The sequence below is a fragment of the Lucilia cuprina genome, chromosome 6 (genome assembly GCF_022045245.1).
Source record: "Lucilia cuprina isolate Lc7/37 chromosome 6, ASM2204524v1, whole genome shotgun sequence".
Taxonomy (NCBI): domain Eukaryota; kingdom Metazoa; phylum Arthropoda; class Insecta; order Diptera; family Calliphoridae; genus Lucilia; species Lucilia cuprina.
Genome location: NC_060954.1, coordinates 16,439,070 through 16,511,158, shown reverse-complemented (window position 1 = coordinate 16,511,158; position 72,089 = coordinate 16,439,070). Strand labels below are relative to the sequence as shown.

The 72,089-nt window shown below is 30.8% G+C and overlaps 5 protein-coding genes across 6 annotated transcripts; all 5 read left to right on the top strand.

Moving 5' to 3' along the window:
- Positions 1 to 17,597: 17,597 nt before the first annotated feature.
- LOC111677569 (sex determination protein fruitless) lies at positions 17,598 to 20,568 on the top strand. 2 transcript variants are annotated; one of them, XR_006941465.1, is made up of 4 exons: positions 17,598 to 17,654; positions 17,722 to 18,964; positions 19,067 to 20,266; positions 20,482 to 20,568. XR_006941465.1 is itself a non-coding variant. In XM_046955554.1 (3 exons), exons 2-3 carry the CDS (start codon positions 17,873 to 17,875, stop codon positions 20,111 to 20,113), a joined length of 2,139 nt encoding a protein of 712 aa, XP_046811510.1. In that variant the 5' UTR covers positions 17,598 to 17,654; positions 17,722 to 17,872; the 3' UTR covers positions 20,114 to 20,568. The 2 variants fall into 2 exon arrangements, 1 of the variants encoding a protein (XP_046811510.1); XM_046955554.1 differs by having other exon boundaries at positions 19,067 to 20,568.
- Positions 20,569 to 29,194: 8,626 nt separating this feature from the next.
- LOC111677573 lies at positions 29,195 to 36,578 on the top strand. Its single transcript, XM_023438724.2, has 4 exons — positions 29,195 to 29,882; positions 30,664 to 32,086; positions 32,158 to 32,335; positions 32,402 to 36,578. Exons 1-4 carry the CDS (start codon positions 29,496 to 29,498, stop codon positions 32,889 to 32,891), a joined length of 2,478 nt encoding a protein of 825 aa, XP_023294492.2. The 5' UTR covers positions 29,195 to 29,495; the 3' UTR covers positions 32,892 to 36,578.
- Positions 36,579 to 42,387: 5,809 nt separating this feature from the next.
- Positions 42,388 to 43,112, top strand: LOC111677571 (peptidyl-prolyl cis-trans isomerase Fkbp12). Its single transcript, XM_023438722.2, has 2 exons — positions 42,388 to 42,546; positions 42,754 to 43,112. The coding sequence occupies exons 1-2, from the start codon at positions 42,510 to 42,512 to the stop codon at positions 43,041 to 43,043; spliced, it is 327 nt and encodes a 108-aa protein (XP_023294490.1). The 5' UTR covers positions 42,388 to 42,509; the 3' UTR covers positions 43,044 to 43,112.
- A 1,956-nt stretch (positions 43,113 to 45,068) lies between these two features.
- Positions 45,069 to 49,715, top strand: LOC111677572. The gene is made up of 2 exons (XM_023438723.2): positions 45,069 to 45,869; positions 47,303 to 49,715. The coding sequence occupies exons 1-2, from the start codon at positions 45,503 to 45,505 to the stop codon at positions 49,210 to 49,212; spliced, it is 2,277 nt and encodes a 758-aa protein (XP_023294491.2). The 5' UTR covers positions 45,069 to 45,502; the 3' UTR covers positions 49,213 to 49,715.
- A 5,614-nt stretch (positions 49,716 to 55,329) lies between these two features.
- On the top strand, positions 55,330 to 56,875 carry LOC111677577 (protein lin-37 homolog). Its single transcript, XM_023438727.2, has one exon. The coding sequence runs from the start codon at positions 55,492 to 55,494 to the stop codon at positions 56,269 to 56,271; it is 780 nt and encodes a 259-aa protein (XP_023294495.1). The 5' UTR covers positions 55,330 to 55,491; the 3' UTR covers positions 56,272 to 56,875.
- The last annotated feature ends 15,214 nt before the right edge of the window (positions 56,876 to 72,089 follow it).

The following is a 72,089-nucleotide window of genomic DNA, read 5'->3' as shown; positions in this document are numbered from 1 at the left end:
GTTCTTTAATACAGCATTTATCTTCTTATCTGGCCACCTTAAAATTCCCTTTCTTATCATATTTTTACAAAAATTCTTGCCACTTTTTTCCATAGAACTATTTCCACACACATTTCACAGTGATAAGAAGCTTCAAAAAATATTTACTTTAGACTTTTTTTCTCCAAAAATATAAAAACGCAATTTTTTCGGGAAAAAATAAAATTGATTGTATTTCAGATACGACAACAATGTTTTTTTCTAATAAAGAAATTTGTTTTATTTAGGTTTGCATTTTAGTGGAGGTTAATGAACTGCGTTACAATTACACAATAATTTGGACTACGTGCCGTTGCAAGGCGCAGATTTATGTGGGGGAAAAAGTACTATTACTCTATTACAGTGCGAACCACAATGTGTATTTTTGTTATATTGAATTTTTTGTTTATGTAGAAAATATTTTCAGTTGGAAAAAAACTATTGATGGATGTTTGACTTTTTACAAGAAAGATGAAAATTTCTAGTGTTGGCACTTATAGAAACTCATAGATTCGACCCCAAGGTCCAATCTTAAAACAGTCGCTTAATAAAAACATAATTAAACCAAATTTAACTTACCAGATCTAAAGCAGAACTAGAACTGAACTGAACTGAACAGAACAGAACTGAACAGAACAGAACTAGAACACAACTAGAACACAACTAGAACACAACTAGAACACAACTAGAACAGAACTAGAACAGAACTAGCACAGGACTAGAACAGAACTAGAACAGAACTAGAACAGAACTAGAACAGAACTAGAACAGAACTAGAACAGAACTAGAACAGAACTAGAACAGAACTAGAACAGAACTAGAACAGAACTAGAACAGAACTAGAACAGAACTAGAACAGAACTAGAACAGAACTAGAACAGAACTAGAACAGAACTAGAACAGAACTAGAACAGAACTAGAACAGAACTAGAACAGAACTAGAACAGAACTAGAACAGAACTAGAACAGAACTAGAACAGAACTAGGACAGAACTAGAACAGAACTAGAACAGAACTAGAACAGAACTAGAACAGAACTAGAACAGAACTAGAACAGAACTAGAACAGAACTAGAACAGAACTAGAACAGAACTAGAACAGAACTAGAACAGAACTAGAACAGAACTAGAACAGAACTAGAACAGAACTAGAACAGAACTAGAACAGAACTAGAACAGAACTAGAACAGAACTAGAACAGAACTAGAACAGAACTAGAACAGAACTAGAACAGAACTAGAACAGAACTAGAACAGAACTAGAACAGAACTAGAACAGAACTAGAACAGAACTAGAACAGAACTAGAACAGAACTAGAACAGAACTAGAACAGAACTAGAACAGAACTAGAACAGAACTAGAACAGAACTAGAACTAGAACAGAACTAGAACAGAACTAGAACAGAACTGAACAGAACTAGAACAGAACTAGAACAAAACTAGAACAGAACTAGAACAGAACTAGAACAGAACTAGAACAGAACTAGAACAGAACTAGAACAGAACTAGAACAGAACTAGAACATAACTAGAACAGAACTAGAACAGAACTAGAACAGAACTAGAACAGAACTAGAACAGAACTAGAACAGAACTAGAACAGAACTAGAACAGAACTAGAACAGAACTAGAACAGAACTAGAACAGAACTAGAACAGAACTAGAACTGAACTAGAACAGAACTAGAACTGAAATAGAACTGAACTAGAACTGAACTAGAACTGAACTTGAACTGAACTAGAACTGAACTAGAACTGAACTAGAACTGAACTAGAACTGAACTAGAACTGAACTAGAACTGAACTAGAACTGAACTAGAACTGAATTAGAACTGAACTAGAACTGAACTAGAACTGAACTAGAACTGAACTAGAACTGAACTAGAACTGAACTAAAACTGAACTAGAACTGAACTAGAACTGAACTAGAACTGAACTAGAACTGAACTGGAACTGAACTAGAACTGAACTAGAACTGAACTAGAACTGAACTAGAACTGAACTAGAACTGAACTAGAACTGAACTAGAACTGAACTAGAACTGAACTAGAACTGAACTAGAACTGAACTAGAACTGAACTAGAACTGAACTAGAACTGAACTAGAACTGAACTAGAACTGAACTAGAACTGAACTAGAACTGAACTAGAACTGAACTAGAAACTGAACTAGAACTGAACTAGAACTGAACTAGAACTGAACTAGAACTGAACTAGAACTGAACTAGAACTGAACTAGAACTGAACTAGAACTGAACTAGAACTGAACTAGAACTGAACTAGAACTGAACTAGAACTGAACTAGAACTGAACTAGAACTGAACTAGAACTGAACTAGAACTGAACTAGAACTGAACTAGAACTGAACTAGAACTGAACTAGAACTGAACTAGAACTGAACTAGAACTGAACTAGAACTGAACTAGAACTGAACTAGAACTGAACTAGAACTGAACTAGAACTGAACTAGAACTGAACAAGAACTGGACTAAAACTGAACTAGAACTGAACTAGAACTGAACTAGAACTGAACTAGAACTGAACTAGAACTGAACTAGAACTGAACTAGAACTGAACTAGAACAGAACTGGAACAGAACTAGAACAGAACTTGAACTAGAACTGAACTAGAACTGAAGTAGAACTTAACTAGAACTGAACTAGAACTGAACTAGAACTGAACTAGAACTGAACTAGAACTGAACTAGAACTGAACTAGAACTGAACTAGAACTGAACTAGAACTGAACTAGAACTGAACTAGAACTGAACTAGAACTGAACTAGAACTGAACTAGAACTGAACTAGAACTAAACTAGAACTGAACTAGAACTGAACAAGAACTGGACTAAAACTGAACTAGAACTGAACTAGAACTGAACTAGAACTGAACTAGAACTGAACTAGAACTGAACTAGAACTGAACTAGAACTGAACTAGAACTGAACTAGAACTGAACTAGAACAGAACTGGAACAGAACTAGAACAGAACTTGAACTAGAACTGAACTAGAACTGAAGTAGAACTTAACTAGAACTGAACTAGTACTGAACTAGTACTGAACTGGAACTAGAACTAAACATGAACTATAGGATTTGGACTATATATTCTCGTTAGAATGTTAGGAAAGACATGACTTTGTCAGTTGGATGACGTGAATTTCCCCGTGAATTTCAATCTCAAGACACTCTTAAAGAGCTGAATACTACTCTTTAAGAGTGTCTTGAGATTGAACAAATATCATATTATTTCACCCTTCGCTCCATTTATCACTGGTGACATTACATATTATTATAATCTGATTATTAAATCTAAATAAGATTAGCCAGTCTTTTTTAATAAAATGGATCTACATGTAAATTTTTGATGATTATTGTGGGATGAATAAATATATTTTAATTTTAAAATATTTAAAAATATTAAAATATTTATTTCACCTTAAAATTCTTAATAAAATTTCCAAATTAACTCACATTTACATTTATAACCCAAAAAATATATACATACATATTTAGTTTTTAGTCTTACTTGCCAAGCAGGTATAAAAACTCATTAATAACTTTCTTAAGAAAATATTTTTAAATTTATGAATAACACATGTTAAACAGGTACACAGGGCAAAAGAAAAGGGTTAAAAGAATGCAATTTTTTGCATTTAAGTGCGAAAATATGCAAAAAAATACGAAATATAAAAACGCGAAAGGGTTTAAGAAGTTTACAACCCATAATTTAGCAAAATAATATAAAACATATTCATTCTTTGTTAACTAATTACTGAAAATAAACTACAAGGTCAGGGAAAGGAAAATTTAAAATAGAAAATTTATCTAGGTAAATAGTTGTTAGAATAGAACATAATTTTTAAAACTGATAAGGAAATTTTATTTTTATTTAGAATTCTCTGTAAACCCTCATAATTTCCATTTTCCTAAATATCGCCAATTTATTCACAACCTTTGCAAAAAAACGTACTTTTCCACACTTTTAGATTTCATTGTTGTTCACATTGACCCCGCAGTTTATAAATATTGTTTCTTAATTGTAAATACTTTTAATAAATATACATTTAATATATGTTTTTTTTGTTTCTTTTCTTTTTTTTTGCTTAATAAGTCAGTCCCCTGACCCTCATATAGTTGTCATTAGTTTTTCTTTTTAATCTTTTGTCTTGTCACTTTGACAACATAATGCAAAATGCATGTCAAATTTATTTGTAATCGCTGCAATAAGACTCTTGTTTTTTTCGAGATTTTATTTAAAATTTGTTTGGTAAATATTTTTGTAAATAAATTGCAATTTAGTTTTTAGACTAAAATTAATGGGTCATTCAACTTTTTTGTGTGACAAATAAATAAAAATAAAATTATAGTGGACACGTGTCAGAAGTGTTACTTTTACGAAATATATTACTCGGTTTTTTGAAAATTATTAAGAAAATGTTTTTAAGCTGATGAAGCTATGGATTGAGTCAAGGCTCTTTCATTGAGGAGTATGTACTATGTATTACTCAAACTACATTATTTCTCCTAAAGAATTATCTGCTGCCCAGCAAAAAGAAAAGAACTTCTAAAAGAATAACATTTATCACTAGTTCAAAAGTAGCAACTAGTGTAACCACTTCTGTGGAAGTAGTTTTTAATGACTTCCACAAAAGCAAAGAAGTAAATAAAGCTATAATCTTGATTATACGACAGTCTATCATCTTGAATATAGATCTATAGTCTTGACTATAGAGCAGTCTATAGTCTTGACTATAGAGCAGTCTATAGTCTTAACTATAGAGCAGTCTATAGTCTTGACTATAGAGCAGTCTATAGTCTTGACTATAGAGCAGTCTATAGTCTTGACTATAGAGCAGTCTTTAGTCCTGACTATAGAGCAGTCTATAGTCTTGACTATAGAGTAGTCTATAGTCTTAAATATAGAGCAGTCTATAGTCTTGACTATAGAGCAGTCTATAGTCTTGACTATAGAGCAGTCTATTGTCTTGACTATAGAGCAGTCTATAGTCTTGACTATAGAGCAGTCTATAGTCTTGACTGTAGAGCAGTCTATAGTCTTGGCTATAGAGCAGTCTATAGTATTGACTAAAGAGCAGTCTATAGTCTTGACTATAGAGCAGTCTATAGTCTTGACTATAGAGCAGTCTATAGTCTTGACTATAGAGCAGTCTATAGTCTTGACTATAGAGCAGTCTATAGTCTTGACTATAGAGCAGTCTATAGTCTTGACTATAGAGCAGTCTATAGTCTTGACTATAGAGCAGTCTATAGTCTTGACTATAGAGCAGTCTATAGTCTTGACTATAGAGCAGTCTATAGTCTTGACTATAGAGCAGTCTATAGTCTTGACTATAGAGCAGTCTATAGTCTTGACTATAGAGCAGTCTATAGTCTTGACTATAGAGCAGTCTATAGTCTTGACTATAGAGCAGTCTATAGTCTTGACTATATATCTGTCTATACTCTTGACTATAGAGCAGTCTTTACTCTTGACTATAGAGCAGTCTATACTCTTGACTATAGTGCAGTCTTTAGTTTTGACTTAGAGCAGTCTATACTCTTGACTATAGAGCAGTCTATAGTTTTGACTTAGAGCAGTCTATAGTCTTGACTATAGAGCAGTCTATAGTCTTGACTATAGAGCAGTCTATAGTCTTGACTATAGAGCAGTCTATAGTCTTGACTATAGAGCCGTCCGTAGTCTTAACTATAGATCAGTCTATAGTCTTAACTATAGATCAGTCTATAGACTTAAATAAAGATAAGTCTATAGTCTTGAATATAGATCAGTCTATAGTCTTGACAATAGTCAGTTTATAGTCTTGACTATAGAGCAGTCTTGACTATAGAGAAGTCTATAGTCTTGACTATAGAGCAGTCTATAGTCTTGACTATAGAGCAGTCTATAGTCTTGACTATAGAGCAGTCTATAGTTTTGACTATTGATCAGTTTATAGTCTTGACTATATAGATTATATAGATCAGTCTATAGTCATGACTATAGAGCAGTCTATAGTCTTGACTATAGAGCAGTCTATAGTCTTGACTATAGATCAGTCTTTAGTCTTGACTATTGATCAGTCTATAGTCTTGACTATTGATCAGTCTATAGTCTTGACTATAGAGCATTCTATAGTCTTGACTACAGAGCATTCTATAGTCTACACTATAGAGCATTCTATAGTCTTGACTATAGAGTAGTCCATAGTTCTAGGCATTAATTGGAGTTAATATTTAACACTTGTTTTAATTAAAATATTATTTTAAAAAATAAAACAACAAATAGCTGTTATAATAACACGAGAGTAAAAGAGAGAAGGAGAAAGCTAAAACACTATTGCTAACACACTCTACATCTAGCATGTATGCACTCAATCGGTATTAGCAAAAAAAGGTAAAACGAATATAAAATGCGTATGTTCGTTTATTTGAAAGAAACAACAACAAAAGCAATATAATGCAATACAAAGAAGAGTGAAAAAAACGTGTATGTTGGTAAATGTGCGTGTGTGCGTAAAAGTGCGTGTGCAAGGATTTTCAATATTTAGCTATAAAAATAAGGAGAAAAGATATTATAGAATAAGGATACGCTAAATAAAATCTGCAAAAAAGGGAAAATCTGTTATAAAAGAGAAAAATCAATAGAAATCAATTTTTGATTGGATAAAAATAAAACTCTATGGATATTGATTGAGTTTCATATAATTAAAAGAATAGAAAGAGAAAGAAATATGTTTTTTTATATAAAATTTAATATATTTATAAAGAAATTGTATTAAAAATAATTCTTAAACTGACCTTTAATTATAAAAAAATGCAAAATTTTCTTTTGTCAATTAAAAAAATAAAAAAATACGTTACAAAATTGTCTTCTAAAGTAATTTGCATAATTTATAATTTATTTTTTAGCATCAAGGTCATATAGTTGGCATATTTTTTTTTTTTTTTGATTTTGTTTCTTATATGCTTAATCCTTTAGCTAAATTATGCAAATTAGTTTAACCGTTTTTTTAAAACCCTTTAAACCATCAGCTGCTTGCTTCTGCTGCTGCTGCTGTCTCGTCTTGTTGTTGTGTGTAATTTTTATGCAAATTTTTTCGATTATTTATTGATTTTTTTTCTTTCTTAAGATTTCTTTTAAATAAATTTGCATAATAATGCCAAATTCTTGACATTTTTTCTTCTTTCTTATGTTTTACCTTTTTCGAAGATTTTGCATAAATTATCGATTTTGTGGGCATTGAAAATTGCATTAACCCCTTTTTTCCGTTTTTCAGCAGTGGGTTAGGTAGAGTGCATTTTAGCAGCTAGCCAAAGGGTCAGTTATACTCTGTGTTTGGGGAGGGTTAAGGAAAAAAGATAATTTGCATAAATTGTCAGTTATTTTTTTGATTTTCAATTAATTTTCTTTAAGCAGGTAAGTTAAAAAGAAGATGAATAAATTAAAAATATTTCCTTAAGCGGTTTAAGATTTGTGTTTTGTTTTTGTACTGGATCTTTGTTATTATAATTTTTGCAATATTCGCTCTTTAGCCGTTAAATGCAAAATCTAACATTTAAAGAGTATTTAGTTAGGACTCTTTTACAGTCCAATAAATTCTTAGATTTATCACCTGATAATGATCTAAATGCCTTCAGGTTGTTTATGTTGCTGACGTAATCAATTCACATTCTATGATATCACGCACTATAAGCTGGTTCCTTAATCAAGTTTTTCCCCAGTTTAGAGACATCTCTGTAACAATAAGTTCACGCGGAAAATTGCTCTTATATTCCGCTTTAACACGATATTCTCTCTGAGACTAATGTCTGACAGCTTTCCACGATTTCGATGTTCTTATTGAGGCCCCAACATACATAAGTATCTTTAACAAATAAACGAACATAGTAAGAATTTTATGACTCCTTTTCCAGTCCAATAAGTTCTTAGATTTATCACATCATAAAGACCTTTTGGATGTTCAAAAATATGTCGACCAATGTTGCCGACATAATCAATTCAATCCATTTTATACATTCCAGAGATCAGTTTTCCTCCAGTTTAGAGACATATATGTAAGAATAAATAACCGCAAGAATTTGTTCTAATATTCCGTCTTAGCACCATGATATCGGGGACTAAGTCTTACAGTTTCCATAGAATTTGATGTTCTCGTTAAGACCCCTACAAAAGTGAAGATAGACAGACATCCAAAATTGTAAGTTAGCATAGATATATTCTCTGGGACTAATGTCTCCAGTTTCCCATGAATTCTTTAACAGATAGACAGACATACAAAATTGTAAGTTGGCGGCAAAAATTTTCCGATGTGTTATTATTTCAGATATTATACATCCTTTAGGAACACTGAGAGGAAAAATTTTTAAGGACTTACTTTAAGAAAACTAAAATATCTAAACTTTGAACGTTAATAGTCTTCATAGATCGCTATAAAAGGGTTAAAGTTATTCACAATAAAGTGTAAACATTAAAATTCCTTAAAAAAAAACAAAAAATTGAAAAATGTTGAAATTTTAAAAAATTATAGAAAATCAAAACAAAACGATAATTATAAGTTTGTTACATCATCAGAAAGCTAAATATATTAGTATTCAAATAACATATATTGCATTAAAAACAGTTGATAATTAACAATTTTATACACTATTCTTTAATTAAACCAAATTCATAAAAAAACAAAATTAAAAATTTTTATGATTTTTACAAATATTCTAAAAAAATTGAAAAGAAAATGACAACTCTAAACCAAATGAAAGGTTTTATAGCTTTGTATATGATAAATGATATATTTGCTTAAAATCTTAAAATAAATTATTGATTTCATACCTGAATAAGTGTCAATATCACATAAGGTGGGAAATAAAAAATTTTAAAAATTTAAATTTTTTAAAAATTTCTAAAAAATCCATGGTATTGAAAAATGTTTTAATTTTCTTAGAATCGTAAAGCTAATAGCTTTAGAAATGAAATGAACTATATTTTATTTAAATCTTTGGATAATTAAGGATTTTATTAACATTTAAGTGAGACAAGCCATCGGTTTTGATTAAAGGAAAAATTGAAACATTTATAATTTTTAAAAATTCATTAAAAATCGTTGAGAATGATAATTTTGACTTTTGTTATTTGATATGAAAGCTAAATATGTAGTAATTAAATCAAGATATATTTTATCAAAATCGTCGCATAATTGATGATTTTATTAAGAATTAAGTAAGTGCTTTACATTAAATAACTTACAAAACCTCAATTTGAAATGTTTTCGAAGATATATACCTATATAGCTTATTTACTACTAGTTAGTGGTTCTTATTATAATTAGACTGCTAATAGTTAAAAGAAATCGAAGTTTAAACTACAGGCTTCCTGATTCCAAAAGAAAAAAATCAATCCTTTTCCGTTGTAAAAAACCCTAAAATAATTCAAAATCATTATTACAACCAATTCGAACAAATGGTTTTATAAGGGTGTCTTTCTATAATTATTTTTGGTAAAATATAAGTACATTTGTAAGTACTATTTGCTCAATATACTCTAATTATTTTTATATCAAAAACAAAAAGAGTTTGTTTCGTTATTTTTATTTTCAGTTATAATGTGGTTTTTAATTATATGTGTGAAATATCAGCTAACGCCTACTTTTTTCCAACAAAAACATCAAGACAAGTTTGTAAATTTGAACCTTTTTTTATGCCAACAATCCATAGTACTTCACCAGTACTCATAACATTAACAATGACTGACCAATTTCCTTTATTTCTCTACATTTTAAACAAAAAAAATAAACATATTTTCAATTGCATTTTTATTGTATTTTGGAAAACAAAAAAATAATGGACAACATGCAGTGTCTGGAACGTCATCATCATCATCCAACCAGCAGCAAACTCGTAAGTTGTGGCTGTGGCATAAAACAACAATTAATCATGCGTACAAATTAAGGTCAAAAAAAAAGAAGAAAAAAACTCGATCTAGCATAGAAATATGGTAGTTACATATAACAGATTTCCAAAAAATAAAGTTAGAAAGAAAAAAAGTAAAAGAGTTTGGCAAGCATATGTTGGGAATTAATAATATCAATCAACCTATACAATATTATGGTCAACATATGATCATATACCATAGTAGATGCACAACGAAGTTTTATATTACTCACTAATAAGGATATCAAATGAAGACATTTAAAAGGCAGGTTTTGGAAGATTGTAAATTAATTTCATATTAAAGTATCGATCTTAACCAATTGTATCTTTTATAGTTTGGAATATATTTTTTCTATAGATTAGTCTAAAAATGGACTTTAAGACTAGTATATAGTCTTAATGATAGATCATATTATGGACTAGTCAATAGTATTGACTAGACTACAGCCCTAAATATACTATAAAAGAGTCTATAATCATGACAATTGAAAAGTCTATACTTTGGACTATAGAACAGTGTCTCGAATATATAACAGTCTATAGTCTGTACTAGAGTACTCCATTTAGGACTATAGAACAGTCTACAGTCTGTACTAGAGTACTCTAGTCTGGACTATAGAACAGTCTATAGTCTGGACTATAGAACAGTCTATAGTCTGGACTATAGAACAGTCTATAGTCTGGACTATAGAACAGTCTATAGTCTGTGCTATAGAACAGTCTGTAGTTTGGACTATAGAACAGTCTATAGTCTGGACTTTAAAACAGTCTATTGTGTGGACTACAGACAGTTCTATAGTCTGGACTATAGAACTGTCTATAGTCTGTACTATAGTACTCTATAACTATAGAACAGTCTGAACTATAGAACAGTCTGTTGTCTAGAAAATAGTCTGAATTATTGAACAGCCTACATTCTGGACTATAGAATAGTCTATAATCTGGACTATTAAACAGTTTATAGGCTGGACTACAGATCAGTTTATAGTCTGGACTATAGATCAGTCTATAGTCTGGACTATAGAACAGTCTATAGTCTGGACTATAGAATAGTCTATATTATGGACTATAGAACAGTCTATAGTTTGGACTATAGAATAGTCTATAGTCTGCACTATAGAACTGTCTATAGTCTGGACTATAGAACAATCTTTTGTGTGGACTATAAAATAGTCTATAATCCGGTCTATTGAACAGTCTATAGGCTGTACTATAGCAGACTGTAGAACAGTCTACAGTCTGGACTATAAAACAGTCTATAGTCTGGACTTTAAAACAGTCTATAGTATGGACTACAGAACAGTCTATAGTCGGAACTATAGTACTCTATAAAACTCTAGTCTGTAGTACTCTATAAAACAGTCTGTAGTTTGGACAATAGAAAAGTCTATATCCTGCACCATAGAACAGTCTATAATCTGTACTATAGTACTCTGGACTATAGAACAGTCTATAGTCTGTACTATAGAACAAGCTATAGTCCGGACTATTGAACAATCTATAGGCTGCACTATAGAAGAGTCTATAGTCTGGACTGCAGAATAGTCTGCAGACGGGACTATATAATAGTCTATAGTCTGGACTATAGAACAGTCTACTGTATGGACTACAGAACAGTCTATAGTCTATACTATAGAACTGTCTGTAGAGTACTATATAATACTACAGTCTGGACTATAGAACAGTCTATAGTCTGGACTATAGAACAGTCTATAGTCTGGACTATAGAACAGTATATAGTCTGGACTATAGAACAGTCTATAGTCTGGACTATAGAACAGTCTATAGTCTGGACTATAGAACTGTCTATAGTCTGGACTATAGAACTGTCTATAGTCTGGACTATAGAACTGTCTATAGTCTGGACTATAGAACTGTCTATAGTCTGGACTATAGAACTGTCTATAGTCTGAACTATAGAACTGTCTATAGTCTGGACTATAGAACTGTCTATAGTCTGGACTATAGAACTGTCTATAGTCTGGACTATAGAACTGTCTATAGTCTGGACTATAGAACAGTTATAGTCTGGACTATAGAACAGTCTATAGTCTGGACTATAGAACAGTCTATAGTCTGGACTATAGAACAGTCTATAGTCTGGACTGTAGAACAGTCTATAGTCTGGACTATAGAACAGTCTATAGTCTGTACTATAGAACAGTCTATAGTCTGGACTATAGAACAGTCTATAGTCTGGAGTATAGAACAGTTTATAGTCTGTAGTATAGAACATCTATAGACAGTTTTATAGGATTATAAAACAGTCTATAGTCTGGATTATAAAACAGTTCTGACTATAGATCAGTCTATAGTATTGACCATAGATCAATCTATAATCATGTCTATAAACCAGACTTTACTATAGACCATTGTTAGCAATGTATTTCCCAGGAACACTGAATTTTGTAAGGAATTATATGAGAAGGAGTTTTTGTTTTCCCACCAATATTTTGAGAGCACAGAAGGACCGATATTTGTTGTGTTGCCAATTTTGCAGCCCTTCTAAAACTAGTTAATTTAAAACAATTTAAATTTAGAATTGTTTTTGTTTTAGAAATTCATTGAAACAATTTATTTAGCTTTAAACTTTTTCTTTTTCAAAATTTTTCGATAACATGGAATAAATTATAATTTTTGCTTAATGAATTAACAATAACAAACAATTGCTGTATGTCTTTAATGATGATAATAATGTGTAATAAAATGCAATTGTTGTAATAAAAATAACAACAACAACTACAAAATCATAAGACCCTTTTAAAAAGTTGTTGTTGTTGTAAGAAATGTTGAAAAAATACCAGTTTTTTTGGAAACAAAAATCACATTTAGAAAGAAACCCTTTTTGAATATATTTTTTTATTATTTGTTTTAATAAAATAACCTGCATAAAAGGTTTCTAATGGAAAAGAGAGAGAGAGGGAGAGGGAGAATATTAGAAAAAAAACTGACTGTACAATAAAAAATTTATTAAAAAAAAACGCTAACAATATAAAAAATATTTCAGAGTTACTAATACAAATGCATTAGAAATGTTATAACTTACTCTTACATAAATGTGGGTGACCCCCTTAGACGCAAAATTTTACAAAAACAAATAAAAAAGAAGAGTTTTAGAAAAAATGCACAATTTCTAAAGTTTTTTGTCTCTTTTGCTCATTTGCTTGGGGTTTAACAGAGAAAAGCAATAAAAAACTGCAGTTATTGACATTAAAACTAAAGCTGTTAGTGATAATAGCAAAGATCACTGCTGGCCCTTAAAGATGAGAGTGAAAAAGAGAGAGCAAGTGGAAAATAGAAACTCTCTCTCTCTCTATTACTCTGGCTATTGAGTTTAACTATTCCTTTTGCAAGACCTTGCTAGAGTGTATGTGTGTGTGTGTGTTTGTGCTGCAGTTTTATAACAGTTTATAACAGTTTAAACACACACATAGTTTTTGGGTGATATATTGTTTGTAAAACAGTGAGTATTATAGAGTGTAAGTATGAGCATGCCTAGTGTGTAAAACTTCCCCTAATTTCTGTAAAGATGTAAGAGAGTTCTTGTTGTTGTTGTTGCAGTGACTCTATGTGTGTGTATGTGTTTGTGTGTTGTTATAGGGGAAATTGTATGTTTTCCTATATGAAAAACAATATTAGATTTTATTTTTGCTGCGTTTTATTACTATTATTATTGTTGTAAGAAGTTTGTGATAGAGCTGCGTAGACGAATGACTTTATGCATGCATTGGCAGTTGGCATTTATTCAACTTCGAGCTCTCGAATCTGCAACATCAAATGTGTCGCAGTTTTTTCACACACAAAAAAAAATAAAACATTTAACAGAAAAACAAAATATTATTACAAATATACAAATAATAAGCAAGAAAAATATCTAACAAGCTAACTACACTTAAAGAAATTTTTCTTATAAAATTACAAAAATTAAAAAAAAAACAAGTGGAAATTATTATTAAAACTCTGGCAAAAAAAAGAAACAATTTGGATTACTTTCTTTTTTTTTGGGGATTATTACAACAAAAAATCTACTACAACAAACAAGTGTTTTTTTGAAAAAAGTGCAATATTTTTAAAAATAAAAAAATTATAAAAAAATACAATTTAAGTGTTTATAAAACATTCCACACTCAGCTATTTATAAAAAATAAAATTTAAGAAAAAAACAAACATTTTTGGAATATTTTTTGGAACAAATATTTGGCCTTCAACTAAAGCTGTAGTAGTGTGTACTAAATTTTTAATAAAAACAAACAAATTTAAACAAATTTAAACAAAATTATTAAAATTTTCAAAATATAAACAAAACTGCGCCAAATTAGCAGTTAAAAAATTACAAAAAAAATTTTCAAGGTAAGTTTTAAAACAAATATTATAAAAATTTCAAAAAAACTTCAAAATTTTTTTTAAAATTTTTTCAAAATTTTTAAGAAAATCAAAATTTTTTCCAAAATTTTTAAAAAATTATTATTTAATTGTTTAAATCAAATCTATTATTTTTTTATTGTTTATTACTTTTTACCTTAATTTTTTTTTTTGATAGTATAACCTTCATTTTGTTGTTTGCCGTCCCTTAAAAAACCTTGAAAATTGTTTTGGTATTTTTTCAATTTACATTGAAAAACTTTAAATATTATTTTTACAATTTCGCCATCATATACAGACAAGCCTTAACCGGTTTTTACTTTAAAATTTGACACGTATTTTAGAAAAAAAAATTGTGTTTAAAACAAACGCCCTTTAGCATAAATCTAATGAACAAAAAAAATTATCAAGTTTTGCACTCAATCTAAAGCTTTAGTGATAAACTGCACATTAAATAAAGCTTTTGCTCTCAACACACAAAAAGCATAAAAGCTCTTTCTCACACAAACACTCTACTTTTCTCTTAAGTACTTTTTAAAGCATAAAAACAACATAAAAGCTTTAATTTAAAAGTTCATTCTCTTCTACTAGCGCTCTCTCTTAATCTCTCTCAATCACACTCTTTCTTTTAAAAAAGCTTTAAAACTGCTTAAATGAAAAATTTGTTTTACAGAAAAAACAAAAAAACTTAAAAATTATAAATTTTCTTTAATTCTTAATTTTTTTAATTAATCTCTCTTTGTAACACTTTAATCTTTTGATTCTTCTCTTCTTCTTCTACAAAGGTGTTAACATTTGACTTTTTTATATACAAAATCCCAAGATTGGCTACCTTTTAATCCCTTATAAGCCAATTGTCCTTAAAAAACATTGACTTTTTCCTCAATTTGACATTTTTTCCAAATATAACATTTTCTCACATGTTTAACAATATTAATGCAACAATTGCTTACACACACACCCAAGCACATGATCATGATCACTTTTCTACCTGCTGATCTTCCAATTGTACAACCTGTCTAGATCTCTTCACTACACAGGCGGTCTATTGTTAGTGGCGTCATATAGTATATTTTCCAACAATTGTTTTCTAAAATTGCACAATTGTTTTTCCTTTTCTTTATTACATTCCTTTTTTGCTGTCTTTACAAAAGATCTTTTATCTCTTCCTTTTTTGGGTTATCTTTAAAGTGCCATTAATATGCTTGTCAAAAATTTTGTGAACAAAAAAAGGAAAACGAAATTTATTATATTGCAAAAAGAATCCATTCATCATGGTTATACACCCTCTAAAATCTTTTCTCTTTTCTTTTCAAAATACTGATCGTTTTTCCTGTTCATTTGTATTTTTTTTTTTTTTTCATTTTCTACTCAATATCAATTTCTTTTTGCTTAAAAAAACCTCAAAGTTTTCTAAATATTTGCTAAAGGTAATATGATATTTTGCAAAAGAAATTTTAATAAAATTATAAATAACTAAAAGATCATTTAGAAATAAACCAGAATTTTGCCAAGATCACTTAAAAGAAAACCACTATTCATTCTCTCTTTATTCAATTTATCAATTCTTTCTTTATAGTTTTCCTGAAGATGTTTTTAATAAAAAATCACACAAATTTTAGCAAGATCACTTTATTTACTCTAACAAAAAACAAGATCACTTAAATATATCAAAAAACTTAGCTCTCTTTTTAAAAAATATCAACAAACGTTTGTTTTTCTGTTGTTTTACAATAGATATTTTGGTAAAAAAATTTAAAAATTTTACCAAGATCACTTAGGTAAAACTACTACAAACAAGATCACTAACAAAATTATGAAAATTTTTCTTTAATTTTGTTTCTCTAATAGTTTTTTCGAAATCGGCAAGTTCACTTTAGTAAAACAAGTTGACTTTAGTAAAATAAGATTACTTAATTAATTAATTTTTAATTAAATTTTCTCTTTTTTTAGGAAAAATTTCAAATTTACTTCGTTTTTTAACATTTTACCAAAGATTTTAATAAAAATATAAAATTTAGCAAGATCAGCAATAGTAAAACTAATATAAACAATATCACTTATTCCATCACTAACAAAATTATGAAGTTTTTCTCTCTATTTGAAAAAAACTAACATATTTTGCTTCTCTAAAAGTTTGCTAAAGTTCAGATCAAGATCATTGTAGTAAAATAAGCAAGATCACTTAAGTAAAACAAGATCATTAAGTTTACTTTAATAAAAAAAAGATCACTCAAAGAAAATTAGTTAAATTTTCTCTTTTTTGGAAAAATCTCTCAAAATCTCACCTTTTTTAACATTTTACCAAAGTTTTAAATAAAAATATAAAACTTAGCAAGATCAGCTGCAGTAAAACTAATATAAACAAGATCACTTATAGCATCTGTAAAACCTTTTTTCTTTCTTTTAAAATTCTTCAGAAAACAGCAAATTTTAGTGATCTTTATAATAGTATCTAATACGTAAAGATCACTCTCTTAAACGATCTCTTTTAAAGGTTTCTATTACAAACAAAAATTAGCAAATTTTTAAGCTAAATTTAAGAAACCATGTGTTTAAACTCTTAGTTAAGGTTCTGAGAATAATAAATTTATCATAAAGAGGATCATTTGAAGTGATCGTTTTAAAATTGTTAAGGTTTTTCTTCATTTGGCTACCCTTTTCAAACGCCCCTGATGTTTTACACATGTTATTTGTTAATTTATGTTTGCACATATCTTCTGCTACAAATTAACATATGGCAACAATATGAAAACACTTAATAGAACAAAAACAACAACAACAAATACACAAACTTTCTCTATCTTTCTCTTTCCCTTAAGATACTCAAAAAAAACTGCAACTTATGAACAGTCAAATATTATAAATGACCACAAATTTCCGGGAATTTTTAGCCCAAAAAAACACACGCTATTTTTCTTATGAATTAAAAGAAAAAAACCTGCTAAAAACTCACCCCCAAAACTAAAATTTAAAAAAATCTACCCCCTCATTAAAAATTCCATAAAAAACGCATTAATTTTGCCGAAAAAAAACGCACAAGAATATTATAAGCAAAATAGACTCGATAAAAAAAACGCCAAATAAACATACACACAAACACACACACATTAATAATAACAAGAAAGCAAAGAATAAAATTAGAAAGAGGGGGATGTTTTCTAAAACTAAATACATACCCAAAATTTAAAACAACAACACCAAGAAAAATATCAAGTTTTTGCCACAAAATTTTGCCCCCAAAAAAAACTACTTTATTCTAAATTTACAAAAAACAAAATTGGCACTTGCTTTTTCTTTTAAAGAAAAACAAATGCAAATTTTTTTAAAATTATGACATTTTAAACAAAATAAGTATAAATTTTCTTTAAAAATTGCTTAATATCCTCTTAATAACGTTTCTCTCTCTCTCTCTTTTTAGCTAAACCGCTCTTTATAAATTATTTAAGCTGGCTCTCAAAATACGCAAACAATTTGCTCATCAAGCTTTTGGTAATTTTCCACCAGAAGACTTTCATTCGCCCTCACCTCAACGAGCCCCAAGTCCTCCCGTTTCTACACAACATCACAATATGGGTGGCCCACCAGCCCCTACCTCATCAAATAACCCACCAGAGGGTCAAACATATTGTTTAAGATGGAATAATCACAAATCGAATTTGGTTGAGATACTCGATGCTCTCATTAAAGTGGAAAGTTATGTGGACTGTACCATTGTTGTGGATGATCAAGTACAATTTAAAGCTCATCGTGTTGTCTTGGCTGCCAATTCGCCGTATTTTCAGTCTATTTTACAAGATTTACCCATGGATCATTGTAGCATTATATTTCCGGGTGTTAAGGCATTTGAAATGCGCGCCTTATTGGAATATATGTATACGGGTGAGGTAAATGTTACCCAAAGTCAAATACCCAAAATAATGCGTATAGCTGAGGAATTGGAAGTCAAGGGTCTTTTTGATATGGCTGACTTGAAGGAGAAATTCAATAAACTCAGTGAGGAGCATGCTGAAAGATCGGCTAGTAATCCTTATGCAAGCACATCGGCTCCTTCGAATCCCTATTCCTCGGTTACCACCACTTCATCACCCACCGCTGGTCTAACACATAACAAACCTTGCGCCAAGGATTCTGATAACTACCGTCACAATTCCTCCTCCGTGATCTCTACCTCTACAAATATTTCTCCCTCAGCTGCCCCGTCCAGCAGTTCGTCACCGCCCTATAGTAGTTACAAATCTCCCTATACCAGTTTATATAACAAATCACCTGCGCCCTCTGCTAATCCCTCATCCGCCTCAGCCTCCGCCCAGCCTCAATCCACACAACAAACTGCCAGCAATTTAACACCCACCTCAGAACGTTCGTCTGCTCAATGGCCTTTGTCTCCTTCGGCTGCGGCTGCTGCTGCCATGTTGAGTTCTGTTTATGAATCGGCTCCCGATATGAATCCCTTAAAACGTAAAAAGTTATCCTCTATGTCCAGCATGTTAATGAATCGTGATACTCCCATATTGCGTAATGTTTTGGCTCAAGCCAATCCAGCCGATTCGTCACAACAATTGCCTTTATTGTTGCCTAATGCTGGCAATAAAGGGGACAAATCCTCAGGTTCAGCCGACAAAAATAATCATAGTTTCAATGGTTCCGATTATAGTGATAAGGTAAGTTGAGGTTAAGCTTTAGAAATTTTTATATAAATTTTAAACAAAAGCTTTCCTATAATATAACTAATTATGTAACATTTTATTTTGTTCCCTTTTTAGAAATACCATGATGAGCCTCATTCTCCCTTTACCGATCGTTCCTTTGAGGATGATGGTTTCGATCCTAAGGGCAGTAATTTCGGTGGCAATTTTGCTGCCAATGGCAATCAAAAACCCGAATGGAAACGTTATAAACAATATACCCGCAGTGATATTATGTCCGCCATCCAGTGTGTACGTGAAGGCATGAGTGCTTTGCAGGCTTCACGCAAATTTGGTGTACCCTCGCGCACTTTGTATGATAAGGTCAAGAAGTTGGGCATTACCACCGGACGGCCCATGAATCGTACCATGAAACGTAGCCCTAGTAGTGTAGAATCCTCTGCGGCTTTCCCTTATGCTCATGGTTATGGTCAAGCTTCTGCGGCAGCTGCCGCCATGCATGATGCTGCCATTAGAGAGGAACGTGAACTTAAAGAACATCATCGCAATAGTGAACATCATCATTTAGCCCCAACTATACCTCATCCTGCTGCAGCTCTCTTAGATCATGCTTTCTTACAGCAGGCTTTGGAAAATCGTGGAGGTGGTGATATAGCAGGTAGAGAAGCTTTACATGCTATGGCTTTGGCAGCTGCTGCTCATGCTGCTGCCAATCGTATGTCCACCAGTCCCGGACCCAATGGCAATGCAGTACGTTCACCCAGTCCCTCTAATTTCGCCCTAAAATACAATAATATGCGTAATGCCGAACAAGAGCTAATGGAACGTCATGAATTGGAGCGTGAAAGAGAACGCGAACGTGAATTTGCTGAGAGAGAACGTGAACGTGATCAAGATTTAGAACGTGAACGTAACGATGAAGAAGAAGATGATCATGTAGAAGATTTATCGGTGGCACGTAAAGAGAATAGTAGTTCACCTTTAGAACAAAGAGAAAGACCTGAATCTCCTTACTCACCGGGAGTAACAAATTCTGCCGATAATGATAAAACAGTAATAATGACCACTAAATTACCCTCTAATGCCAGCAGCAGTGATGAGACTTTCATCACAGAATCTAATCTCAAACGTGAGGTGGTAATAGATGATGTTAGAGCCGACTGATTGATGCTAACCATGGCTTGGCAATATGCGGCCGATACTTGTTATGATGCTTTATTTTCCTCACGTTGAGCGAGAGAGTCACACAGAGAGAGAGAGAGTGAGATTCTTAACTCTCTGCTTAGTTGAGGTTAATATCTATACATATGTTTGTAGGTAATTAATGTATATTTGTTTTTTGGGGGGGTAAAAAGCTTAAGCTTTTTTTTTGAGATGTTAAAAGTTCTTTATAACTTAAGAGAGTTTTAGTAGCAAAAAAGGTTAACTTATATTACTTTTTTTCAACAAACTTAACTTTGCTCTTATATCATGTTGGGAACTTTTAAACATTTTCTTAACGTTTAACGTAGTTTCTGTTTCTTTGTTTTTAGGGTTTTATATTTTCGTTTAACATTTTTACAAGAAAATTATTTTCCTAGGAAAATAAAATGGCGGTACATTAGCTTTATATAACACAACAAGAAAAGAAAAACTTTTGATCTGCTGGATCATTTTGTTCCTAATAGGAAATAACTATAACAATTTTAAAAAATTCCGCACTTTAATTTAAAAAAAGCACTTTTTTGATAAAAAAAACTAATTAAATAATTTAAAATAATTTTAGCACTTAATTTATTAAACAAAAAAATACAAAATTAAAACATAAATGTGTTGTTATTAAATATCACCTTGTGCCTAAATCAATAATTTAAAAAAAAATACAAAAAATAGTTTAATTTAGAGTTTAAATATAAAAATTAAAAGAATTAAATAAAAAAATGCCATAAATTTTTAAATTTTTTTAAACTTAGCCCATTTTCAATATAAACACTAATTTCAAAAAAAAAAAAGACTGAAGAAAAGGGCTAAATTAAAATTAAAAAAAAAACACAAAAAAAGAGGCTCAATTTTCTTTAAATAATTAAACAATAAAATTACTTATTATACTTAAAAATAATTAATTAATAAGAAAATTAATTAAAAATAATTAAGAAAATTAATTAAATTTTTCTTTTTTGTTAACAAAAAAAGCCAGTGATTTGTTTTAAAAATCTTAGTTTTTATAATTTACAATTTTAGTTTAATTATTAAACAAAAAACCAACAACAACAACAACTACCTCAAACAATTTAAAACAATAATTTTATAAATATTAATATTTAAAAAAAAATATTTTTTTTTTTTTTTTGTTTTCAATGTGTTCAAATAATTTTTTTTTAATTTTTTATTATTATTAATTAATAAGACTGACACTAAACTACAAATTAAAAAAAAACAAACAATGCACTCAACAATGCACCTTTAAATGTACAAAAATAATTTAATCTTAAAAAAACACTTTTTAATTATAAAAAAAATTATAAAAAAGTCTTAAACTTAATATTAAAAAAATAATTAAAATTAATTTAATATTTACTGCTGGGGGCAAATGCAATAGGCTTTTCAATATATTTTTTAATTAGTTCAAATAATTGTTTTATAATTTTTGAATTATTATTATTAATTATTAATTTTTAGTTAAATTTATTTTGTTGTATATATTATCTTAATAATTTTTTAAAAATTTTATTTACTTTATTTTTCTCTGTATATACATTATTTCTTTTTTCATTACTTTTGTTAACTATTAAAGCAAATATCTTTTTAGTAATAATTATTATTATTAATTAAATCAAAATATTATTTTTTACAAAAAAAAACAAAATCTAACTGTTAGTTATTAAGTTTTAATCGAATTATTAGTTTTTAGCTCAATTGTGACTGATAAATATGAAAGAAACAAACAAAAAAATTATCCATTTAAAAACAAACACAAAAAAATTTAAATGAAGAAAAAAAATAATAAAACATTCACAAACAAATTTTTAAAAATAAAAAAATATTATACGTGTTTTTATTTTAACAATTATTTTAAATATATTTAGCCATTTTAAATTTCATAAAAAAATATATATTTTTTTAAATAAAAAATAAATTTTTTATAAAAAAATATTTTTTTAAATAAAACATAAATTTTTTATAAAAAAATATTTTTTTAAATAAAAAATAAATTTTTTATAAAAAAATATTTTTTTTTAAAAATATTTTTTTTAAAAAATATTTTTTTTTTTTAAATATTTTTTTAAATAAAAAAAAAATATTTTTTTTAATAAAAAAATAAATTTTTTATAAAAAACATATTTTTTTAATAAGTAATTATTTTTTTTTTAATAAAAAAATCATTTTTTTTTAAGTAAAAAATTATTTTTTTTTAAATAAAAAATTATTTAAAAAAAAATATTTAAAAAAAATATTTTTTTTATTCATTATAATAATTTTTATAATTCAGACTCTACGTACTTAATTTCATATTTCCAGGTTCAATATTAGAGAAAATTCAAAAAGTACCTTTTGAAAAACAAAAAAGTACCAAAAAGTTCCCTTTTAGGGGTTCTTACCTAATCCGGGCTTAACATACGTAATTTCATGTTTCTAGGTTCAATAATAAAGAAAATTCAAAAAGTACCTTTTGTAGAACGAAAAAGTACCAAAAAAAAGTTCCCTTTTATGGGTTCTCGCCTAATTCAGACTCTACATACTTAATTTCATGTTTATAGGTACAATATTATAGAAAATTCTTAAAATACCCTTTTTTGAACGAAATAGTACCAAAAAAAGTTCCCTTTTATGGGTTCTTACCTAATCCGGGCTTTAAGGAGTGAGATCGAAAAATTCTTTACACACGTTTTTCATTACATTTTTCAACCAAAGTATTATTTGATTTTTTTTTGATCAAGTTACCTTTGAATAACATGTCAGTTATTATGTGTAATGTCAATTATATAAATTTTTTGTTAATCTGATTAAAATGAGTGACCAGAAAAAAGTGCGTACTGAAATTATTAAATATTTTCAACTAAACCCAACTTGGTCTTACAAAAAGTTGGCCAAGCATACAAAGGTCTGCCGTCAAACTGTTTCCAATGTTATTAAACAGTACCGGGAGAACTTGTCAGTTGATAGAAAACCTGGTTCAGGTAGAAGGAATGGTCCACATGATGTTTCTAAAGCCAAAAAATAGAACGCATTTTCAAAAGAGCTCCCAACACATCCGGTAGGAAAGCAGCTCGGTTAGCTCAGTGCTCGGACTATTTCGTACGAAAAGTTAAAGCTAATGCAGGTTTAAAAACATACAAGGCTCAAAAAATTCCTGACAGGAACGCTGCTAAAAATTTAGAGGTCAAAAACAGAGCACGGAAATTGAAGTCAAGTTTTATAAAAAAATATTCTTGCTGCATAATGGATGACGAAACGTATGTTCTGGCAGATTTTTCGCAACTTCCAGGTCAAAAGTTTTATGTTGCTGATGCTCGAGGGAATGTTGAAGAAAAGTTTAGGACCCAAAAGCAGACAAAATTTCCCAGAAAGTTCTTGGTATGGCAAGCAATATGCAGTTGCGGCAAAAGAAGTCAATCATTTGTTACAACGGGCTCTATAAATACCGAAATTTACATCAAGGAATGTTTACAAAAAAGGCTGCTTCCATTCATAAGACTTCATAATGTGTCCACTTATTTTTGGCCTGACTTGGCATCCTGTCACTATGGTAAACAAGCCCTTGAGTGGTACAAGAACAATAATGTGTTATTTGTACCAAGAGAGGCAAATCCTCCAAACTGCCCGGAGCTAAGGCCAGTGGAGAGATATTGGACTCTTGTTAAAAGAGAATTGAAGAGTACAAAAAAGGTGTCCAAAAGTGTGGTAGATTTTAAACGGAGATGGACTACATGTTCGAGCAAAGTGACAGAAAGCACTATAAAAACGTTAATGGAAGGGTTTCCGAAAAGGGTTCAAAATTTCATCACTAGTGATTAAAACTATAAAAATATTTTTTTTGTAAATTGTAATAATAATTTGAATCAAATAAAAAAAATAAAGCTGTAAGTTTAGTGGTTTCTTTTTTATAAACATATATGTATGTTAAGAATTTTTCGATCTCACTCCTTACATACCTAATTTCATCTAGGTTCAATATTAAAGAAAATTCTTAAAATACCCTTTGTTGCACGAAAAAGTACCAAAAAGTTCTATATTTAATAGGTTCTTACCTTATCCGGGCTCTACATACTTCATTTAATATTTATAGGTTCAATATTATGGAAAATTCAAAAAGTGCCATTTAGAAACAAAAAAATTACCACTCACTCACTTTATCTCACTTTATCCGGGCTCTACATTTGTACATAATTTCATGAAAAAGTACCAAAAAGTTCCCTTTTATGGGTTCTTACCTAATCCGGGCTTTACATACCTAATTTCATGTTTCTAGGTTCAATATTAAAGAAAATTCAAAAAGTACCTTTTGTAGAACGAAAAAGTACCAAAAAAAGTTCCCTTTTATGGGTTCTCGCCTAATTCAGACTCTACATACTTAATTTCATGTTTATAGGTACAATATTATAGAAAATTCTTAAAATACCCTTTGTTGAACGAAAAAGTACCAAAAAGTTCCCTTTAATAGGTTCTAACCTAATCCGGGCTCTACATACTTCATTTAATATTTCTAGTTTCAATATTATGGAAAATTCAAAAAAAAACCATTTGGAAAACAAAGAAATACCACAAATGTCCCTCTTCTCACTCACTTTATCTTACTTTATCCGGGCTCTATATATGTACTTAATTTCATGTTTCCTAAGTTCAATAATATAGAAAATTCTTAAAGTACTCTTTGTAAAACGAAAAAGTAGCAAAAAATCCTCTTTTATGTGTTCTCGCCTAATCCTGGCTTCACATCAATACTATAGAAAATTTTAAAAGTACCTTTTGAAAAACGAAAAAGTACCAAGAAGTTCCCTTTAATGGGCTCTAACTTAAGCCATGCTCCACAAACTTAATTTCATGTTTCTAGTCAATAACAACACACTAGTGCTGCTCTCGCTCTGCTACTCTTGCTTTGCCGCTCTCGCTCTGCCTTGTTATACTCTTCACCTTCGTGAGAAGGGTATATATAAGTTTGTCATTCCGTTCGTAATTTCTATAATATAATTTTACGACCCTATAAAGTATATATATTCTGGATCCTTATAGATAGCGGAGTCGATTAAGCCATGTCCGTCTGTCTGTCTGTTGAAATCAGTTGTTAGAGGTCTCCAGATATCGGCGAGATCCGAATCTTCAATAATTCAGTTAGACATGCTTTCGAGAAGATCGCTATTTAAAATCAGCAAAATCGGTCTATAAATAACGGAGATATGAGCAAAAATCTGAGACAACCTCTACAAATTTCATAAAAAAGCCACATTTTTTTCATGCTTTGTTAAAAAAGCAACAACAACACTGTGAATTGGATAAAGATGTACATGTGCGTGTGGAGATGTTATTGGTTTTATTCAGCTGTGTATTTTTTTTGTATGTTTGCATGCTGTTCTGTTCTCACGAAGGTATGTGGGTATAACAAGAACAAGGAAATAAAGGAGATGTTGATAATACAGCTCATATTTGTTTGAGGGTGGTAATACAGTTTAACGGTGGTAGTACAGTACAACGGTTAATATTTCTTTCTGCTACATTTTATATTTGTTTGTGTGTATGTTATGTGTGACATGTGTGCAGAGATACAAGATAAATAAAAACTGTATTTTAAAACATACTTGGTGAAGGGTATATAAGATTCGGCACAGCCGAATATAGAAATCTGACTTGTTTTAAAATTTTATTGATTGGGTTCTCCGTAACTGAATCAACCACATGCTAAGGAATAGATGGATAAGATGCGAGATGTACGATATAACTACCAGGAAAAAGGTATTTCGCGGTATACCACAGGGTGGCATTTTGTCGCCTTTACCGTGGGTTATCACATTTAATTAATAATTAGCCTCCTAAGGACCATAACCGAGAACGGACTTAGACCTGTCTGCTATGCAGACGATGTCGTAGTACCTTTAAAGGGAAAGGTTCCAAATTACTTGTGTAGAAGAGCTGAGGAGGCTGTGAATACGGCCTTAAGCTGGGCTGAACCGGGAGGCCTCAATGTTAACCCGACAAAACGGAAATCTGTCTTTTCACAAAAAAAGACAAAAATTTCTAAGTATACCGAACCTTGCTTCCTGGGCAAGAAGATACCAGTGACAGACAAAATTAAGTACTTAGGTGTAATCCTCGACTGAAAATTAAAATGGAGACATCACAATGTGTATAAGAACTATAGGCATAAAATGGGGTCTTAGTCATACTATGAGAAATTGGCTTTATAAATGTCTAATCAGACTTATGCTTCAATAACCTGATGGACTGCTTTAGACAAAAAGTTCAATATCAAACTACTAAAGGGAGCTGAGCGTACATGCTGCTTGGGGGTGCCATGTGTACTACTTCAACCAAGGTACTGGAAACGTTGCTAGTTATTCCACATATTTAAGATATGAGGCGGCGCGGTAATAGGACACGTCATTAATGTATACTGAACACATTGGAAGGTTATACACAATCAACGGATGTGCCTGATCGAATGCCCGACACAGAATATGACGGAAACTTTGAAACGCTGATTAAAGCAAATACCAGTAGGAATCCGTTGCTACATGGATGGCTCTAAATTGGGCGATAAAGTGGGGCTGGGATTCTATATTGAAGATCGAGAAGCAAAAATATACCACCGTTTACCAAATCATAACACAAGATTCCAGCCAGAAGTACAAGCAACAACGGAATGCTTAAATTTGATTAAAATAAATATGGCACCCATAGCTCTTAATATATTTACCAACAGCCAGAAGGCAATTAGGCCTATATCAGAAGACAGAACTAAATATAAGACCGTATTGTATTGTAAGAAAGCTTTAACTGAATATTCTCCACTCGGAAGTAGTCGGTAACGAAAGAGCAAATGTAGTAGCTTGAAAGGGAAAGGAGCTTGAGGCAGTTAACCTGACAAACGCAAAACCATTCGACACAACAAAAGCTGAACTAAAAATATGGGTGAGAGAATCCCATAAGACCTCTTGGAACAATGAAACAGTGAATAGAACGAAAATCCTATGGGTTGAGAGCAAGACGAAAAATCTCCTCAAAATGAGCAAGTCTGAAGTTAGTATGATTGTACGTATTCTGAGTGGGCACACAAGATTACGAGCACATTTATGCAAAATTGGTCGTGCGGATTCAGACGAATGTAGAGCATGCGGAAAGGACAGTGATACTCTGGAGCACTTTCTTTGCCACTGTCAGGCATTCGTCGATGTTATATCCAAGTATCTTGGAAGTGATGTTATTCCGGAAATAACATTTCTGACTAACACTGATTGGAAGATTCTTCGGAATTACGTTCAGGATATTGAGTTTCTGAACACTGAAAAATAATTTATTCAGTTCCCTATTTTTTTCTCAGAGAACTACTGATCAGTGTTATTAAGAGTTTGTTTTGCCAACAATGCCACAATGCCGTCTACTCTTAAAATCTATGTCCTAGATTTCGCAGTTGAATGTCCCTCCAATGAAGCACAGTGACATGTTAAATTGATTCCTTATCATGACAGCTTTTACAAGGGACATTTTTATGGCAGCTATAATTTTTCTGACTTAGGCAATATAGATTTTTTCGCGAGCTCCTCTGCGAAACAGTTTCCGAGCCCTACAACTCATACGACATCTGAATGCCTTACCATCTCATTAAGAGTATACAACTATCAGAGAGTTGATTATATCTGTTCGATATCTTATGATACCAGTGCCAGTTTATTGTTCTTTTTATGGCTGATTTGGTGTGCAATCATTGCCGATTCTGAGGGTAATACTGTTTCCAAATTTTGTTATACAAATTACTCCCCCTATAGATTCTCCTCGTTTAGAACCATCTGATAGGCTTTGTGGAGAGCGATCTTCCTCTAGTTCCGTATTTTCCGAGATGAGGAAACTTCAGTTTCTCTGGAAGAAGAGAATCAATATTTTCGATATGTTTTCTATTCTATCGATAATACTTTAACGCCCATATGATCTATACAAACATTAGTTTATTGAGGTTAGGGTCAATTATGGAATGATACTCATAAACAAAGAGGATTTAGCTCGTAGGCAATTTATGTAAAATTTCATCGCTATACTCGTATTATTAAGCTAATCATGGGCGTTAACGTTATATTCTGAAGGGGACCCTTTATGGGAGGTAGGGTCAAATATAAGCCAACGAAAACGTGGACCGATATTGCCTATTTTTAATACCACACAAACTGCATAATTAAAACATATTTCTACGAAATTCCAGCTCCTTAGCTCATTTCAATTAAACTCTATAGTGCTTTCAACTGACAGACGGACGGACATCACTACATCGTCTTAAAATTGTATAAGGACCCAGAATATATATACTTTGACCAATATTTAGATGTGTTACAAACGGAATGACAACAATAGCGGTTGGAAGAAAATTCGAAGGTGACCGAATATCGTTATCATCGTTTTTACAGTGTAATTGCAAAACCCGTGTAGTGTAAACACGCCCCAGCTAGCTTTCAAAATACAACGCTACTTTGTTTTGACATTGAAAAATTATAGCAAATGCAACTACAACAAAAAAAATGTTATGTCAAACAACAGGGAACCTAACCTAGCTGCCGAACGAAATGCCAAAATCGCCGCCGTCGATAAAGACGGCTTAAAAATTCGACTTAGGAAGTGCATGAAGCTTTTGTCTCCAAATACTATGGTGGCGGAATATTTGCAAAAAACAATTGTTAAGCCGTCTTTTATGAAAAAGGTTTGAAGAGGTCTGCAATTGTTTGGCTGCTTGAGAAAGAATTGCAATTAATATGAATTAAAAACGAATTGCAAGAAATTGGAAAAATTCACTTGCATTTGAAACGAATTACAATTTTACAAATTGTTGAAATTTAAAAATAACTCGGAAGTTTTGTGGTTAGTCTTCAAATCTGGTAGAACGGAGGTTGTGGGTTGGTTCTATTCCCACCTGAGACACATGTATAAAAGCGCACATTAGGCCCAATAGAGGACTAAATGTATTTTTTTTTCTAATTTAATGGATATCTATCCTGCTTTCAAAATAACTAGCCGGTTTACAGTCTATTTTAAGCCGCCGACATTTCTAGAGTCAGCCGCCGACGCTAATATTTGTCGGCGTAAGGCTCTGTCAAACATACAATAAAGTCAAAGAGTGCTGCGGCTGAAAAGAAAAAAATATTTTGTGAAATATTTATTTAATATTTTAAATAAATCAGAAAAAATAATTAACAAATATTTACCATTTAAAAGCCAGTGCTAACGGCATGACATATTTAAAAGAAAGAAAATACAAACGGAAACCAAAAATTGTGTGAGAAAAAATAATTCTGTGAAGAAAACAAAACGGCCTGAGAAAAAAAGTAAAGAAAAGAAGAAAAAAAAACTTAAATAATTCTTATTGTATATTATGAATGAAGACGACAATAAAATTAGTGCGAGTGTTGTGAATGATCCTCATCAGCAGCAGTCAAGTGGTATAAGTGCATGTCAGAAAAGAAATCTAATACGACTGCTGCGACGGTCACGATCGTCGGCAACCTCAATGCCTGCAGCACCCCTGCAGGTGGACACCAATAATGAAACGGGGCCGGAACAGCAACAACTGCTAAATGCTGCCTTCAAACATCATGATACCAAGACAGTGCAGGCAACAAAAAATAATGTTTCCGGCAAAACGGACGTACCGCCGACTACGACGGTGTGCAATATGTGCTGTCGCAAGGACGAAGTTTGTGTTAATCTGCAAAATAGTCATGCAACCGTATTGACTGTCAGTGATATTACGAGACTGCCAGTAAGTGACGTATGTTAAACGTTAAGAAATTCTTGAAGAAATTGGTTTTGTTTTATTTTTGTTTTTGATAAATTTTTGCTTTTGTTTTGAACATTTGTGCATGCCTTTACTAATGTTTAGGTTGTTAAAATATTTTATAAGATTTAACTTGAGGTAGTGAAAGTCTTGATGTATTTTTTGCTTTTGTGAAAATATTTTCTTTTATTCCCAATACTTTTGAAGTTTGTAATAACTTTTAAAACATATTATTTGATTTAGATTATGTCGTCTCCTTAATAGCCAACTAATTAACAAATTAGTAGCTTTTACTAGTAGTATTATTTCTTTAATGCAAAATGTAAATAAATTCAATTTACAACTAAATAGAGAAACATCTCAAATTTTTTCTTTAACTTTTAAATAAAATTTAATCATGTTTTAAAAGTTAAGAATATGTTAAATAATGGAGGAATAGCTTTAGAACTTCCCAAGGAAATGTGAAACTTATTTGGAATGGATGGATTCTACCTAATTATCTATTTATCTATTTATTTATCTATTTATCTATCTATCTATCTATCTATCTATCCATCTGTCTATCTATCTATCTATCTATCTATCTATCTATCTATCTATCTATCTATCTATCTATCTATCTATCTATCTATCTATCTATCTATCTATCTATCTATCTATATATCTATCTAACTATCTATCTATCTATCTATCTATCTGTCAATCTTAATATTGTCATGAAACCTAAATAACTTGCTCTTCTCTTCCTCCACATTTCACCTTTCAGAGTTGGGATATAAGACAAATTTTAGCTGCCGTCTGTTCTCGCTGCTTAGTTTACATTGGTGCTATAACCGAATCATCTTCAAAACTACGTATGCGTTGCGAGCAGGCTATGCACAGCCAGAGTGTTGTTTTAGCCCCACCTACACCCGATACTAGTCCCAATAATTTTCTACAAGTAACCACAACATTGCTGGATGATACAGCCGATCACTCGAATAATGTACAACCACAGCGTAATTGTTATGCTCCCGGTTATTGTGATGATACAGTTAATGATTTGTCCTTACCGCTTGCCACTGCATCACCTCCTGCCCCTAATCTATTAACGAATCAAACATTTGATGCCATATCAAGATCTCCCACGCCCACTAATGCCGGACATGATTCAATGTTAAGAATACATTATGAACGTCCCGTTTCCCCTCTAAATACCGAATCAGGTGGAGGTGGTAAAAATAATAAACGCAGCTATCAGCGTGTACAGGTAATACCCGTCCAAATGATATGTTCACACTGTAATCGTGCCTACTGGCGCAAGGATTACTATCGCAAACATATGCGTCGCTGTAGCGCTAAATATCGTTATGCCAAATCAATGATGCCAACACGTTCACGCAGTGCCAGTCGCTTAGAATTGGATGCCATATCTGTGGCCTCGGAGGGAAATGAACGTGTCACCTGCTCGAATCAGCCACGTACATATCGTTGTAATATTTGTACGGTAACAGTAGAAAATATAGGTAAATTACGTCAACATAAACGTATACATTTGCCACGTTACTACTGTGACATCTGTAGCGGTGAGTATACTTCACAAAATGAATATGATTTTCATCGTGTGGAGTGTATGGCCAAAAAGGAAGTTTTTGAAAAAGGTTTAGAAGACATAAGAAATGAAGTTAAATCACCGGAATTAAAACCGGCCAGAAGACGGACACGCTCTTATTCAAAGGCAGCTTCAGTAGCTCCCAGTGTAACATCTTCCAAGGCGGAGGCAACTAAAAAAGTTAAAATAGGCAAAAGAGGTAGACCGCCTAAAATTAAGCCAACCGAACAGTGTGCAACAGCAAACGATGATGGTCAATCTACTATAACAAATTATGTTAAAAGGCACAAACATCTTTATACCAATGAGGCAGAAAATGAAAGTAACAAAACGACTTTACAACTAAAAAAGGAACATAAACTTCTTAATACTAAAGACAAAGAAAAACTAGAGGAAGAACAGAATGAAGATGATGATGACGACGAAGACGAAGATGACGATGTCTCCCAGGCAGATACATTGTATTCAAAACGTTTATCTTTCACCAATCACTGGGTGGAAGAGCACAGTATAAGTTCACATAGTCATTTATCGCAGAGCGATAATTATATTGATGAATATATGGAAGATATACCATTTCGTTCTCTTAAGGAATATGGTAAGACAATTTTCTTTTCATTTGTTTATATAATTTCTATAAAATTAATTGAAATTTACTCTTCTTTAAAGATCTTTATTTACTTGAACGCTTAAAAATTGAGGTGAGACTTAACTCTTTAACATGTTTTGTGCCAGATTGTAGATTCACCTGCACCACTCTTAATGACATGATGGTGCATGATTATATATATCATTTTAAAAAGCCTTGGTTTTATTGTCACAAATGTGGCTATTGTTTTACCAGCAAGTAAGTTTGTCCTCTAAGAAAATATTGTCATAATTTTGTAATAATTTTATTGTTTTCTTCGTAAAGAGTATTTCTAGACTATCATTTGGATTTGCAGAATAAAGGACGTTATGTTTGCTACAAATGTGGCGGTCACTTTGAATATCAACATCAATTAGATCGTCATCTAATACAACACAATCGACTGAGCCGTAATGGTGGCGAAAAATATATTTGTCATTGTTGTAATTTCAAATTCTTAGACGAGGATAAACTTTTAAAACATTGTCATTATGAAAATCATGATTGGAATACCAAAAAACATACCATTGAAATTGATCATACTATGACGATCTCTAATAAAGTACCGTCGTTGCAAAAGAACAATAAAGATCGTAAGAATAAAAAATATCAAGTTAAAATACTCAATATGGTATTACAACCGATGCCTTCAAAACGTTGTATACCCATGGAAAAATATCGTTTACATTTACCGCCTCATCTGCGTATACCCAATCGTATTGGTCAAGTTGAATTTCGTTATCCCTCAAATCCCAATTGTGTGGGTTGTTTATAGCGTCCATATAAAGGCAAGTATAATGCTTAAATTTGTTTAGACTTTGTTTTTTGTTGTTTATATTTTTTTCTATTAAGATTTGTTTAATTTAATACTATAGTTTGTAATTTAGAATTTGCCGGCAGATTATTTATATAACTCATTTGTTTGTGTTTAAAAATTTATACAAAATGTATTTTAATGAAGTTTTTCATATTTCAATATTTTTTTAAATTAAAGCATTCAAATATTAAAACTATTTTGTTTCCTTAGAAATTTTGATGTTTTTTAATATTTTCTTTTTAAAATTTATCAGTAAAGTTAACTTATTTTAATCAGACCGAGCAAATAATGATGTTGTTTAATTGTGTAATTTCGTTTGAAAAAAGTAGAAAATAAGATTTTAACATACATATTCTCGAAAAGTAACGCATTTATCATATTTAAATCACAAAATAAAAATGGAAATTTTAAAGCACACGCTTTCATTCTCAACATTTAAAATTTACTACAAGTCCATTTAATTTTTTAATCTCAAATATCACAATACAAATAGGTCTTGTTGAATATGTAAGATCAAAAAAGTGTTTCGATGTCAAATTTAACAAATTTTAAAAATTTAAAAAAGATGGAGAAAGTTCAATTGTTGTATATTTGCTAATCTATATACTGATCTATAATTTGATCTATATACAGAATGGACTCTGACTAATCTATGAACTGAACTGTAAACTGATCTATGGACTAGTTTATTGTCTGAACATTAGACTGATGAATAAATAGTCTGTATATACTGATCTGTTAAATTTTGATCTAATCTATAGAATTGTCTATAGTATGATCTATATAATGGCATATAATCTAATGTATACACAGCTTTATAGATTGATCTAGAGTCTGATAAACAGACGCGACTTTTGTCTCATCTTTAGACTGATATAGAATTCTTTATAATATGATCTACTTACAGATCAGTAGAATGATATATAGATGTATAATATGACTGGATAGTCAGGCTTATAATCTGATCTATCTGATCTTGTCTATAGTCTGATCAGCAGCCTGATCTAAAGATTAATCTATTGTCTGATCTACTAGAGATATACTAGTCTATAGTCTAAACTAAAGAATAGTCTGTAATATACTCCAAAGATTGGTCTATAGATTAGTTTATAATATAATTTATAGACTAATCTATAGCCTGGTCTATGAACTAGTTTATAGGCCGATCTTTAGACAGATAAGTAATCTGACCAATTATCCTACCTATAGACAGGTGAATAGTCTCTTAGGACTGCTCTATTCAATTGTTGATCTATGATCTACTTACATATCTTCATACTGTATAGTTGTCTAATTATTAAGGCTCATAGTCTGATCTATTGATTGATCTAAAGTCTGATATACAGACCGGTCTATAGTATGATCAGAAGTCTGATCTAAAGATTAATCTATTGTCTGATCTACTAGTGATTTACTAGTCTATAGTCTAAACTAAAGAATAGTCTGTAATATACTCCATAGATTAGTTTATAATATAATTTATAGACTGATCTATAGCGTGATTTATAGGCTGATCTTTAGACTGATCAGAAATCTGATCAGTAAACTAACCAATTATCTTATCTATAGACAGATGAATAAATCTATATACATGTATGTTGATCTACATGTCTATATACTAATCTGTAGTGTGATCTATAGAATGTTCTATAGTATGATCTATAGAATGTCTTGTAATCTGATGTATACACTGCTTTATAGTCTAGTAAGCAGACTGAACTCTTGGCTCATCATCTTTATCATATTATCTACAAACAGATCTGTATAAGACTTGACATACTGATCTATAGTATGGTTTACAATCAAATATATAGACTTATGTATAGACTGATATATAAAGTGGGGTATAATCTGATCTATGTAAAAATCTAAAGTCTTATAATCAGACGGGACTATAGTCTGATCAATAGACTAGTTTATTGTCTGAGAAATTGTCTGATTTAAAGACTAGTCTGTATTCTGATCTGTATTCTCAGTAACCTTATAACTTCTTTATAATAACATCTACAAACAGGTCTGTACTCTGATCTATTTAATCATATATAACATGATATTAAGCCTGATCTATTGTATGGTTTACAATCTAATATATAGACTTATCTATAGACTTATATTTAAACTGGTCTATAGTCTGATCCATAAAAATATCTAAAATCTTTTAATCAGACTCGACTATAGTCTGATCAATAGACTAGTTTTTAGACTGGAATAATCTGATCTAGAGTCTGAGCAATCGTCTGATCTAAAGACTTGTCTGTAGTCTGATCTATTCACCCGTCTATGGCCAATAAGCTTATACCTTCTTCACAATAACATCTACAAGTATGTCTGTCCATTGATCTATTAAATCATATATAACATGATATAAAGCCTGATCTATAGATTGATATACATATCTAAAATCTGATAATCGGACTATAGTCTGATTAACAGACTGGAATAATCTGATATAGACACTAAGCAATTGTCTAATCTAAAGACTAGTCTGTAGTCTGATCTATATACTAGTCTATGGCCTATAACCTTATACATATTTAGATGGATGAGTAGTGTGAACTATAGACTGGTCGGTAGTCTGATGTAAGTATATGTACAGGACCATTGTTGATCTATAAACACATCTATATCTGATATATAAACTATATTCTGTTCTATAGAATTGTCTATAGTTTGTTTTATAGACTGATCTATAATTTGTTATACAGACTATAAATCAGACTATATTCTAATCTATAGAATTGTCTATAGTTTGATCTTTTACAAGTCCTTATCTGATTTGATCTAAAAACTGGGCTACAGTCTAATCTACAACCCAGTCTATAAAATGTTCTATAGTCTGATCTTTAGGATGATCTATAGACTGTCTTATAGTCATTTCTGTAGTTTGATCCATAGGTGGTTCAATATATTCACCCCTATTGTCAATTGAAGTGAAAAGTTTGTTCCTTTGAAATTTTCATTTTCCTCGAAGGAAATATTGCTATCGTGAACTTGTTGTAAACAATTCATTCACAATAGTTGATTTTGTATCGAACAGCTGTTCAATATTTACAAAATTCCATCAACAAATTTCACAACAGGCGAATTTTTCTTCACGATAATAAAGTTAGTGAACGAAAAAAGTGAAAAGGGAAAAATATTTCATGTGAAATGATGATTGACGATAGGGGTCATTGATCTATGGTCTGACTTACAGACATTTCTATAGCCTAAATATTTGCTTAAGCGTTAATGCCATTGTCTAGCACCTACGTAACTGTTCTTCTTTTAGAATTCAAATAGTTCTGAAAAAAATGATTATATTGGTGATTCTTGCTCGAAATTATTTCAATTTCGTTTTGGAATAAAATACAAAAGTTGCCTCACTTGCGTTTTAGGTTTAAAAGCTTCTTATCACACTGTTTTTGTTGTTTTCTTTTAAGATAATAATGCAACTAATAAAAATAGTTTTAAAAAATACTCAGAAAAAGTAAAAAAGTTTTTTTTTTTTGTTTTTAATAAATTTATAATTTAAACAAGTTTTTTTTTAGTTTAAAGTTACCCAAATACTTAATATGTTCCTTTATATAATTATTGTTTTATAATTAATAATTAAATGCAAAACTAAATGAAATAATTATTAAAAAAAAACGAAAACATTTTGTACAAAACAAAATATCTCTATATATAAAGTTTATAAACAATAATTTTAATTATTTATAAAAATAAAGAATAGACTCGAATGAAATTAATATTAAATGTATAAGAAATCTATTAAATTATATGCCATTTTTCCTTAATTTTAATTTAAAACTAAAATAAGTTGTTTCAATTTGTTTAAATAATTTTAAAAATTTATTTTTAAAAATTATTTTCTTTATATTAAAAGTAAAAGTTTTTTTTCATTTAATTTATTAACATAAAACAGTATTTAATGTAATGAAATCATTTTCAAAGAGAGGATTTCAAAAGCTTTAAAAAATTTACTTTGTTTTTGAAATTTAATTTAGATTTCAAATTTAAATTAAGAAAAAGTGTTAAATGATTTAAATAACATTTAACAAAGAGTTATTTTCATATTAAATTTTGTAATTTTAATTTAAACAACAAATACAATTTGTTAAAGTAAAAAAATAACAAATATAGAACAATTTATTTTTATTATAAACTGCAAAAAAGAAAAGAAAATTATATATAAGAATTTAAAAATTTTAAGAATTATACACAAAAAAAAATATCTAAATATCCTCTCATTTAAACCAAAATCAACATTTAAATGTTAAAAATAATAATAATTATCAATAATATGCATGTAAAAAATAAAACAACAACTAAAATTAGACAAATTTTTTATTAATAAAATATTTAAATACTAAAAATACATATTCGAACAACAACAAAAAAATATATATAACTAATTTTATATATAAACATTTAAATATAAATTTATTAATATTAATTAAACATATAATAAAGTACAATAATTACAATTATTATAAATTAAAAACTAAAAGAAATTATACATAAAAAATTGTAATATAAAAATTTAGCTTAAATAATAATAATAATATTAAAAACAAAAATAAAACCTACTTACACATACATACACACATACATAATGTAGTGTAACTATAGTTGTAAATCTATGTTTGTAATATAATGTCAAGTCTGAGCAATATTTTAAGCAAAATTTTTAATTAAACAAAAAACAAAATTGTATTAATATATAACAAAAAACAAAAAAATGGCAACAAACAAGAACTTCATTACACAACAGGCATGGAAAACTGAAATTTACAAATACTAGTACTAACGTTTAACAAAAATAGCTCCCTTTTAAGTTTAAAGTACTAAATTAAGTTTTCACTACATTCGACTATGGCCTAAAGACTAAACAATGAACTAGAAGATAGACTTGACTATACCATAGACTAGTTTATGGATTATACTATAGACTAGAATATAATCTAGACTTTAGATTAGACTGTAGTCTATACTATAGACTAGACTATAGGATAGATTATGGACTGGACTATAGACTAGACCATAGACTAGACTAAAGACTAGACTATAGACTAGACTAAAGACTAGACTATAGACTAGACTAAAGACCAGACTATAGTCTATACCATCGGCTAGATTATAGACTAGACTAGACTATAGACTAGATTATAGACTAGACTATAGACCAGACTATCGACTGAACTATAGTCTATGCTATAGACTGAACTATAGTCTAGACTGAGACTATAGACTAGACTATAGACTAGACTATAGACCAGACTATAGAATTAACTATAGTCTAGACTATAGACTAGACTATAGACTAGACTATAGACTAGACTATAGACTATACTATAGACTAGACTATAGACTAGACTATAGACTAGACTAATGACTAGACTAATGACTAGACTATAGACTAGACTATAGACTAGACTATACTATAGACTAGACTATAGACTAGACTATAGACTAGACTATAGACTAGACTATAGACTAGACTATAGACTCGACTAATGACTAGACTAATGACTAGACTAATGACTAGACTATAGACTAGACTATAGACTAGACTATAGACTAGACTATATACTAGACTATAGACTAGACTATAGACTAGACTATAGACTAGACTATAGACTAGACTATAGACTAGACTATAGACTAGACTATAGACTAGACTATAGACTAGACTATAGACTAGACTATAGACTAGACTATAGACTAGACTGTAGACTAGACTATAGACTAGACTATAAACTAGACTATAGACTAGACTATAGACTAGACTATAGACTAGACTATAGACCAGACTATAGACTAAACTATAGACTAGACTATAGACTAGACTATAGACTAGACTATAGACTAGACTATAGACTAGGCTATAGCCTAGACTATAGACTAGACTATATACTAGTCTATAGAATAGACAATGGACTAGACCATCAACCAGACTAAAGACTAGACTATAGACTAGACCATCGACTACACTATATACTATAGACTAGACTAGACTATCGACTAGACTTTAGACTAGACTATCGACTAGACTATAGACTAGACTATAGACTAGATTATAGACTAGACTATAGACTAGACTATAGACTAGACTATAGACTAGACTATAGACTAGACTATAGACTACACTATAGACTAGATTATAGACTAGACTATAGACTAGACTATAGACTAGACTATAGACTACACTATAGACTAGACTATAGACTAGACTATAGACTAGACTATAGACTAGACTATAGACTAGACTATAGACTAGACTATAGACTAGACTATAGACTAGACTATAGACTAGACTATAGACTAGACTATAGACTAGACTATAGACTAGACTATAGACTAGACTATAGACTAGACTATAGACTAGACTATAGACTAGACTATAGACTAGACTATAGACTAGACTATAGACTAGACTATAGACTAGACTATAGACTAGACTATAGACTAGACTATAGACTAGACTATAGACTAGACTATAGACTAGACTATAGACTAGACTATAGACTAGACTATAGACTAGACTATAGACTAGACTATAGACTAGACTAGACTATAGACTAGACTATAGACTAGACTATAGACTAGACTATAGACTAGACTATAGACTAGACTATAGACTAGACTATAGACTAGACTATAGACTAGACTATAGACTAGACTATAGACTAGACTATAGACTAGACTATAAACTAGACTATAGACTAGACTATAGACTAGACTATAGACTAGACTATAGACTAGACTATAGACTAGACTATAGACTAGACTATAGACTAGACTATAGACTAGACTATAGACTAGACTATAGACTAGACTATAGACTAGACTATAGACTAGACTATAGACTAGACTATAGACTAGACTATAGACTAGACTATAGACTAGACTATAGACTAGACTATAGACTAGACTATAGACTAGACTATAGACTAGACTATAGACTGGACTATAGACTAGACTATAGACTAGACTAAAGACTAGACTATAGACTAGACTATAGACTAGACTATAGACTAGACTAAAGACTAGACTATAGACTAGACTATAGACTAGACTATAGACTAGACTATAGACTAGATTATAGACTAGATTATAGACTAGACTATAGACTAGACTATAGACTAGACTATAGACTAGACTATAGACTAGACTATAGACTAGACTATAGACGAGAGTATAGTCTAGACTATAAACTAGACTATAAACTAGACTATAGACTAGACTTTAGACTAGTCTATAGCCTAGACTACAGACTAGAATATAGACTATACTATAAACTAGGTTAAAGACTATATTGTGGACAAATATATAGACTAAAGTATAGACCATATATAGACGAGACTATGGAATAGACTTTGGTTTAGACTAAACTATAGACTTAGTTATAGATTTAACTATAGACTAACCTATTAAAAAAGGTTTATTGGCTACTAGTGGGCTATTTATCAAAAGTTTATGGGTTATTATAAGTACCGAAAAATTCGTGCGGTATTTTTCAAATATCAAAAAGTACTAAAAATTTTGCATTTTCCATGCCGGTTACAAAATCTTTCACATCTTCTCATTAAATCCTCTCTCTCTATCAGCATAAACTTCTCTCTAAAAATATGATTAAAGATAAAATAACAATTATTTATATACTAAATACTAAATATAAATATTGTATATAACTTATTCTTTAACTAATTTACTAACTATCCCATAAATACATAATAATAACAATAATAAAAAAATAAAATAACTGAATTTTAACATTCTTAAACTAAAGTTGGTAAAGTAACCAAAAAAATTGTTTATTTTTTTGAAAATTAAAACTGTTTTTTTTTTTTTAAATTAGTATCTTAATCAAGTGAAATTATTAAATTTTAATTTAAGCGTGCAATACTTCTGTTAGGAATTTATGTTTTTTATATGTTTATTTTTATTTTTTTACATTTTTAGTAGTTATACATTTATTTTAAGTTACTTTCTTACTATTTACTTTTATTTCCTAATTTTGTTTAAGTATTTTTACATTATCATTATTATTAATTTTATTTTGTCTTTTGATATTATTTAATTGTATACATAATTTGTTTATAATGTTTGAAAATAAATTAAAGAGTTTTTATTGTAAATTGTTGTTAATTTAAAGAGAAAAGGGAAAGTACTAGAGGCCTGTATGGGTGGCTCAGATATTGTCTCATCATGTCTATATTTAGAATGATATCGAAGATTCCTAAGGGTATTTCAATTTTAAAACTAGACAAACAAACCCGCTGCTCGAGAATGCTAATAACGACCATCACTTTATTATCAGACAAACTTCACTTCCATTTCTAAAAGACCATATTCCACCATTACCTTTATGGTTTCTAAGAAACGCAATAGCAGAACAACTGTACTGCTTTTCCAACTCAATTAAAAGTTCGCTCCGTATCGACCCGAGACTCACACTACCAAAGACTGTCAAATCAACGACAGAAATTTAGCTTAAAATCCTCTCATTTAGAAGCTGCGTTGAGCAGAATCCAGGTTCTGATATCAACTTTTGTTCAGTATGTTGGCCAAACTGGTCCTTTAGCTTTATAGGAATCAGGTGCAGTTCACAGCAACAGAACCGCAACATTACTACTGCTACAATTACGTTTCCACAATACCGTGTTCACATTCCAATTCCATATCATAGTAACCTAAAGGGCCAATGCCGATCGATTAAACTGTACTGATTTTAAAAATAAATTTTAGTTAATAAGTTAGTTCGATTGCTAGTGCGCTATGGCCCCATGTGGATCCGTACAGTTCTATATGTTTGGTATTCACAGACTAAATCTATGTAAGTTGGTATCGGTTGTTACAGTTCATTGTAGATTTGGAAACCAAGCTAGACGCATTAGTCTTCCTTTTTATGACTTGTATAGAAGTCATTGAATACGATCCCCTATATATTTTCAAGATTTGACTATTTTCTTTTAAAAGAGCATTGCTGTAATTCACATAAGGTCCCCGAATATTAAGTATACTTTGCTTTCAAACTCAACTATTCTCATACTATTTGGTTTCTAAGGTGACTGTTATTACATATATGTAAACAAGGTCTCCAGCGGGCCCCTTTAACGGTCCTTTACCAGTGCCTCTGTTGAGATTCGAACCAACGACCTCCTTGACTAAAACACAAAATACTAACATTTAAGAAGCACATATCTATATATTTAAAAAAGAAGTAGTAATTTTCGGCGGGAAATTAATGTATACAATTCAAATTTACATCTTTTCTAACAAATATTTATTAAAAATATATATTTTTCCTTAAATTTTATAAGAATAATGTTGCATATATTAAATGTTTTGCTTACTATATGAAAAAATCGCTACATTTACAACATGAAATTTATCCGTTGTAATGAAAATGATTTTACAACTTTCAGCTTTTATATATAACACCATAACGCCATATTGATACCGAAACGAGACTCGCAATTTTTGCTATACCAAATTTATTTCTTTACGGAAAAAAACCGCACGCGTAAAACGCCGATTAAAAAAATTTATTATTTAAAGCTGTTAAAAAGCAAATTAAATAACTAGAAAATGGGTGTACAAATTGTGCCAATTGCTCCTGGTGATGGTAAGCTATAATATGGTGTATTTGCAATAAATATAAAAGATAAACTTATGCATTTTTGCAACATTGACAGACAAACTAACCTATATTTTATGTTTCTCTTATGTTTTTTTTTCTTCTATATGTGTACTTTTTCTTTGTGGGGCTGTGTATGTGTGTGCTTGATTGAATTCCTATTGTTATAATGATGTACAACAAAACAATTTACAGGTAGCACCTATCCCAAGAATGGACAAGTTGTTACTGTCCACTATACCGGCACCTTGGATGATGGCACTAAATTCGATTCGTCTCGCGATCGTAATAAGCCCTTCAAATTCACCATCGGCAAGTCCGAAGTGATTCGTGGTTGGGATGAGGGCGTGGCCCAATTGTCTGTAGGTCAACGTGCCAAGTTGATTTGCTCCCCTGACTACGCTTATGGTTCTCGTGGCCATCCTGGTGTTATCCCACCAAATGCCACCTTAACTTTTGATGTTGAATTACTCAAGGTAGAGTAAGTAAAAGTAAGAGAAGTTTTTTTTGGATACCAGCATATGGAACTTGAAGATGCATTTAAAAATTTAAACTAAAAAATAACCTTTAAATACACAACATCCCACAAGATTATTAAATTAATATTGTAGTTGTAATACACACAATTATACTCTTCTACTCCATATTATATTAGAAATATTTAATATACACTCTCTAAATATTTAAAATAACAAACAAACTTTATTAACTTAAAACAACAACAACAAACAAACAAAACTTACAAAAAAAAACGTAAAATATACCAACAATTTTATACTTACTCTTTATAATATCTATACACAACAAAAGGATGTTTTGTCCGACATCCTTTTGTTTAATTTTTTTCTATTTTTAAAGTGATGATGAATATAAAAGGGGGTGATAAGCAACATCTACTATCCCCCCGCAACAATACAAATAAACTTAGTGTACTATTATCGTAAAACAAACATATAATATATAAACGTATAAATATTATTGGCTTAACAAAAAAAACAAAAAATGAATGAATGCTTTTCTTAATAATTGTATTTAGCATAAATCTTATTAAAACAAAATAAACATACTTTATCTTAATTATAAGCTACTATTCTTAATAACAATTTTTCAAATCTTTTTGTGAAAATTCCAAAAAATCAAATCAAATATGAATTAAATACATCTTAGAGAATCGTCAGAAGTTGTAACTAAAATTTGGCCAAATGTGTTTTATTTTTATTTAATTAAGAATATGGGAAAGGATTGGTTAGCAATTTGTTAGGAATTTGTTTTTGTAATACATTTAAAACTGAATTTTCGGGGGACTGAATTACAATATGTGACTAAAACCTTAATGAATTCGCGCCAAAATTAAAAGATCTCAACATATAATCGAATTGTCCTAAACTAAATGTAAACATATGTTCATCATCCCTCCTAAGTACAAAATAGAAGTCCCTGCTATCACGAAATGTATTGAATTTAATGTGGAGCCTAAATAGGTCAACATGTTCTCCAACAATCAGAAAGCAATTAGAGCCTTATCAACTGATAAATATATCAAACAGTAATCTTCTCCAACAACCAGAAAGCAATTAGAGCTTTATCAGCTGATAAATATTTCAACCAGTAATCTTCTCGTGTTAAGCTCTTCATCATATAGGCACCACTTGAGGATAATCGTCAAAATAATGCGAATGTGTTAAAAAGGGAGGGAAGTTAGAGAAAGGAAACCAGTTGAATGAACATGTTTACGTTATACACTAGTTATTCATTCGTATTTAGACGAATTGAATGCTTAAAGAATATTCACTGGAACACTTTCTGTCATTGTAAAAGTTTCCAATATGTGACTTTGGAGGGTTAGTAGTAATATGTCCGAACGGAAGTCGTAAGTTCGATTCCAATTGGAGGCTCTGGATGTAGGTATATTCTCCTTTGAAACTAACGCATTAATTAAATAGTTACATGACTTACTAATCTTTTTCAAACTATTCAGGATATATTCTGATTTCATGAAATATAACCTTATTAAAAAAACTTAATTAAGATAACGAAATCTTAAAAAATAACGATCATTTTATAGTTTTTTTATGTAAATTTCTATATTTTTAAACAATTTGCATTGCTTTCGAAGACGCGTTGTAAACACTGTATTTTAAAAATACATGAGTAACCCTGTTAAAACAAAATAATTACAAACAATGTTGTCAATACTTAAAATTTTCTGTTTGAAAAAAATTTACAATGTTTAAAAATTTAAGGAAGATGACTTATGCACAGACTTGTATGGATGTGACAAACATTCTTTAACATAATAATGCTGATCTTTTAAACAGATTTCACAGCAAAAGTAATTATTATTTTGCCAATGATTTGGAAAAGCTATTTTCATATTGCTGGCCACTTTAAAAATCACTGCTTTAAATTTTCCTCACAATTTAGAAAAGCACTGAAATCTGCAACAACACACTCAATTGACAACACTTATAACTCTCTTGCTTGAAGCAAGAGAAAAAAAAAACAAAACAAATTTCCAAAAAAAAACAAACTGTCAAATTATTTGCAACAAGCAATGAAAAACTGTGAAAATAGCTATACAAATTAATGAAAAAATTGTATAAAATTTAATAAAAATTCTATTAAAATTATGGCAATGTGTATGGGATAATAACAAATAAATAAATATATAAAAAATTGAGGTGGGTGAAATTAAATTCCTGATAAAATTGAAGAAAAAATAATTTAAGCATCACGAAAAGAAAAAACAGACTTTGATAAAGTGTATGAAGAGGCAAGCCACTGACAGTGAAGACAAAAACAAAGACTACGGAATTCGAAAGAATTTTTGTTTTTTATTCATTATTACCCCAGCATTTTGGGGGTCAATTGTAATTGTAAAAAAAAGGATACGAAATAACAACAAATTTTACAAGCAAACAAGGCTACGATACTATTACAGAGAATGGATGATACAATGAAGGTTAAGGATCAATGTCATAATGCCACAACAACTACAAATGACAAGGTCAATGCAGAGACCATATTGTCGTTGCAACAGCAGCAGCAGCATCACAATAATGTTGTCCCTAATCCAGACGTTGGAACAGATGCTAAAAATGCAACTGCCAAGCTAGTGGAAGAAGACCAAATGAATAATGAATCTAGTGATGCTGGTTCTGAGAGTCCAGACGAGAGCAATGGCAAATTGTTGTATCATATAAATATGTTGCCGGATGAAATGTTGGAATTTATTTTAACCTATTTACCGCCCTACAAGGATTTGGAAAATTGTAGTTTAGTATGTAAACGATGGCAGGATATTGTGAAAAGTAAGTATAGATTTCTTTCTTTTAATAAAAATGAACAAGTAAGAAAGTAGTTTTGTATAGATTACAGGGATAAAATGTACGCAGTTTTAAGTTTGTTAGTAAATTCCTAACTATGTCGATAGTTTTGGGTCCTTTATGACGGCTTTTAGGATTGTTTATTCACTATCTGTCGATTTTGATTAGATTTTGCTTATTTTAGAGTCAGAACTTTTTATATTTGATAGAAACTATACCTATAGTATAGGTACCTTTTTGATGAGTAGTGTTGTCCAAGAAAATCTATTCGAATATGATCTCCTAGTGAAGAAACGTAATAGCAATGATAGATTGTTTCATCGTCCTCTCCTTCGCAACAATAAGGAGTCTTCTTCAGTCAACAGTGAATATTGTTGATGATGTAGATTTAAACAATTATAGTCGGGTATGGTCGACCATATAATACCCTACACCATGAGTAGAAACTTTTATGTTGAATATTATTCCAAAATATTTAAGCAATTTATTGAAAAAAAAACCAAAATTTCTAGATGAAGCTTTATATAGGTCAAATATGGGCCTCGGAAAATTTAGGAAATGGATATATTTTAAAATAACAGTTAGTTTTGTTGTGTTTCATTGCGATACAAATGGTTACAAGTCAATTTTAGACGTTTAAAACATTTTTTGAAGGGGGGTTTGTATGGGGGCTAGGGTCAAATAAGGGCCAATCGTTACGAAAATCTGCAGTGTCATTTATAATTATATAAAAAGTATTTGTACCAATTTTTAGAGAGATAATAGAATATTTGACGTAATTATGGCATAAAAAGTTCAAATCGGGAGGTACGGTTGTATTGGTTGAAATGGACCGATTTCAACCACTTTCAATAGGATTCGTCTCTGTGCCAAAAAACATGCTTGGTCCAAATTTTATCAAATTATCTTGAAAATTGCGGCCTGTACCTTGCGCACAAGGTTTACATGGACAGCCAGCCAGCCGGACAGACGGACGGACATGTCTTAATCGACTCAAAAAATGATTCTGAATCGATCGGAATACTTTAAGGTGGGTATTAGACCAATATTTTTATATGTTACAAACATCAGCACAAACGTATAATACTATAGTGGCGTAGGGTATAGAAATATGTTTCTTATTGTTGTTTTTTCTTAAAATATCTTCAAGATTTTAATAATCCATATGTACACGCATATATATTTGTTTATTAGCTTGTTTATCGAATACAATTTCATTTTTTAATTACTTTATTCATAAATAGATGATTTTATTTTTCTGTTTTTGGTTTGACAATGCATTCCAGTGCAATTTTTGTGGCCAAGTTCGTTGGCCTAATAAAAAACATTGTTGAACGATTTCATTTCAAATTTAAAGAAATAATTTCCTCTCCTCACTTCTCTAAAACTAATATTTGAAAATCTTTCTTCAATTACAGATCTTATACGACGTTCGCGAATTAATCTGCACAAAGGCTTACAAGATTTTCGTTTGTGTTGGCAGGTGTTCTCCCAACAAACGGCTGCCTCTATCGAGGCTAATAATGGCAGCATTTGCAATAGTCCTACAACACCTATAATAGCTGGACGCTTTTCGCATTCCGCAGTACGTCATGGTAATTCGATGTATATTTTTGGTGGCGGCTCTTCATCCGATACAACTTTTAACGATCTTTGGCGTTTCGATTTATCGGAAATGCGTTGGGAACGTCCCTTGTCCATGGGTTCGTATCCATCGCCGAAAGGCAGTGCCTCAATGGTGGCGTGGAAAGAACAACTAGTATTGTTTGGTGGTTGGCGTTATCCCTCTTTGCATCCTCCCTACCAGCCTTGGTGTTTGTTCGATGAATTACACTACTATGACTTGGCGACAAATCGTTGGTCTGTGGTAATGACCATGTCAAGACCACCACCCATTGCTGGACATTCGGCCAGTGTTCATGGTGATATTATGGTTATATTTGGTGGCTATCAAATATCCGATGGTGTCAATTCGAATTCTAATGAAACTTGGTGTTTAGATTTGAAAGAGCATCGCTGGTGGCAGCCTTTGTTTTTGGGAAGTATTAAGCCACCAGCACGTTATGGTCAATTTCAATTGGTTTTAGACGAAAAACATTTACTTATAGTGGGTGGTTGTGGTGGTCCTAATAGTGTATATTCAGATGCTTGGATGCTGGATATGACAAGAGATTTATGGATGTGGAAATCGATACCAGTGCGCAATAAAAAGTTTTCAGCTTCTCATATGTGGTGTAATCCGGCCTGTAAAATAGATTCGAAATTGGTAGTTTTAGGACCTACTCCAAATATGCCTCAAGATTTCCAATTGATGAAACAAACTAGAGTTCCTGTAGGTGGCGGTCTTCCAGCGCCTCGTTTAGCGGCCCGTGGTCAAAATCAGCACAATAATCCGCTTAATAGACCGGTAGTTGGGGGTGGCAATGCTAATCCGGTGATACGAATACCCGCCCATAATCACAATCGTTTACAAAATAATCGCTTAAATGGGGCTGGTAATGTACCACGTGAAGGACCGGATGATCAGTACTTTGCTCAGCGTAGGGCCATTTTAAATCAGCATCAACAAAATGCAAGCAATAATAATTTCATTAATAATCACAATCAAAATAGCAACTTTCAACCACGTAGTGGCAGCATAAGAGAGCTACACACTTCGCCGGAAGAAAGAAATCACAATCGTCCTTCCACTTCGGGTCTGGCCACGTCACCACGTCTGAATGGCTCCGCCTCTACGCGTAATGACAACGATGTTTTAGCTGCTGTTGGTCGTAATGGCGGCGGCGCTGGTGTAGGTGGTCTTGATCAAGAAGCGGCTAATCGCCTGCAGCGTAATCTCGCCTTAAGATGTCGCGAAAATGAACCTTTACTGCCTAAAAGATTTGATGAACTATACGAAGATCCATTTCGTATGGCTGCCTTCAATGTACAAAACCGTCCAAGATCCTTATCGAAAGATCACAATGAACGCATACGTCGCATGGAGGAGAAAATGAACGCTTTGCGTAATTCGCGACGTAATGCCATGGCTGAGCAGAAATCCATTAAGGAACCTTCACCCAAACGCATTAAACGCAATGTACTCTCACTGTTTGTATGTGATCTGTCGCATGCTCTATCCGAATTGGATCCCTATTTAGAATGGTTGGAATATAAGAATTATGGTGTCATACCCGGAGCTCCCGAAAGACTTATACTATCCACCATGGTTCCCGGTCATGGTGAACTGATATTGTTTGGTGGTGTTCACAAAGAGACTTTAAGTGAAATTACCCATCAAGTTTCGAATACCATACATTTCTTAAGTGCTCCTAGGGATATAGTTTAAGTTTGAAAACTGCTGGAGTGAAATGTGAATTCTTTCTGTGAAATATGTGTGTTTAATGATTTATTTAAGATGATCTCCTTAAATTTCTGTTGGAGAAATTTCAATCGTACAAGATTTAACTAAATGATGCTTAAATATTATTTTTATTATAATTATTATAATTGTATGATGATGCACTTTTTCTCTTTGCGCTACTTGCATGGTTTTCATTAGTTTTTAATTACTAATAATATGTTTCATTCTTTGTAAGTTAAAGAATAGTTTCTTTTTATTTTTCTTTCATTTTCGATTTAATTTCTTATTTTTAAGCCATTGTGTTTAATATCTATTTGAAGAAAAAATTTTTAGTTAACAAAATACAAAGTATTTTTTTTGTTAAATTTAAACAAGCTGTTTACACTGCTCTTACCTAATAAACTAAAATTTAAAATGCGATATTAAGAAGTAAAAAATAAAATCTATAAATAAAGTAAAAGCTGCCATGTAGCACGCTAATATATAAAAATTAATTAATAAATTATTTCTATTAAAATGTAGGTTTTATTTTCTGGTAATGTTAAACATGTTATAAGCTGGTTCACACTGGGAAACTTTTGTTGAGAATCTTTTGATTTTCTGTGTGAGAGAAAGAGATGGTTGATATTTCTTTCTTTTTCTCCCACACACAAAAATCTAAAGTTTCCCAGTGTGAACCAGGTCTTATCTGTTCATTATTTAATATAGAAATATTTAACGATGGAGTTTTAGCTCTAGAGCAAAGATTCAAGTACGTGTCGGCGTATAATGAGGGATTTTAAAACAACTTAAGTATAGAGAACAATGAATCTTCCCGTGAATTTCAAACATTTTTCCTTTAATTCTTGTGAAGTCGCGTACATTAGCACCAAATTGAAAAGCTCCAGGTCCAGATGGTATATTTATGTTAATGTTTAAGAAATTGGGTATAGTAAGTCTTAGGGTTCTATAGTTGAAACGAAAAGTCGACTTTTGCATTTTATGAAAAGTCGACTTTTCGACTTTTTGCATTTTATGAAAAGTCGACTTTTCGACTTTTGCATTTAGTTAAAAGTTGATTTTTCAACTTTTCGACTTTTTTCATTTAATCAAAAGTCGACTTTTTTCGACTCTTTCCGATTTTTTTCGACTTTTCGACTTTTTCCGAAGCCAGAAGCGTAAATTTATAATGTTGCCATTTAACATTATAAATGATTTTCTAAAAAACTTTCAATTTAACAATTCTTGATTTCTGATATCTGAAAAACAGCGTTCCATCTTACATGTAACAAAAAAATTTGTATTACTACTTTTTCCAGATCTAATAGAGTTTTTTTGTCACTAGCATAATATCGAAATGGTTTCGGGAAGCGAGATCTCCATTATGCATAAAGATAACGAGTATGGATTATCTACTGAAGAGAAACGGTTACTACTGATCGTGTTTTATTTGTAACCTTGTTGACTACATATAAAACGATTGGTCGGTCAGTGGTTGCTCCATTTCCCTTAGAGATACCCAGTGGAAAAACATTCAAAGCTGCCAAAATGCCGCCCTAAGGTCTGTAACAGACTGCTTACAAATTACCACATAACATCACCTGACCAATCAGTTTCTCCTGGGATATCAGGGGGAGGTCTCCCACCGCCCATAGCAGACTCGGAAGAACACCTGCCGCGGAAAACAAGAATAGTTCTGGCACAACTAAGATCGGGATGTTGCAACATGTTCAATGCCTAAGGTTGCGTATAGACCGTGCCGTCCCCAACGAAAGTCCTGCATGTGGTCAGGGCCCTCATGACACTCACCACATATTCAACTGCTCAGCCAATCCTACTTCACTCTGCCCAATAGATTTATGGACGCATCCAGTTGAAGTAGCCCAATTTTTAGGCCTGGACATTGATGTAGTTCCCTCCAATTAGATTATTGTATAGTTTTAGATGTTACAACAACAACCGTTCTTGTTGTTGATTATACAGTTTCCGTTGAAATCGCATTGATCCACTCAACTCAATCATCAATTTCTAATGTGGGATCATACTCCTCGATATATTCGGAAAGACATACCACGCTTCCACAACAGTATCCACGATGTGCAAGAAAAGTTGTTGGATGAAGCTGAAAGAAGAGGTGAGTCTGATAATCAAGTGAATAATGCTGAAAATGAAGCATTGAAGAGTCAACATGCAAAATTCAAGAACAGAAAACAAATTAAATGTTATCATTGCAACAAACTTGGACATATGAAGAAAGACTGCTTCAAATTGAAGAAGGAGAAAACTGATTCCAGTCACGTAGCATCAACGCAGATCTGTTTAAATGTATGTGAAATAAAGAAAGGCTGGGTTATCGATTCTGGAGCTTCTATCCACATGACAAATGATCTAAATTTTTTTAAGAACATGAAGAAGTATAATAGCAAAGTCCATATTGCTGATGGTAAGGCTCTCGATTCCATTGGTATAGGAGAAGGAGTAATACAAGGTAACATTAATCAAATTTCCCTTCAAAATGTGTTATACGTTCCGGGTCTTAATGGAAGCTTAATGTCAGTCAAAGCTATGACTGCGAAAGGTTGCAAAATAATTTTTGAAGAAAATATATGCAAAATTATGAAAGGAGACCAAGTAATTGCAGATGGAATTTTTAAAGATAATGTGTATGTTTTGAATGAAATTAATAAAGCGTATAATGTCCAGTATTCATTAGAGTGCATTCATTTATGGCATAGAAGATTAGGACATCGTAATTTCAAAGACATTAATAAGGTAGCGAAATTTGCAAATGGTATTGAAATACAAAATTGCCAAGAAGAAAAAGTTTGTGATGTATGTGCAAAATCTAAATTAACAAGAACGCCATTTCCTAAAGAAAGCAACTACCAGTCAAATGAAGTGCTTGATCTTGTGCACTCAGACGTATGTGGACCATTCCAAGTAAGTTCGCATACAGGTAAGCGATATTTTTTAACATTTATCGACGATTTCTCGCGTTACACAAAAGTATACGTCATGGCAAGGAAAAATGAAGTTATCAATAAATTTAAAGAATTTTTAGCAGAAGTTCAGAATTTTACTGGCAAGAAATTAAAAGTCCTTCGATGCGATAATGGAGGTGAATTTATAAACTCGGAAATGAAGGAAATTTTAAAAATGAATGGTATTATATTACAAACTACGGTACCCTATTGTCCTGAACAAAATGGTGTTGCGGAACGTAAAAACCGGACATTAGTTGAAATGATTAGAGCCATGCTTAATGATGTAAATTTACCGAAGAAGTTGTGGGCTGAATGTGTAATTGCTGCAAACTATATTCAAAACCGGTTGCCTTCAAAGTCTATTAGCAAAACTCCTTATGAAATCTGGTTCAACAGAAAACCTGATATAAGCAACATAAAAGTGTATGGAAGTAAAGCCTATGCTCAAGTACCAAAATGCAAACGTCGCAAACTTGATAACGTTTCTATTGAAGGTATTTTGGTTGGTTATGCAGAAAATTGTAAAGGATATAGAATTCTGATGAATGGAAGTAATAAAATTATAATAAGCAAAGATGTAAAATTTGTAGAAAATTTCAATTTACCTGTTAAAGAGGATAAACAAAATGAAGAAACGGTTTTAGTAGATATTATAAATAATAAAAATGTGACTGAAATTGAAAACGAAGAAACTGACTTCGAATCTGAAGATGAAGAAGTTGAAGTCTTTGAAGATACTTATGAAGAAATTCCTTCAGATGATCTGGAAGAATTGTCAGTAACTCAAACCAATCCTCGACGATCTGAACGACTTAAAAATAAACCAAAGAAGAGTTATAAAGAAATAGCGAAAAGTGCAGTAACGGATCATGATGTCATTCCTAATTCCTGGAATGAAATGTTGAATTTACCTAAGCCGGACAAAGACTTGTGGATAGCAGCAGCTAATGAAGAAATTCATTGTTTGAAAAATAAAGATACATGGAAATTGGTTCAACCTCCCAAAGGAAAGAAAATTATTGGATGTAAGTGGGTGTTTCAAAAGAAAGGTGATATTGTCAATAAACCAAAATACAAAGCAAGATTAGTTGCTAAAGGTTATACACAAACTTTTGGTGAAGACTTTGATGAAACATTTGCTCCAGTAGAAAAATTTGTTACGTTGAGAACTCTTTTGGCGGTAAGTGCAGTTAAAAAGTTTGCCGTTAAACACTTAGATGTAAGGTCAGCTTTTTTGAATGGTGATATTCAAGAAGAAATATACATGGAACAACCTGAAGGTTATATAAAAGAAGACAATGAGCATCTCGTTTGCAAATTACAAAAGTCTCTTTATGGATTAAAACAGGCAGCAAAGGCTTGGTATGATAAGATAAATCAAATTTTATTGAAAATTGGCTTTACAGCTGGAAAAGCAGATACTTGTTTATATAAAAAACAAATTGACAATGAAATTGTATATCTACTCATATATGTGGATGATATACTAATATGTGCCAAAAATGAATTATATATAAATGATATCAATAATCAATTAAATGAATATTTTGAATGCAAAGATCTTGGAAATGTATCATCATATTTAGGCATCCAAATAAATCAAAATTCTAATGGAGATTTTCTCCTTCATCAAGAAGACAAGATAAACAAATTAATAGAAGAAATTAAACTAGAAGATGGAAAGCTGAGTTCAATTCCCATGGATCCAGAGTTTATTAAAATAACCCATAATGAAAATATGCTACCAAATAACGAAAATTATAGATCAATTATTGGTAAATTACTTCATCTTTCTATAACTTCAAGGCCAGATATAGCTTCAGCTGTTTCGATATTGTGTAGAAGAGTTGAAAACCCCCGAAAGTGTGATTGGGAAGCATTGAAGAAAATTGTGAGATATCTAAAAGCCTCAATTCATAAACGGTTAATTATTAAAGCAAATTCAGATCTTAAATTAAAATGTTATACTGATGCTACTTGGGCAGGAGATCATGGTGATAGAAAATCAACTAGTGGCTTTATATTTTTATTGGGCTTAAATGCTATTTCTTGGACATCTAAAAAGCAGTCAACAATTGCATTGTCGTCTACTGAAGCAGAATTTATAGCAGCTTCGTTTGCATCTCAAGAATTACTATGGATCAAACAATTGCTTGAAGATATGTCAATTTCTGTTTCTACACCCATTCCTATGTACGAAGATAACCAGAGCTGCATCAAAATAATTGAATCTGCAAAATTTAGTTCTAGAACAAAACACATTGACGTAAAATATCATCACATCAAAAGCCTTAATGAAACTGGTGTTATTCAAGTACTATATTGTCCTACAGATCAACAGTTAGCAGATTTTCTGACGAAAGCTTTACCACTGCCAAAATTTCAAATGTTAATTAAAAATATATTTTGTTGAGAGGGGATGTTAGATCAAATTGTTTGCTTATCAACAAAAGAACTTTGTTAATTTACTTTTAGTAACATTTGAATTTTAAATAATTGTTTTTACGTTTTATAATTAAAATTTCTCATTCTACTTTTGAAACTGAAAATAGTTGTTTATAATTTATTGAGTTCCAATAGGTATCAAATCTCCATTACTATTGAAAATGATTTGAAACGGATACCAATGTTCATAGTTTCACCTGCCCCAAAAGGGATATTAAGATCATAAACCTCATTTGTTTGCGTAGATCTTTTAAAAATGTTGGTATGCGAATAAAATGTTATACAAAAAACTCATATATGGTGGCACAGAGTTTTGGAATAATTGAACCATTATTGGTCATAACCCTTATATAAGATTTACTTTCGAATGACCCCAAAACTGTGTATTCCCATACACAGCTTACTGCTTACCTGGGGTTCCAAAATTTGACATAGGCTACTTTTAAAAAACACACCTAAAATGAATATAAGTTATATTTTAGAAGGTTTCTTATGGATACGATATTGACGGGTTTGGTCGTATATACTTTTTATAATAAAAAATTAAAAATATACATATATTTTTTCAAATTCAAATATAACGTAAATTTTACTAACTACCAGAAACCCTTGAACAATAATAAATACTATTGTAGACACCCTGTTATACTTAAACTGCAGCCAACTTCATATGCAAATTTTGACATTTGCTTCAGTTTTCATTCTATATATTAAAACATATATTTAAACAATAAAATCATAAAAAAATAATTCATTTCTGTTGTTTTAAATTCAAATAAAAAATAATTAAAATTGTACTCTATTAAGTTCTATAAATACAACATTTTATCAGCTTAAACCCGAAAACAAAAACAGCATGAAAACCTCACCTCATAAAAGAGAAAACAATGAAGTACAGGCCGCCAGAGGCAGATTGCGTGGAGCTTTAAATGATTCCTTGCAAAATCAAGAGGTGGACGATATACCCGAAGACTATGAGGAAGAGGAGGAAGATGAAGAGGAACAACAACAAATTATACCACATCGTCAACGTGGTAGACCAAAGAAAATACAGAGCTCAGCAGATAGGCTGTCACCTTCTGCCGGATTTCTAACACCTAGTAAAAGACGAAAGAGAGAACATCATCAGGCTGGCGGTTCAGGCGGACAAAAAATACAGGCTGAAAGTTTTGTTATGAAACTTTTCGATCGTAGTTTAGATTTATCCAAATATTCTGAACAAACTTCACTCTATCCTATATGTCGGGCATGGATGGCAAATCAACCACGTAATCCCAGCATACGTAGTTATCGTGATGCTAGATCACCTTCACCCACAGAACGCAAAGATAATGGTTTGGAATTATTGGCAAAATTACGCAAAGGTGATATGCGTGATGTATGCAGCATGCCAAAACCCAAAAAGACTGATGTCCCCAAAATACCCTCACCCACAGTGGAGCCCAAAAAATATAATAAATCAGAGGAACTAGTTGCTGACGATAATGAGTTGAAAGATGGCTCTAAGGAGGAGCTGTTAGCACAGCACTTGGGCAAATGGAAAAAAGTTAAAAGCGATTGGCAAAAACACACCAAAATCTATCAGAAACGACATGAAGTTAGTTATCAAATCTTGGAGTTGCTGTTTAAACCTTAGAAAGGACAGAAGGAGAAATATTGAGAAATACATTTATGAATAAAAATAAGATTTTTTATGTTAAAAAAAAACGTAGATTCATTTGAAATGTTCCAAGAAGTAAATTTTTTTGTGTTTAAGCTATGTAAAACAATAGAGGGCTAAATAATAGCAAAGTTTGCTATTTCGTTTGTAATAAAAAAAAAAAACAAGAAAATATGTTCTATAAAAGAGATGGATTTTGTAATGAAAATATAAAAAATTTCGGATTATAACTTTAGAGGGAATACAGACAGCGAAATGAGAAAAAGTCCAGTAGCTTTTGCTGAAGACAATTTGCTATTCTCCAAATAAAAATGTTGAAGGACCTGAGGCTAGAAAATAATCTAAAGAATAAAACGGGATATTAATTCAAAATGTAAATGTTAAACATTTGGAAAAAGAGTTTTCTGTTAAATAGGAATATCACTGCTGTTCTCAATTCTCAAGAAAGGACCGATTTAGCTCCACTAATCTATCGTTATCAACCGCTAAATTTCCGTTAGTAAAATAAATTGCGAATCTCTGTATTATATTTGTAATTTATATCTGACAGTATTGGGAGCAGACCAAATAAATAATTTATTTAAACATATAAAACATGTTTTTTTATTTGACAAAGGAACTCATTTTTCTATTAAATATTTATTTTGTTTTTTTAAGGAACTTCAATAAACAATTTCCTTTATTTTCATTTTTAATTCATTTCGTTTTTATTCTTTTTTTAAATATGCATTTAGTACCATATTTCTGTACAATTATTTAATACTATTTTATGCAACAGTTCGTTTATTTTTGTAATTCTTTTCGTTTTTCCATTATCCCTCATTTCCTGCTGTTTGTCAGAGATGGAAAAGTCATTAAATAAAATTCTTTTTGTTTACGTTTTGATGTTCAAAAGTACCAAAATAATTTATATTTTGAATTTCGGGAAATTATTGTGTTTAAGGGTGGGTTTTGCTGATAAATATAATCTTCATTCATTAGTTAAACTTAGTTTAATTTATACTTTGTGTTTTTCAGTAATTAGTAACGTTATTTACTATCTAAGTTTAACTCAGTGTTATTGGCTAATTATCTTCTTTCTGAATTTATGGTTTTGACTAAACAGAACTCATCTTAAATTAGTTTAACTCAGTGTTATTGGCTAATTAAACTTAAGTTATAAGTCAGAAAACACAATTAAAAAAAATTAATAAATTTATTTCTTTTTTTCTTTCTGAATTTATTGTTTTGACTAAACAGAACTGATCTTAAATCCATAACAAAAAAAAAAAAAGTCCGCCTAAACTTGTTCCAAGTTTAATCTAACATGCAGTTTAGTCCAATAGTAAAAAACCCGTCCTATATGTTTTTTTCACTAAATTAATTCAGCAAGATTAGGTTCCGCTTGTTGCTGGGCTTTCGACAGAATTACTTCTCACCCCGCAATAATTTAATGCACTACTTCGTATAACTGTTCTAAGTTATGCGTTGTCTTCATTAAACGCGTGCTTTCGTTTTACCTCAGAGTAAGGTTATCTTTTTAACTGGTGGAGACCATAAAATACTCACGATATAACCTGGTGGAGACCATTTAAACTCAAATATATACTGGTGGAGACCATTAAAACTCTAAAATTTTTTTCTAGTGGAGACCATTAATACTTTTGATAAAATTAAGTCCGGATGCTCCAACTTCCTAGATGACAGGGAAAGAATGGTAAAACCACCCAGTTGTCACTATAATAGGTTGATATTCGAAATAATTCGCGACATCATTATTCAGTCGTAGAATAGTAGATCGGATTGCAAAATATCAAAGGGCCTGTGGCCAACACTTGATATGGGTGCTTCCAAAATACTTGAAGGACTGGACAGACGCAGTCTAAGGGCTCTGGCTAACCTTTGTCAATTAGTTGGACAGTAGTGTACCAGACTATTGCAGGTTATGCGAAGATAAGGAGGAAGTAGAGACAGAATCTCAGACTGAAATGGCTAGGGAATAGGTTCCATGGCCAACTGGGGGTAATTGTGGGACTTAACTCTCACAGTCTACAAGATTTTGTCACGGGAATTAGTAGCTTTTTTGACTGGGTTTTATAGAGGAATATGCATTTCCTTTATTATATATAAAGGAATTATATATTACACATCATTATCTGTATTTTCATTCTTGTGTCGTTGCAGTGTTTTGGATTCTATGTATTCTGAATCTTCACTTTATTGAAGGGAATCACAATGGTCTCCGAGTGGACATACATCTTTTCTACGGTGTATAATAATCCTTCTTAACCTAATTCAGTATAAAGTATAAAATAAGAGAATTTTTATAATTTTTAACAAAAATATGTGAATAAACACAAAGTTTTTAATAATTCGCCCTTAATTTTTATCGAATTACATTCTTTATTGACTAATTTAGATCTCAAATATCCTTTAAACTTGATGATGACTATAGTAACTTACAATCTGTAACATCAGCAATAAACCATGCAAGATTCTTGCGTTTTCCTTAGTGCCGGTCCACACTAGGAAACTTTTTCTTAATTCTCTTTTGAAGTTTCCTAAATGTCCACACTAGGAAACTTTCGTAGAGAAACTTTTTCCTAAATGTCCACATATAGAAACTTTTATTTCAGAAACTACGTATTAATTGCATTGATTTGTTGTTGTAAGAATGAGAAGAATAAGAAAACAAAACAAGTTTCCGAGTACGGGAAACTCCGTACCGTGAGTGAGATGAATGATATTCCTTCTCATTCTCTCTCATGCAAAATCAAAAGTTTCCCAAAAAAAGTTTCCTAGTGTGGACCGGCAGTTATAAGGACTGCTGCAGAAGTTGTTAAAATGAAAGTGAAGGAGAAAGAGTACTTTCATATATATATGTATATTCTAGAAATATATGTATATTCTTGATCTATCAAATGTTCAATTAGAACTAAATTTGACGATTTAGTTAGTTAGTTAGTCAGTTAATTAGTTAGTTAGTTGTCACAAAAGAAACAATTTTATTTTAGTACTTTAGGGTTTGAAAAAGTACCAATATATAACACCAACATTCCCATCCTTGGTGTGTATAAAAATAAAGATTTTGTTGTTTTTCTATGTGTTCCGTGTTTTTTATTTAGTTCGTGTTTGTTGTTACTTGGCGTATGTTTTGGTAAACGGAAAAACAAACGGTTTTATAAGAAAAAGGAAAAACAATAATAATAAAAGTAAATACGCTAATGTGTAAAGATTTTAAAATATTTTCATGTAAAAAATGATTAATAAAAAATGTTCTTCTGAGCACAAATTATAAAATATACACATTTGTTTTATAAAATTAATAAATTTTTATAAACAAAAAGTAAACTGCCAAAAAAATCTCAACAAAAATTATTTACCACTAGTGCTTAATTACGTTTTAATTTAAATAAATGATATTAGTTTAGTGAGCAGTGCACTGCTTTAGTTTAGTTAATATTGTTAAACAAATTGTGCTATTAAATAACAAATTAAACAGTGCAAAAAGATAACGATATAAAAATAAATATTGTTAAATTTTATGAAGTAATTTTATTAAGCTGATAAGTGGTAAGTTAATTTATTAAATTTTTATTAAATAAAAATTCATTTATTTTCTTAAAGCACATTTTTTTGTGTTGAATATGTACCATGCTTTTCATTTTTATTAAAATTTTCTTATAAGTTAGGTTTTTTTCCTCTTTCTATTAACTGCATATTTTTCTATTTCATAGTGCATACTTTTTCTCTACACTTCGTCTTTATGTGTTTGTGTGCGTATTTTCGTTTGTTGCATTTTCTCTTTTGTTTTGTAACTTCGTTATGACGTCTAATAACAAAAAATAATAACAATTGCAGTAACATGTTGTTTCTATTTTTGTAATCAAAACAATCGTAAATGTTTCGTACAAATTGTTATGATATTATGGTATTTTTAAATTCTGAAATTAGATTTTCGGACTTTAGCAGTTAAGAAAAAGGTAGATTTCGTATTGAGGTAGTTTTAAATCAAGAAGTTAATATTTTGAGGATTTTGAAAAACAATTTTTTTAATAAAGTGATTTTCAATATAACCTGTCGATCTGATCATTTCTTTGGGAATTTTGATTTCCTTTAATTTAGAAAAAAATAAAAAAGTTATTGTCTGGACTATAATATAGTCTATAGTCTGAAATATAATATAGTGCATTGTCTGGACTATAAATAGTCTATAGCTTGGACTATTATATAGTCCATAATCTGAACTATAATGCAGTCCATAGTTAGGACTGTAATACAGTCCATAGCTTGGAATATAATATTGTCCATTGTCTGAACTATAATATAGTTCATAGTATGAGTTATAATATATTCCATAGTCTGAATTATAACGTAGTCCATAGCTTGGACTATAATATAGTCTATAGTCTGGACTATAATATAGTCCATAGTCTGGACTATAACGTAGTCCATAGTCTGGACTATTATATAGTCCATAGTCTGGACTATAACGTAGTCCATAGCTTGCACTATAAAGTAGTCCATAGTCTGTACTATTATATAGTCCATTGTCTCGATTATAAGATAGTCTACAGCCTAGTCCATAACTATAATGTAGTCCATAGCTTGGACTATAGAATAGTCCATAGTCTGCACTATTATATAGATCATAGTTTGGACTATTATATAGTCCATAGTCTGGACTATTACATAGGCTATACAAAGTCGGAACTATAATATAGTCTGGACTGTAATACAGTCTATGGTTTGAACTATTATGCATTGTCTGGAATATAATACAATACATAATCTGGACTATAATATAGTGCAAAATCTGATCTTTAATATAGTCCGTAATCTGGACTATAATATAGTCCATAATCAGCTCTATAAAATAGTAAATGGACTGAACTATAATATATACTATTACCTATAATATAGTCAATAGTCTGAACTAAAATAATCCGTAGTCTAGACTATAAAAAATTTTCAATAAAAAGTATAATTTAAAAAAAAACTGTACAAATTATCGAGAATTTTCTGTAAAAAGATTAAAAATTAGAGTCTTCTATATTTTCGATCTAATGATCGATAAGGAAAATACTATTATCTTAGCATTGGGCTAACCTACATGCGCAAAAATTATTCTCCTATTAATTGAGAATATAAATTTATTTAAATAAATTTGTTTAAAACAATTTTGCACTCAAAATATCTATCGGCACGATCACTTAATATGTACTCCCTCATCATCATTCTTAGCAAGTCAAAATATTGGGGTGACACAATCAGTTGCAGAGAGTTTGTCACAAATAAAACAAGTCTAAAATAGTGAGTTTTATAATTTATTATATTATTTTGTTTTTAAAAAAAGAAGCTATAAATAATTAAGTTATCAAATTTTAAGAGTATTAAATATATTTACTATTTTGTTAGTTAATAGTTAAAAATAAATACAAAATTTATGCGGTCTAAGAAATCTAATCGAATTCATAAAATGTTCTCAGTTTTCCCGATTGCGGTAATTGTATTTGGTTTCGATATTTTGTGTGAAACCGCAATGAAACATTGTTTGCATTTGTAGTCTCTTTTTAAAATATATATTTTATATATAGAAGATGTAGGAGATATACCTACAGTGGTTTCTCATAGAGCACGCTTAAGAAACGTTTTTAGTTATAGTTTATCTACACCAATTCCAAATAAACTTGCTATAGCGTTGGAAAGTTGTTGTAAAAGATTTCCGATTCAACAATTAAGTTGTACTTGGATCATGAATACAATTTTTTATAAACCTATTATAAAAGGGGTCTACTGTTTTAGTAACTCTCGCAATATTTATTTATCTCAAGAGAATCAGCTGTTTTACTTAAAACTCTTGAGATATATTCTATCTACAAACAAAAATGAATTGTTAAGTTCATTGAACTTGTACAATTTTCTACGTTTTGTTTTTATTATTTTTTAATAATCTATATTAAACAACAATAAAAAAAGAGCTATTAATAATTTAAAAAACAACATTCTGTTTAATAATTTTTGAACTATTTTGTACCACCTTTTGAAAACAAAACAAAATATGAATGAAATAATGTATGTAATTGTAAACATAAATATTTATTACCTCTACTCGGCACACATTTCACTTTGACATCATACGTATTCTATTACATCAATATTTATTTTTAGTTTACAACATTTTTCTAATGATCACTCTCTTTGCTTCTCTTCCTCTCTTTCTATTTGTATTGTATTTTTTGTCACAGAAAATATTAGTCATTCAATGGCTGAGCGGTCTAAACGCCTGCTTATTTTCTCTAACATTTTTCTAATGTTTGAGGTTCGATACCCAATGGTTTCTTTGGCAAAAACAAGAAAATACTTAGACAGCTTAATATTGAGACATTTTGTTTAAAATTAAATACAAATTGTTTCCATTTTCTGTTTAAAAAAGCTGTTAGATTAACAATTAAAGAACTCAGATTGTTGAATTATAACGATTTGTACCACGTTATTAAGTCTAAACTCCCTGAGTTATAGTATAAACTTTTTGTTGAATAAAAAATAATGTAATAGTTCACAGTCTGGGCTTTAGAATTGACTATAGATTAAAATTTAGACTAAGTATAGACTATAGTTTGGATTATAAAGCAGTCTGGACTATAGAAAAGTCTAAAGTTTGGACTATAGAAGTTTATAGTCTGGATTATAGAAAAGTCTATAGTCTGCAATGTGGAATAGTCTGGTCTATAGAATAATCTTTAGTCTGGAGTGTAGAATAGTCTATAGTCTGGACTATAGAATAGTCTATACTTTGGACTATAGAATAGTCTATACTTTGGACTATAGAATAGTCTATAGTCTGGACTATAGAATAGTCTATAGTCTGGACTATAGAATAGTCTATAGTCTGGACTATAGAATAGTCTATAGTCTGGACTATAGAATAGTCTATAGTCTGGACTATAGAATAGTCTGTAGTCTGGACTATAGAATAGTCTGTAGTCTGGACTATAAAATAGTCTATAGTATGGACTATAGAATAGTCTATAGTCTGGACTATAGAATAGTCTATAGTCTGGACTATAGAATAGTTTATAATCTGAACTATAGCATAGTCTAACATGGACTATAGAATAGTTTATAATCTGGACTATAGCATAGTCTATAGTCTGGACTATAGAATAGTTTTTAGATTGGACTGTAGAATAGTCTATAGTCTGACTATAAATCCATATGTTACAACCTAAGATTTCGATCACTATTCTATATTCTTGAATACGTCACCTTTATCGACATAAGTAAATTTAATAAAACTACATTTCCTGTAGAACACGTGACGGCGGCACTTTAAAGTTGTAACAATTAAGAATTAAAACTTTTAAATGTTCTTTAAAATGCCTCAAAACATGACCCGACATTATAAAGCGTGCTTTCGACACCCAACATGAATATTAATTACAACATAAAAGACGTTAATTTTATTTGTATAACAGTTTGTCCAAAGAAATTACTTCCTACATAAAAATGTTTGTTAAAAAATAAATTTCCAAACTGACATTGAACCATTTTACAATTGTTATGCCTTTGAAAGCAATATTGTTTTGGTCGTTCATTGAATAACATATGTTAAAGACGCATTAGATAATTTTTTCTTCATTTTAATATTTTGAAACTATACCTCCTCCGTTGTTATTTTCTTTGTTTAAAATTTTTATAAAATGTTTATTAAAAAATAACATTTGCATAGTTTAATTTAAAAGAAAAATATACAAATTATATTTAATATTCAAAACATGTGTAGCTTAAATCAAGCTTTAAGTCTTTTTTCGTTATATTTGAACAATATATTATTGAATTAATTTTATATTTAACAATTTCATTTGTCAGTGTTAGTTTAAATATACGAGTGTCTATAGTCTGTCTCTCTACCTAAAATACCAGTGAAAAGCGGGTGTTAATGATGCAGTCTGAAGACATAAAATATCAAAACAAATTTGAATTGATTAGCACCTTAAGATTGAGGATTTAAAAATAGAAAAAATATTTCATTTCGTTTGTTTAGAATAGTCTGGCCTTTGTAATAGTATATACACTGAAATATGGAATTATCTCCAGACTGACCTATAGTACAATTTTTACCCCGACATTATAATAGTTCTAAGTCTGGGCTATATAATAGTATATAGTCCTGGTTTTAGAATAGTCTGTGGTGTGGTCTATAAAATAGTCTATAGTTTGGACTATAGAAAAGTCTATAGTATGGACTATAGAATAGTCTATAGTCAGGACTATAGAAGAGTCTATAGTCAGGACTATAGAAGAGTCTATAGTCAGGACTATAGAAGAGTCTATAGTCAGGACTATAGAAGAGTCTATAGTCAGGACTATAGAAGAGTCTATAGTCAGGACTATAGAAGAGTCTATAGTCAGGACTATAGAAGAGTCTATAGTCAGGACTATAGAAGAGTCTATAGTCAGGACTATAGAAGAGTCTATAGTCAGGACTGTAGAAGAGTCTATAGTCAGGACTATAGAAGAGTCTATAGTCAGGACTGTAGAAGAGTCTATAGTCAGGACTATAGAAGAGTCTATAGTCAGGACTATAGAAGAGTCTATAGTCAGGACTATAGAAGAGTATATAGTCAGGACTATAGAAGAGTCTATAGTCAGGACTATAGAAGAGTCTATAGTCAGGACTATAGAAGAGTCTATAGTCAGGACTATAGAAGAGTCTATAGACAGGACTATAGAAGAGTCTATAGTCAGGACTATAGAAGAGTCTATAGTCAGGACTATAGAAGAGTCTATAGTCAGGACTATAGAAGAGTCTATAGTCAGGACTATAGAAGAGTCTATAGTCAGGACTATAGAAGAGTCTATAGTCAGGACTATAGAAGAGTCTATAGTCAGGACTATAGAAGAGTCTATAGTCAGGACTATAGAAGAGTCTATAGTCAGGACTATAGAAGAGTCTATAGTCAGGACTATAGAAGAGTCTATAGTCAGGACTATAGAAGAGTCTATAGTCAGGACTATAGAAGAGTCTATAGTCAGGACTATAGAAGAGTCTATACTCAGGACTATAGAAAGGTCTATAGTCAGGACTATAGAAAGGTCTATAGTCAGGACTATAGAAAGGTCTATAGTCAGGACTATAGAAGATTCTAGAAGAGTCTGCAGTCAGGACTATAGAAGAGTCTATAGTCAGGTCTACAGAAGAGTCTATAGTCAGGACTATAAAAGAGTCTATAGAATTTTCTATAGAATAGTCTTTCGTCTGGACTATAGAATAGTCTATATTCTGGATAATAGAATAGTCTATATTCTGGACTATAGTATAGTCTATAGTCTGGACTATAGAATAGTCAATAGTCTGGACTATAGAATAGTCTATAGTCGGGATTACAGAATAGTCTATAGTCTGGACTATAGAATTGTCTATAGTCTGAACTATAGAATAGTCTATGGTCTGAACTATATAATAGTCTATAGTCTGGACTATAGAATAGTCTATTGTCTGGACTATAGAATAGTCTATTGTCTGCACTATAGAATAATCTATTGTCTGGACTATAGAATAGTATATAATCTGGACAATAGAATAGTATATAGTCTGGACTATAGAATAGTATATAGTCTGGACTATAGAATAGTCTATAGTCCTGACTATAGAATAGTCTATAGTCCTGACTATAGAATAGTCTATAGTCCTGACTATAGAATAGTCTATAGCCCTGACTATAGAATAGTCTATAGTCTGGACTATAGAATAGTCCATAGTCTGGACTATAGAATAGTCTATAGTCTGGACTATAGAATAGTCTATAGTCTGGACTATAGAATAGTCTATAGTCTGGACTATATAATAGTCTATAGTCTGGACTATAGAATAGTCTATAGTCTGGACTATAGAATAGTCTATAGTCTGGACTATAGAATAGTCTATAGTCTGGACTATAGAATAGTCTATAGTCTGGACTATAGAATAGTCTATAGTCTGGACTATAGAATAGTCTATAGTCTGGACTATAGAATAGTCTATAGTCTGGACTATAGAATAGTCTATAGTCTGGACTATAGAATAGTCTATAGTCTGGACTATAGAATAGTCTATAGTCTGGACTATAGAATAGTCTATAGTCTGGACTATAGAATAGTCTATAGTCTGGACTATAGAATAGTCTATAGTCTGGACTATAGAATAGTCTATAGTCTGGACTATAGAATAGTCTATAGTCTGGACTATAGAATAGTCTATAGTCTGGACTATAGAATAGTCTATAGTCTGGACTATAGAATAGTCTATAGTCTGGACTATAGAATAGTCTATAGTCTGGACTATAAAATAGTCTATAGTCTGGACTATAGAATAGTCTATAGTCTGGATTATAGAATAGTCTATAGTCTGGACTATAGAATAGTCTATAGTCTGGACTATAGAATAGTCTATAGTCTGGACTATAGAATAGTCTATAGTCTGGACTATAGAATAGTCTATAGTCTGGACTATAGAATAGTCTATAGTCTGGACTATAGAATAGTCTATAGTCTGGACTATAGAATAGTCTATAGTCTGGACTATAGAATAGTCTATAGTCTGGACTATAGAATAGTCTATAGTCTGGACTATAGAATAGTCTATAGTCTGGACTATAGAATAGTCTATAGTCTGGACTATAGAATAGTCTATAGTCTGGACTATAGAATAGTCTATAGTCTGGACTATAGAATAGTCTATAGTCTGGACTATAGAATAGTCTATAGTCTGGACTATAGAATAGTCTATAGTCTGGACTATAGAATAGTCTATAGTGTGGACTATAGAATAGTCCATAGTCTGGACTATAGTTGTCTATAGTCTGGACTATAGAATAGTCTATAGTCTGGACTATAGTCTGGACTATAGACTAGTCTATAGTCTGGACTATAGAATAGTCTATAGTCTGGACTATAGAATAGTCTATAGTCTGGACTATAGAATAGTCTATAGTCTGGACTATAGAATAGTCTATAGTCTGGACTATAGAATAGTCTATAGTCTGGACTATAGAATAGTCTATAGTCTGGACTATAGAATAGTCTATAGTCTGGACTATAGAATAGTCTATAGTCTGGACTATAGAATAGTCTATAGTCTGGACTATAGAATAGTCTATAGTCTGGACTATAGAATAGTCTATAGTCTGGACTATAGAATAGTCTATAGTCTGGACTATAGAATAGTCTATAGTCTGGACTATAGAATAGTCTATAGTCTGGACTATAGAATAGTCTATAGTCTGGACTATAGAATAGTCTATAGTCTGGACTATAGAATAGTCTATAGTCTGGACTATAGAATAGTCTATAGTCTGGACTATAGAATAGTCTATAGTCTGGACTATAGAATAGTCTATAGTCTGGACTATAGAATAGTCTATAGTCTGGACTATAGAATAGTCTATAGTCTGGACTATAGAATAGTCTATAGTCTGGACTATAGAATTGTCTATAGTCTGGACTATAGAATTGTCTATAGTCTGGACTATAGAATAGTCTATAGTCTGGACTATAGAATAGTCTATAGTCTGGACTATAGAATAGTCTATAGTCTGGATTATAGAATAGTCTATAGTCTGGACTATAGAATAGTCTATAGTCTGGACTATAGAATAGTCTATAGTCTGGACTATAGAATAGTCTATAGTCTGGACTATAGAATAGTCTATAGTCTGGACTATAGAATAGTCTATAGTCTGGACTATAGAATAGTCTATAGTCTGGACTATAGAATAGTCTATAGTCTGGACTATAGAATAGTCTATAGTCTGGACTATAGAATAGTCTATAGTCTGGACTATAGAATAGTCTATAGTCTGGACTATAGAATAGTCTATAGTCTGGACTTTAGAATAGTCTATAGTCTGGACTATAGAATAGTCTATAGTCTGGACTATAGAATAGTCTATAGTCTGGACTATAGAATAGTCTATAGTCTGGACTATAGAATAGTCTATAGTCTGGACTATAGAATAGTCTATAGTCTGGACTATAGAATAGTCTATAGTCTGGACTATAGAATAGTCTATAGTCTGGACTATAGAATAGTCTATAGTCTGGACTATAGAATAGTCTATAGTCTGGACTATAGAATAGTCTATAGTCTGGACTATAGAATAGTCTATAGTCTGGACTATAGAATAGTCTATAGTCTGGACTATAGAATAGTCTATAGTCTGGACTATAGAATAGTCTATGGTCTGGACTATAGAATAGTCTATAGTCTGGACTATAGAATAGTCTATAGTCTGGACTATAGAATAGTCTATAGTCTGGACTATAAAATAGTCTATAGTCTGGACTATAGAATAGTCTATAGTCTGGACTATAGAATAGTCTATAGTCTGGACTATAGAATAGTCTATAGTCTGGACTATAGAATAGTCTATAGTCTGGACTATAGTATAGTCTATAGTCTGGACTATAGAATAGTCTATAGTCTGAATTATAGAAAAGTCTATAGTCATTATTATAGAAGAGTCTGTAGTGTGGATTATAGAAGAGTCTATAGTCTGGAGTATAGAAAAGTCTATAGTCTGCACTGTGGAATAGTCTGGTCTATAGAATAGTCTATAGTCTGGAGTATGGAAAAGACTATAATCTGAAGTATAGAATAATCTAAAGTCTGGTTTATGGAATAGTCTATAGTCTTGACTATAGAATTGTTGATAGTCTAGTCTATAGTCCAGTGTATAGTCTAGTCTATAGTGTAGTCTATGGTCTATTCTAAAGTGTAGTATATAGTCTAGTAAAATGTCTACTCCATATTCTAGTCAATAGTAACAATATTTTAGTTTTTAGTCTAGCCTAATTTATTTCTTGAAAATCCCTCCTCCAAAACATTTAAAACTTGTTGACAAAGTTCCAAGTCTGATAGATCTTCTGTCAGTCGTGATTCTTTGTACATTTACAGCGTGTGGTATAAAATCAAAAACTAAAAATATTTCTTAATGCTCACTATAGTAGTTAAATCGTTAAATAACATCTGTTGTTTTTACTTTTGGTATGGAGTAATACTGACTGCATGTAATGGTTTAGATGCTTGCGGTTATGTGGTCGAATTACTTGAAGTTTTATTTTAAGAACATTGTTTAATTATAGTTGTTTCAATTAGAAATGAAGGGAAATGATTACATTTCCCTTCAAATACATTTAAAGAAATCTCTTCTGGATTAAGGTGGTATTGAAGCAAGAGGTTACTTCACATATTTCTGTAAAACTGTAAACAATTAATTTTGGTTAAATTTGGTTAACTGCCTATAATTTTAACTTTAATCAAACATTTTATCATGATAAATGTTTTCGTTTTCGTTTTCACCTAACATGACTTAATCATTTCTGTTCATTGCCATTTTTTATATATAGTAGATATTCTGAATGGAAACAATTTATTCTATATGTATTTCAGTTTATGCTTGATCATTAATAGTTTTTGTATGTTTTTATTAGTTTTAGTTTTTATTTACTTGTCAAATTCGCCGTTTATTGCAATTATATGACGTAATTTTGTTTTCCAAAGACTTTATACAAGACCTCTCATAATATCAATTAATTTTACTCGTAGTAGACTTTTTACCTTTTTGTTTTGCTACGTTATTTCTTTTGTAATTTTATTTTGTTTTATTTATTTTGTTTAAGAAAAACTTCATTGTTTGCGGGAACCAGTTTATTTCTGTAAACAATTTACTTTTATTTTCTGTCAGGCTGTCTGTCGTTCGGAGTAAAGTTGGTTTTGAATGAATTTTTCATGTTTGCTTCCAAATAAAGAGCGCATTTGTTGATGACGTTATACAGTTGAAGAAGTTTAATATATTTTATTTAATTTTTCTGATAGACTTAATACATACTAGTCGTATTTCGAAAGGGGGTGTTATTTTCGATTTTTTTAGTTTTAGGGTTATTGATTCACTAAGTAAATGCTACGCTGGATATGAATACTAATTAGGGTTCTATAAATCGACTTTCGAATAATCGACTTTTCTCGAAAAAAGTCGAAAAGTCGAAGTCGACTATTTTGTTCCAAAAAAGTCGATAACTCGACTATCGTCTATAAAAAAGTCGACAAGTCGACTTTGTAAATAAAAGTCGAAAAAACTCGAAAAGTCGAAAAAGTGGAAAACTCGAATTTAGTAGATAGAAGTCAAAAATAGTAGAAAATTTTAAAATAGTTAAAAAAAGTCAAAAACTCTAAAATATTCGGAAACGAAACTCGAAAAAAGTAAAAAAAAATAGATGAAAAAAGTCGAAAAAAAATTCGAAAAGTCGGAAAAAGTCGAAAAGTCGACTATTTATAAAATACTAAAAGTCGAAAAGTCTAAAAGTTGACTTTGCATAAAATGCAAAAAGTCGACTTTTCGATTCAACTATAGAACCCTATACAAATTGATCCAAATCTTTCACGGATGAACCCAGGGTAACTGATGGTAGCATTGTTGACAGGGCACTATATACTTACAAAATAGGTGAGTATGTTAGTAGAATGAATCATCCCTATAACAATTACTCTAGACGTTATAATAACGAGGATAATGAATAGACTTTTGAACATTTTCTTTATTTCAGTTGTGATCTTTCGAGTTAATACGAATCAGATCTTTTCAGACTGACACTGAAAATCTATCTAATATTGATATTGAAAACATTAAATCATTTTTTTGTATCTATAGCTGGTTTGAATCTGTGCTCTGTTGATCTCAAACCACAAGATCTGTTTTCGAATTCCTGTTTTTGTTATCAAATCTATTGCCTTTTTAAAACACCCTTTAAAGTCTAGACAATTGTTATATGATTCATATAATCATGTTTATGCTTTTTAATTAGTGTGGTTTTTAAATCGTCAGATAGTTTTTTTTCTTTCTTTATTAATTGGTTCCGCTGGCGGCGTTTAAGAATTTGTTTCTAATATGAAATTATAAATAATGAATAATTTTAAAATAGAATTATTTTTTTAAATGCAAAAATTTTGTGTTTAAAATAGTTTCTAACTTCATCTATATAATATTCAAGGTCTTTTTAATTAATTGAGTTAATTTATAAGACTTCCGCATATTGTTCTCTATAATTTTTTATAAAATTTTTTTAAGGAGAAGTAACATTTCCAAATTCTAAATGAAATATGGAAATCTTCAAGACCTAAACCTTAATATAGTGGTTAAGGTAGGTCGGAATGTTAAAAGAACTTAAAATACATATATTATTAGATGTTGAAGTGGAGTAAGACTTCAATGGAGTCTTTCTTGCGTTTCCTTAAATTTAAATTAAATTAAGTAAGAAAATTTAACTGCGTTTTTTTAAAACGAACTAGTAAGCATAAGTCAGGTTGAATTTCATAAATTCCCTTCATATATTGTATGTATGTACAGTAATTTTCTCAAGAGAAGTGAAAGTTTTGTTCATTTGAAATTTTCATTCTCCTCGAAGAGATAATTGCTATTGTGAACTTGCTGTGAATAATTCATTCACAATAGTTAATTGTGTAGCAACAGCTGTTTATTGTTTACAAAGATCCATCAAAAAATTTTATAACAGGAGAATTTTGTTTACGTCAAAAAAGTCAAGTTGAATTCCATAAATTCCCTTCATATATAGTATGTACATAAGCAATCACCTCTAGAGAAGTGAAATGATTGTCCATTTGAAATTTTCATTCTCCTCGAAGAGAAAATTGCTATTGTGAACTTGCTGTGAATAATTCATTCACAATAGTTGTTTAATTGTGTAGCAACAGATTTTCATTGTTTACAAAATAAAATGTTTGTCGATTTGAAATTTTTATTCTCCTCGAAGAGAAA

What these genes read in the sequence shown, in the direction of transcription:
- LOC111677569 (XM_046955554.1), top strand. Translation starts at nt 17,873, where the DNA reads ATGGGTGGCCCACCAGCCCCTACCTCATCAAATAACCCACCAGAGGGT. An exon ending in GTTCCGATTATAGTGATAAG is followed by an intron (nt 18,965 to 19,066) that starts GTAAGTTGAGGT and finishes TTCCCTTTTTAG; the next exon opens with AAATACCATGATGAGCCTCA.
- LOC111677573 (XM_023438724.2), top strand. Translation starts at nt 29,496, where the DNA reads ATGAATGAAGACGACAATAAAATTAGTGCGAGTGTTGTGAATGATCCT. An exon ending in GTGATATTACGAGACTGCCA is followed by an intron (nt 29,883 to 30,663) that starts GTAAGTGACGTA and finishes TTCACCTTTCAG; the next exon opens with AGTTGGGATATAAGACAAAT. An exon ending in TCGTTCTCTTAAGGAATATG is followed by an intron (nt 32,087 to 32,157) that starts GTAAGACAATTT and finishes TCTTCTTTAAAG; the next exon opens with ATCTTTATTTACTTGAACGC.
- LOC111677571 (XM_023438722.2), top strand. Translation starts at nt 42,510, where the DNA reads ATGGGTGTACAAATTGTGCCAATTGCTCCTGGTGATG. An exon ending in GCCAATTGCTCCTGGTGATG is followed by an intron (nt 42,547 to 42,753) that starts GTAAGCTATAAT and finishes AACAATTTACAG; the next exon opens with GTAGCACCTATCCCAAGAAT.
- LOC111677572 (XM_023438723.2), top strand. Translation starts at nt 45,503, where the DNA reads ATGGATGATACAATGAAGGTTAAGGATCAATGTCATAATGCCACAACA. An exon ending in ATGGCAGGATATTGTGAAAA is followed by an intron (nt 45,870 to 47,302) that starts GTAAGTATAGAT and finishes CTTCAATTACAG; the next exon opens with ATCTTATACGACGTTCGCGA.
- LOC111677577 (XM_023438727.2), top strand. Translation starts at nt 55,492, where the DNA reads ATGAAAACCTCACCTCATAAAAGAGAAAACAATGAAGTACAGGCCGCC.